Here is a 72,089-nt window from a genome sequence, read left to right as displayed (position 1 = left end):
ATCCCAGACATTTTGTCTCTCGATGCTTAAAAATTTCAGCACGTGTCTGTAAAAGGGAAAACTTCTCTTTAACTTTTTATTTTACATTGGAGTATAGTTGGTTAACAATGCTGTAACAGTTCCAGGCAGACAGCAAAGGGACTCAGCCGTACATACACATGTATCCATTCTCCCCCAAAACTCCCCTCCCGTCAAGGCTGCCACATAACATTGAGCAGAGTTCCCCGTGCTGAACAGTAGGACCTTGTTGGTCGAGCTCTTCTTTTAAACATAACCGTGATACAACCATCACAACTCAAAATTAATGATAATCCCATGACATTGTCAAACATTCAGCATGAGCTCCTACTTCTTCGTTATCTCGGCAATGTTTTTCTAGAGTCTCTGTGTTTGAATCAGAAGATGGAAACAGCCATAAATTACAACTGGTCAAAATGCTCCTTTGTTCTCTTTTACTCCATTACATCCTCCCCTTGCCACCATCTTTATTTCTAACAATATACTTCTATGGAAGAGAGTGGACTGTGTGTCCCAAAGAGCTAGTTTCCACCACAGGGGACTTGACTGTGTGCTGTGTCATCGGGCAGGTTCTTCTGTCCCCTGTGTTTCCTGCCCACTGGTAGTTAGATAAAAAAGGTTTAATCCCATTAGAGTTGTTTTCTTTTGTTTTGTTTTTGCAAGAACACTTCATGGCTGGTTTTGTTCCATTCTATCAGAAAGCCATAACATCTAGCGGTCTCTCTTTTCTCTGAAATAAATGTGCACACATGCATGTACACGTAGTCACTAAGTCGTGTCCGACTCTTTTGCAACTCCATGGTCTGTAGCTTGCCAGGCTCCTCTGTCCATGGGATTTCCCAGGCAAGAATACTGGAACAGATTGCCATTTTCTTCTCTGAAATAAGTAGTCATTTATAATTACTGCTTTGTTCCATCCTTTGTAAACCAAGAGTTGCTAAATGGCGGCACTCTCCGCTTAGGGCTCCTTTACTTCCCATCCATTTCCTTCCCCAGGGGATCTTCCCAACCCAGGGATCAAACCTGAGTCTCCTGCATTGACAGGCACATTCTTTACCACTGAGCCAGCAGGGAAGCCCCAGGCTCTGGGTAGAGATGGTGAAGTTGGAATTTGACAAAGTTTGGAAGGATACAATGGAGCAGCACTATTACACTCTGCAGGCCCTCAGGGTCAGAAGCAGTGACAGACAGACAGATATCCTGGAGCATCCCAGCTTGTCCCACCCCTCCTGAGCCTCTCGTCCAGCTCCTCCCTGCTGACCGTTCGCTCCAAGGCACACGGTCAAGCATCCATCTTCCCGACCGGCCCCCCTCAGAGAAAAAAATTTGCTACAAATGGTCTTTGTGGTTTTTCAAGGTTTGGGGTTGAAACAGCCTATGTTCTGAACCCTACCTGAGCCACCCACCACCTGGGTGCCCTCTGACAATGGTAAATTCCTCCATTCTCAACATGAAGGGACACTATTTAGAGCCTAGTGGCAAGTTGCCAGGGCATATGATAACAGATGGATGTGGTTCTGGCCACACTCCCTGATCAGCCCTCAATCTATTTTCAGAAGAAGTAATGGCAAGGGACAGGAAGTACTTTGGTCATCTCTTCCCACAGTGCACAGAGGCCTTGGTGGGTAGTACTGTGGTTATACCATCAGTGGACGACAAACTCATTTATCCAGGTGCAGACAAGATTTTTGCAAAGCACTGGCATTGAGTTGCACTTTAAATACGTCCAAATAATTCCCAGCAGCTGACCATTCCAAATATATAATAAATAGACAATAGATAGGAAGATAGATCAATCAATAGACAAAGATATAGGGGTAGATAGATAAATTTAGATTTAAATGATAGCTATATAAACAAGGGACAGAACGATATAAATGATAGATAGACAGACATGATAGATGGATAGATAGAAATAATACAGATATAGATAAACAGACAGAAATAAAAGACAGAGGTAGATAAGTAGAAAGAGAGAAATAATAGAGATATAGATAGATATAAATAATAGACAGATATAGATATAAATGGGGCTTCCCAGGTGGCATTAGTGGTAAAGAGCCCTCCTGCTAATGCAGGAGACATTGGAGACTCAGGTTCAATCCCTGGGTCAGGAAGATCCCCTCAAGTAGGGCGTGGCAACCCATTCCAGTATTCTTGCCTGGAGAATCCCGCGGACTGAGGAGCCTGGTAAGGTACATCCATAACATCACAAAGAGTTGGACACAACCGAAGCAACTTAACACGCACACACAAACCTAGATAAATGGTAGGTAGAGAGATAGAGCCAGACATCCAAGTGTACAAAGTCAAGTGGGCCTTAGGAAGTATCACTATGAACAATGCTAGAGGAAGTGATGGAATTACAGCTGAGTTATTTCAAATCCTAAAAGATGATGTTGTGAAAGTGCTGCATTCATTATGCCAGCAAATTTTAAAACTCAGCAGTGGTTACAGGACTGGAAAAGATCAGTTTTCATTCCAATCCCAAAGAAGGTCTATGCCAAAGAATGTTCAAAATACTGCACAATTGCACTCATTTCACATGAAAGCAAAGTAATGCTAAAAAAAAAAAAATGTCTCCAAGCTAGGCTTCAAAAGTACTTGAACTGAGAACTTCAAGATATTCAAGTTGGATTTAGAAAAGGCAGAGAGACCATAGATCAAATTGCCAACATCTGCTGGATCATTGAAAAAGCAAGAGAATTCCAGAAAAACACCTACTTCTACTTCATTGATTAGCCTAAAGCCTTCAACTAGTGGATCACAACAAACTGGGAAAATTCTGAAAGAGATGGGAATAACAGACCACCTTACCTGTCTCCTGAGAAATCTGTGTGCAGGTCAAGAAGCAACAGTTGGAAACAGACATGACAGTGGACTGACTCCAAATTGGGCAAGGAGTACATCAAGACTGTATATTGTCACCCTGCTTATTTAACTTATATGCAGAGAACATCATGAGAAATGCTGGGCTGGATGAAGCACAGGCTGGAATCACGGTTGCCAGAAGTATCAATAAATATATAGATGACACCATCCTTACGGTAGAAAGCGAAGAGGAACTAAAGAACATCTTGATGAAGGTGAAAGAGGAAAGTGAAAGGGCTGGTTTAAAACTCAACATTCAAAAAGCAAAGATCACAGCATCCTATCCAATCACTTCATGGCACTGAGCCATAGGGAAACAATGGAAACAGTGACAGAATTTATTTTCTTGGGCTCTAAAATCACTACAGATGGTGACTGCAGCCATGAAATTAAAAGATGCTTGCTCCTTGGAAGAAAAACTATGACAAACCTAAACAGGATATTAAGAAGCAGAAACATTACTTTGTTGACAAAGATCCATATAGTCAAAGCTGTGGTTTTTCCAGTAGTCATGTATAGATTTGAGTTGGACCATAAAGAAAGCTGAGCCCTGAAGAATTGATGCTTTCCAACTGTGGTGCAGAAGAAGACTCTTGAGAGTTCCCTGGCCTGGAAGGATATCAAACCAGTCAGTCTTAAAGGAAATCAACCCAGAATATTCATTGGAAGGACTGATGCCGAAGTGGAAACTCCAACACCTTGGTCACCTGACTCTTTGGAAAAGACCCTGATTCTGGGGAAGATTGAAGGCAGGAGGAGAAGGGGATGACAGAGGATGAGATGGTTGGATGGCATCACCAACTCAATGGACATGAGTTTGAGCAAACACTGGGAGATGGTGAAGGACAGGGAGACCTGGCCTGCTGCCGTCCATGAAGTCACAAAGAGTTGGACACAACTGAGCAGTGTGAACAATAACAATGCACAAAATATATGCTGTGGATATTATATTCCAATCAAATTGCTGATAAAAAAGAAAAAGAAAGAATCACAGATTGAAGGGAAGCCAAGGTCAGAGTGAGTGGGAACATGGAATTCTTTCTGTCAGAATGGGACAGGTTTGCCCACACTGTACCACATGATGTCAAGTGGACTGTGTGCATATTGAGGGCAGTGGGGTGGGGGTGGAAGAGAAGTGGAACTGTATGTTGAAGAACCACTGGATTAAACAAAATTAAACAGGCTTCTTTACTGCAGGATTTTTGGGAAACTACAAAGTCCATGGGCAGAGTGAACCTCAAGAGAAGATTCACAGGCATGGTTACCAAAATTTCTCTGATCTTTGAACACACCTCCACAGACTAATGAAAAGAATCTAACAGATAAAGAACAGACTGACCAAGTGGTATTACTACGTGGACGGCGTGGGTCAGTAGGACATCAAAGGCCATCAGTTCCTTCTGAGTAACCAATCACATGCAAAATGCCTTTCTGACCTCAGAATTTTTTTCTAACCAATTCAAGTCTCCCACATGATGGCTGGAAGATCAGGTTTTCATTAGCCTGAAAAAACTCCTCTGTTTTACTTAATGGAAAAACAAGTAGAGACTACAGATGATCCAAGAAGGAGCTTCAATTAGGTAAGCATGAAGATCATGTCAGATGTCAGCAAAATGAGAACCTGGAAAAGTGAGTGTAAGATATTGGATGTTAGTGCCACAACCTAAGTCTAAATTGGGACATGTAGAACTGTAAAAGAGAGACTCAGGGAAAACTTCACAAACTAAGCATGCAGCTTAGTTTATATATATATATGATGTTCCTCCATGGGAATCAGTTGGTAAACTGACTCTCAGAGTAGAAGCAAAAGCAAGATTTACAAGAGAATGAGGGTAGGGAGAAAAAACTTCAGTCTTGGGGTAATAAATCTTACACTTTATGGGAGTGGGGGTAAACTGACTAGTTAATAACTAGCAGGGTGGGAATTTGGGCATTTCGTCCTTGAGGAATACAAATAAGTGTGTGCAAAAAATCCAATTTCAGTTACTTATGGGTTCTCTAGAAAACTTTGAGAGCTGACTATGGAGCAAGAGCAATTGTGACAGATTGTGTCCATGGAATGTTGACCACCTTTGTTCCATTTACACCCACACCTTAGTAAGGCCACACAACTAGACTGACAGAAATTTCACATGAATATAATGGAGTGTTATCTTCAAAATGTTAGAAGGAAATAATTGCTAATCTAGAATTTTATATCCAGTTGAGCTAACATGCAAATGTAAAGCTATAATGAAGACATTTTCAAACACACGAGTAATAATAAAGTTTACCACCTGTGTAGCATCACTAAAACAATCAGGAAGATGTACTAGCCCATATCTACATCACGGGATATGTTGTTCAGTCACTAAGTCATGTCTGACTCTTTCTGACCCTGTGGACTACAGCACACCAGGCTTCCCTGTCCTTCCCTATCTCCAGAAGTTTGCTCAAGCCCACGTCCATTGAGTCAGTGATGCCATCCAACCATTTCATCCTCTGTGGCCCCCTTCTCCTGCCCTCAATCTTTCCCAGCATCAGGGTCTTTTCCAATGAGTCAGCTGTTTGCATCTATTGGCCGATGTATTGGAGCTTCAGCTTCAGTCCTTCCTGAAAGGTTGTTGCTGAACGATAAGACGCCAGGATTCTTGGCCTCCAGAGGAGACGAGTCAATCCGGGGTCAGAGACAAGGCGGGATCACTCAGAGCTTTTGTGTAATAAAGTTTTATTAAAGTATAAAAGAGATAGAGAAAGCTTCTGACATAGGCATCAGAAGGGGGCAGAAAGAGTACCCCCTGCTAGTCTTCAGCTGGATATTATATAGTCACTAGCAGTCTATTAATGAAAAGAAAGGAATGTCTTAAAACTCAGAATGGCACCAGATAATTCATCCCAGGCTATAAAACAATTGACTTGAATCTTGTAGAAGGGCACATTACCATACAAATAGTTTCATTTACATAGATTAGGGGAACAATATCTGAGTAAGTATAACATACTGGTTTGTCAGGTAGGTTCTGAGCCACTTGGCAGAACCGACTTAAAGATAGAGTCTGGGGTAAATGTATAGCACATTAACATAGCTTAAGACAAACATTTCCATAAGAAAAATGTATTGGTTAGCTCAAGGTTTGACAATAGTTAGCTTCAGGTGAAACCATGTGTCATGGCAACACAGTATTTTAAGAGAAGCCTCCTTTTAAATTTGTATAGAGAAGGAAAAAAATATCACTAGTTTGTTTCCTCCTGCCGCTTAAGAGAGAGAAAAATGTCTGGCACTTGCAGCCTATTTCCTCCATTTGGAGACCCCTGGCCTTCCTGCCTGTTACCTTCTCACTTCCAATGAATATTCAGGACTGATTTCCTTTAGGACTGACTGATTTGATCTCCTTGCTGTCCAAGGGACTCTCAAGAGTCTTGTCCAACACCACAGTTCAAAAACATCAATTCTTTGGTGCTCAGCCTCCTTTATGGTCCAACTCTCACATCCATACGTGACCACTGGAAAAACCATAGCTTTGACTGTACAGACTTTTGTGGGCAAAGTAATGTCTCTGCTTTTTAATATGCTGTCTAGGTTTGTCATAGCTTTTCTTACAAGGAGTATTTTTGGAGCCCAAGAAAATAAAGTCTGTCACTGTTTCCATTATTTCCCCATCTATTTGCCATGAAGTGATGGGCCCAGATGCCATGATCTTTGTTTTTTCGGTTCTGAGTTTTGAGCTGCTTTTACATTTATTCTTATTGCTTCTGATATACACTTAATTCCTAGATATAGGTCTCCAGCTCAGATGTTTCTCCTGGGCTCTCAGACCTGTACAATCTATTACCTCCCAGACAGCACTACTCAAACGGCTCCATCCATTGCAAACTCTCTCTGTGCAAGTCGATAAAATAAAGTGCATATGCTAGGGCAAAACAAGAAAGAAATAACATAGACTTCTGTCTGTGTGTCTGTTTGGGCCTCCTCCCTTCCTAATGAGTACTGGGTGTTGGCATTTCACATTAACCAGAGCTGCCAAAGACCAGTGTGACTGCTTGACTGTAAAGATCAATTTCTTTCTTTCTTCTGACTCTAACAGTGTAACTTCTTAAACAATAGCATTATTTTCCAGCTCTGCAGGAAGGCAAGGTGACTTGCTGCTGCCTCTGTCTGTTCTTATCTGGGTCATGCATGCTTTATGAACTTTATATAAAATATCACTATGTCATTTTGATGTACGATCCTTCATCTCACTTTTTCCATTACAGTCCTTATATCTGTTTTTCATTTGCTTTGTTTTCTAAATTCTTTAGTATAACATTAAATAGAAACAGCAAATTAAGCTTCCTGTCTTGTTTCTTCCTTTAAAGCAGGGTTTCTTCCCTTTGCTGAACTATGTATCCAAAAAAATTTTAAGGCCTTTGAGGCAATGTAATTCAATGCAAAGGAAGGGCATGATCTGGGTAGATTAACATGAGTGGGTCTTATTTTCCTCATGCATTAATTTGTCAGTTAATTGAGTAATCAATTAGTTAATACTCATTTATTCCACTTTGCTAAACATAAACTTTTAGAGATGCTAAGCACCCTTTTTTGAAAGTATTTTTTATTGAGGCACTGGTTTATAATATTACATGTTTTCATGAATACAACATTATCTTTTGACTTCAGTGCAAGCTATATAGCATGTTTGCTGCCAAATGTTTAGTTTTAGTGGTCACCCTATAGTTGACCTCCTTTACCCATTTTGCCCTTCCTCCATCTCACTTCCCCTCTGGCTACGACTACTCTGTTCTCTGTATCTTATTTGTTTTGGTTTGGTTTGCTCATTTATTTGATTTATTATTTTTATTATATTTCATATGTGTGCATGCCAATTTGCTTCAGTTCTGTCTGACTGTTTGCAGCTCTATGAACTTCCAGGCAAGAACACTGGAGTGGATTGCCATGCCCTCCTCCAGGGTATCTCCCTGACTCAAAGATCAAACCCACGTCTCTTATGACTCCTGCTTTGGCAGGCAGGTTTTTTACCATTAGCACAACCTGGGCTGCCCTATATTTCATACATGAGTGCAAAAAGAAAAAGAAAGCAGGCAGGGTTTCTCAGGCTCAGCATTATTGACTCTATAGGAGGTATATCAGCATTCCTGGCCTCCATCCACTGGACAGAATAGCCCAGAGCCCGCACCCCAAACACACCCTCTGCCCCTGCAGGTCTTGACAACCAAGAACATCTCCAGACATTACCAGGTGTCCCCTGAGGGGCAATATTGCCTCTGTCCCAGTCCAGAAACACCGCTTAATGGTTTGAATTTTGCTCTGAGCTTTCTGTATACACCAATTAGGGTTTAGGGTTACAGACCACAGAAACTGTTTCAGGCTAAACCAATCACAAAAGTCACAACAAAAGAGAGATATCCGGCTTCTAACAAAATCAGTGAGAAGGCTGAGAAAAGCAGGCTTAGAGAATAGGCATGAAACAAGGAGTGATGTGGGAAGACAGGGCCCAGGAAAATTTCCAAGAACAACCTGGTGAGGGTACTGGCTACAAGCTCCTTCCCTTGCCACACCAGGCCCGCTCCTTTGTGAAAACTGTTCCTGATCAAGGTCACTGGTAGAGCATCGTATCCACGAGGCTCAAGTCACAAAGCAGCTAGAGTGGGCAGGGGGTGGGATTTGGACTTTGGGACTTTCTAGAGTGGTAAATGGGACCAGGGTCTCACTGACATTCACAGTTAAGTGGATTTTCCAGATGTAGGAAGGAGATTCAGATGCTGGGCAGCCTAAAAATAGGTGCAAATGTTGTTGTTCGGTCACTAAATTGTGTCCAACTCTTTGGGACACCATGGACTGCAGCATGCCAGGCTTCCCCATCCCTCACCATCTCCCAGAGTTTGCTCAATTTCATATCTATTGAATCAGTGATACTATCTAAACTTCTTATCCTCTGCCATCCCCTTCTCCTTTTGCATGAACATTGAGATATAAAAGATAATCAGTATGCCTTTATCAGGTTAAGGAAATAGTTTCAAAGCCAATTTTTTTGGGGGGGGCATGAGGGCTAGTTTATGATTTTTACATCTATTTTCTTTTTAACTTGACTTGAATATGAGTTTTCTATTGCTGTGTAGCAAATTGCCTTGTACCATTTATTCTCTCACAGCTCTGCAGGTGGCAAGTCTGGGTGTGCTGGAGAGGGTTCCGCTAAGGACCTCTCAATGTGCAAGGTGTCAGTCAAGCTGGATCTTTATCTGGAAGCTTGGGGGAAGAATTCACTTCCAGGCTCATCCAGGCTTTTGGCACATTCATTTCCTCGCAGCTGTAAGACTGAAGTCCAGCTTCTGTGTTGGCTGTCAGCTGAAGACGCCCACATTCCCTGACAATGGCTGCCCCTCCCCTAACCCAGCAATAGCATGCTGTTTCCTCAATCTTGGCATCACTGTGACTTTTCCTTCTGCCACCAGCCAGGAAAAACTCTGTTGTTTTTTTTTCTTAATTTTATTTTTGGCTGCACTACAAGACTTGTGGGATATTAGTTCCCTGACCAGGGATCAAACTCATGTCCCCTGCATTGGAAGCTTGGAGTCCTAACCACTCAACTGCCAGTCTCCTGAAGAATTCCATGAACAGAGGAGCCTGGCGGGCTACAGGCCAGGGGTTTGCAAAGAGTTGGACACAACTGAACACACACACCCACACATCCACCACCCAGATAATAGCTCTTTTCATTAACTCAGAGTCAACTGATTAGTAACCTTAATTACATCTGCAAAATCCCTTAATCCATGTGATACAACATAATCAAGGCTGTGGTGTTTCATCATATTCACAGTTCTGGAAGTTAGGGTGGGAGATCTTGGAGGACCATTTTAGAATTTGGTCCCACCATATCTTATGAAGTTGTTCATTATCTGGCTCCAAATTATCTAGTCTTGTCCTTTTCAGCTCAGGCTGCCATAATAAATACAATAAATGGGGTGGTTTAAAGGACAGACGTTTATTTCTTACCATTCTGCAGGCTCAGAGTCTAAGATCAAGGCCCCAGCAGGCTCAGTTCCTGTGTGAGAGACATTCTCTCTCTCACATCGCTTCTTATATGGGCATTGATCCCATCACGAGGACTCCATCCTCACAACCTGACCACCTTCACAAGGTCCCACCTCCAAATACCATCACACTGGGGGTAAGGGCTGCAATATATGACTTTGAAGGGGGCACAGACATTGAGTCCAGAGCAAGTCATCACTTAGTCCTTCCCTTTGGACGGTGACAATATTCCCCCCACCAACTCACCATGCTCCTACTGACATCCAGCCCTTCCACACACACAACTTTTTGTCCCTGAAGCCTTCCAGCTCCTCCCACAAGACTGAGTCTCACACAGGTCTCAGGGTAGAGTTCACCTTTTCTGGAGAGTTCTCCTGGTCCCTCAAGAATACATCAGTACCTCTCTATGGGCACACACTGCACCCTGCATGTAACTTACCAAAGCCCTTATCACACTGCACTGTGAACACCTGTCTACAAATCATTTCCTTTTTATAGAGGGCAAGAATCCTGGCCCACAACAATAAATGTTCAACAAAAATTTGATGAATGAATGCATAGCAGTTGGCAGTCAGTACACTTGGAAATCTAAGCATCTAATTGCCTTAGTATATATGCCTCTGGAGTGAAGTGAGTCAAAAAGAAAAAAACAAATATCATATACTAATGCATATGTGTACTGAATCTAAAAAAAACAGTACTAATGACCCTATTATAGGGAAGAAATGGAGATGTGGATGTAGAGAACAGACTTGTGGACACAGCAGGGGAAGGAGATGGTAGGAAGAATTGAGATAGTAGCACTGACATACATACACCATCATGCGTAAAATAGATACCTAGTGGGAAAGTGGAAGTGTTAGTCATTCAGCTGTGTCCAACGCTTTGCAACCCCTTGAACTAAAGCTCACCAGGCTCCTCTGTCCATGGAATTCTCCAGGCAAGAATATTAGAGTGGGTAGCCATTCCCTTCTCCAGGAGATTTTCCCAACCAAGGGACAAACCCAGGTCTCCAGCATTGCAGGCAGATTCTTTAGACCAGTTAGACCTAAACGTTGACGAAATTGACTCCTATTTACCTCTCCACCAACCTGTCAGAAGAATGTCCATGAGCTGATCATGCCCTCTTTTACTATAAAACCTGTCACTGTCTTCCCCAAGTTGGGACAGTTGGTTTTGAGAGCATTAGCCTGCTGTAGTCCCCTTTGCCTGGCAAAGCGATAAAGTTCTCCTTTTATACTTCACCCAAAACTCTGTCTCTGAGATTTGGTTCAACAGTGGTGTTCAAAGAAGCTGAGCTTTGGGTATCATGGGTAGCATTCTTTCCTTTGGATAAAGCCTCTGTCTTAATTCATATGATTCCCCTGAGACTGTATCAGTCACCATCTATGACCCTCAAGGCTGCAGGGCCATAAGAATGAACCACAATTCAGATGAGGCCCATCAGAACTCCCTCCCCCTCCACCACCCCTCACCTCTGCAACATGGGCATGGGCCTGTGTCATAAGTAGACCAGTCAGAGGACTTTGAATGAAGGAACAGAAGCTCAAAAGATGCTTTCTCCTTCTGCAGGTGTAACTCCCAGGGTCCATGGCTTCTGTCCACTGGCAGAGAACTTGATTCAATAGAAGAAAATAAGGTTATCTAGTCTTTACTGGTAAGGTCTTTAAGGTAAAGTGAAGTTGTTAGGGTGGGCCCTGACCCAATATAACTGGGTGTCCTTATAAGACATCAGGATAGAGGGGGGACCACCTGAGGACACAGGGAGAAGGTAGTTGTCTACACAGAGGTTCCCAACCTCCAAAATCTGATGTCTAATGATCTGACGTGAAGCTGATGTAATAATAATGGGAATAAAGTGCATGACAATGTGCTTGAATCATCCCAAAGTCATCCCCCTCCCCTGCTCCCTCTTGCCTCTGCCCACCCACCTGCCCCCACCCAACCCCAGGACCAAGTCCATGGAAAAACTGTCTTCCATGAAACCAGTCCCTGGTGCCAAAATGGTCAGGGACAGCAGGAAGCCAAGAGGCTTCAGAGGGAACCAGCACTGCCAACAATACCTTGATCTAGGACTTTGCACCTCCAGGGCTGACAGCAAATAAATGTCTGTAGTTTAAGTCTCCTTCTCTATGGTACTTTGTAACAGCAGCAGGAGCAGACTAGCACATGTGGAAAGAGGTATTTTGATCTTGGGTGGCCTCAGCCTGCAACAACCTGGAGTAGGGCTTGGGTTCCCAGCCCAAGACTGAGGCTGGGTCGCATTGGATCCTAGCCACAAGACCAGTGGTCAGTGACAGGGGCCCTAGCCTCCAGCTTCTACAAAGATGGAAAGTAGTGAAGCAAGTAAAGTATTTGTTAACAGGAAAAAAGTGCAGTACATGTGAATAGACACCACATGTGGGCTCAGAGGCAAAGTCCCTGAGTCTCACCCTCGTGGCATTTAAATTACTTTTATGAGCTATTTTTTCTGGGTTTCATTTGGCCAGTCATTCTGATTTGTTCTGGCTCACAGACCATATTTGGTATATCTCAGGAACCTCCCATGTGTGTGCACACATCTCTTAGGCAAGATGAATCCTACGAAAAGGCCTGTGGGTAGAACATCCTTGACATGACTCTCCTTTGGCCTCCAGGGGACCTTTTCTGCACATGTGTGGTCAGGGAGGTCTCCTGACTTGGGGAATGAGAAGTATGTGGTCTGTGCAGGGTCCAGCCTCCTCCCTTAATTGCCCTGCTATTCTTGTCTTGGAGTTTCTGTCAATAGAGAACGAATCTCCAATTGCTTTACCCTGGGGAGGTGGGGGCGGGGAGGGGGGGGGGACGGTGGGCAGTGGCCGGGGGGGAGGGGGGGGGGTGGCATCTGCTTCCTGCTTCAATTTGACTCAGAGGGAGTGTCAATGACAGGGAAGAGAAGAGGTCTGCGATCTCATCCTGGAGTCCTCCAACACTGGCTGGCCAGCCTGGGGAGCACACGTGGAACCAGCGGAGGAGACCAGGGAGAAGAGGCCAAGGCGGAGGAGATCCAGCAGAGCATGTGGTCTCGGACTCGGGGGAGGGGAGCCTGAGGGAGCAGGCTGGGCTCAGCAGGATTAGAGGGCGCCGAGGGTTCCAGCAAGACATAGGTGCTGGGCGGGTGGGTCGTGGGTGCCTCCACCAGGATGAATAGAACAGTGGCCAGGTGAGGGAGAACAGGAGCTGAGGAGGGGTGGTGGGAAGGCTGCTCTTTGGAGAGGTGATAATATTAAGGGAAAATAGAGGAAGGGACCGTACTGAGAAAGGAGGGAAGTCTTTGAGTGGCAAGTGAGAGCACTTTTGTGTATCATGGGAATGTTCTAGAAGGGAGGCGTGACTGGCACTGCAGATGGGGGAAGTCACAGTAGTGGGAGTGGAGTCTGTGACGGGACCATCAGGAGGGGCAGGCCAGGCCTTTCAGGGGACCAAGGACAGCCCCATCTCATCACTGGAGGGAGCGAAATTCTTGGCTGGGTGGTCACCCATCCTTCTGAAACCAAGCAGGACCCTGTGAGGCTCCGAGGCACAGAAGCCTTCCTGGGCCACCCAGTCCTTATTTGTGGAACCTGACCTCAGCCTTTATGACCTTCTTTGTGTCCCAAAAGTGAAAGTAAAAGTCAGTCACTCAGTCATGTCTGACTCTTTGGGGCCCCATGAACTGTAGCTGCCAGGCTCCTCTGTCCATGGAATTCTCCAGGCAGGAATACTGGAGTGGGTTGCCATGCCCTTCCCCAGAGGATCCTCCCTGCTGTGGGATCAAATGCAGGTCTCCCACATTCCAGGCAGTTTCTCTACCATTTGAGAAAGCCTCACCAAGTGGAGGTGACCACTTGGGGCCAGGTTAAAGGAGTCCAGGCCCTGCACACACCCTGATCCCATCAACCCCATCCTTGAATCATTACTATAAACTCCTCACCAAATCCTCCCAGGTGAGACACACAGTTTTGAGGACACAAGCCCTCTGTGTCCCCCTTTTCCTGGCAAAGCAATAAAGCTCTTCTTTTCTACTTCACCCCAAATTTTTGTCTCTATGATTTGATTCAGCACCGGGGTGGGCTTCCCTGGTAGCTCAGTTGGTTAAGAATCCACCTGCAATGCAGGAGACCCTGGTTCAATTCCTGGGTCAGGAAGATCCCCTGGAGAAGGGACAGGCTACCCACTCCAGTATTCTTGACTTCCCCGGTGGCTCAGATGGTAAAGAATCCACCTGCAATTCGGGAAACCTGAGTTCGATCCCTGGGCTCAGAAGATCCTCTGGAGGGAGGAATGGTAACCCACTCTAGTATTCCTGTCTGGAGAATCACCACAAACAGAGGGCATGGAGTTGCAGAGTCCAACATGGCTGAGATACGAAGCATAGCACAGAGGCATCACTTTGAAGCTGTCCCATTCTCTGCCTGTCTCTAGGCTTCCACACCCCCGACACACACAGCCTGCACCCCCTGCCTGATTCCCTCAACTTCTTTTTTTTTGCCCTTATTTGCATTTATTTTTGCAGTATTTATTCCCAGGCCATAAGTTTTCATTCCTCCAGTTTCTTCTGGGCTATCTTTTTCTTCTGTGCCACATCCTCTTCTGGGTTAGGAGCAATCTGTTCTTTTTCAGTAAGGATCATCTCACCGTGGCAGGGAGAGCCCATGTATGGGTTGATCTGACCATGAGCTCTGTAAGTCCTGCACCGCATCTTGGGGGACTTTGTTCACCTGGATGTGCTCAATGACCAGAGAATCTACATCTAAGCCCTTAAGTTCAGCACTACTCTCTGCATTTCTGAGCATGCGCAGTAAAAATTCAGCACTCTTTTTGGGCCACCAACCCTGCATCCAGCCCCACTACTTGGCCTGTGCACACCTACCAACTCCGTCACTGTAATAATGGAATGGCCCATGTTGCTTCTTAAAGGTGACATCCTTCAGATACATGGTAGCTTTTTGGATATGCATACCCTTAATGGCCTGGGCAGTTTCACAAGTGTTCTCAAAGTAAACACAAAGGTCTGATCCTCTTGATTTGCATGACTTTGTGGGGTTTTCTGGGTCAAGCACACCATCTTTAGAAGTCATGTTTAGAAGTTACAGGTTGCTTACCGGAAAAACTCCCTCCAACTCCTAGCTCGAGTCTGAGATGGGCTGAGGTTGCTGTCTGCAGGAAGCATGTGTGGGTGGTGACCTGCAGGTCTGCGGTACCACAGGTAGTGTGGAAAATACACACTCAAGTCAAAGAAAAATACATCTGTTTTGATCATTTTATTTCCATGTAAATGACACTTTGAAAGGTCAAGGATTCAAGCTCTAGCTCAGAGATGAGTCACCATGAAAATTCTAAAGGTACAGTTGTATCAGTTCACAAGGCTTGAGTTCTTAAACTTAAATGGTAGTTTTAAAAAATAGAAATGTACCTGAGAGAAAGAAAATCACAAAGGGTGCCTGCCCCTAAAGCCCCAGGCTTATGAGTCCCGACCGGAGACCTCATCTCTTGCCTCTCACCAAACACTGTACCCTCAGGACCCCCCGAAAGTTACAGCCCCATGTCTTTGCTTCCAAACCTCAAGGTAAACAAGGAATTCCCATGTCGTTCATGATAAGCATGTCAAGGTTGTTCAGCTTATTTTTCTAAACATATAAAATCAAAGTTGAATTTTTAAAGTATTTTTCCCAAACAAAAAAATATAGAAAACATCAATGTGGGGGGGGGGGCATATTGTCCAGTTTAAATCTTACACTTCTGACTTTCTAGAACACAAGTTTATCATATCATCAACAACTGAGAACAAACCAAGTTAAGTGAACTCTGCTATCATAATAGCTTAATTTTATTAAAGATAAATATCATTAATATATAATAAATAAATACATATGCCTACTTCCAAAATATGATGACATAAGAGTCTAGTAAATTCTCCTAAAATACAGGGAGACATTTTCAGGTTATCAGTCAGTAATATAGAGTTTTATTTTTACTTCTTGTCTTTTAGGTCCCCAGCCTCCAAGATCTAATGCTTGATCTGAGGTGGAACTGATGTAGTAGTAATAGAAATAAAGTTCATGATAAATGTAATGTGCTTGAATCATCCCCAAACCATCTCTCCCACCCACAGGTCTATGGAAAAATTGTCTTCCAGGAAACCAGCCTTTGGTGCCAAAGAAGTTGGGGACCTCTGAAACAAGCAAATTTTGTCCACGAACACGTCATGTGTTCTCAATTGGCATTAAATAATTTCCAGGCATGCTGGATTTTTCCTGATGTCTTATTTGACCAGGTGGAAAACAGATCAATCCCCACCCCCCACCCTCTGCCATCTGACATTTTCCAGAGCATAATTTAACTAAGGGTATCACTACTTCTTTGGTTCCTCTCTCCCTCTTTTTAATATTTATCTATTTGGCTGTACTAGATCTTAGTTGCAGCAAGAGAGATCTAATTACCTAATGGGGATCAAACCCCAGCCCCCTACGCTGGGAGCACAGAGTCTTAGCCACTGAACTACAAGGGAATTCCCGGTTTGTCTCTTTGTTTGGGGACTCAAGACCTTGCACGGCCTCCCCCACAGCACGTGTGGCAGGAGCTCTAGGCCAGGCTGGGTAAAGGCCACCCCAGCCACCCAAACTGTGTACTCAACCAGAGTACACAGGCAATGGGACAAACAGACAAGGCAAAACAGCATGCCTCCAAAAACTACATTTGGCTACGGAATTCATTTTTCTACTTATGCTTAAGGCTGACTGTGTCTGATAAGAGAAGAATTAGGTTTTTAAATTAATTAAAAACTAATTTTTTTGTCTGTCTCTCCTCCAATCAGCAGGCACTGAGACATAACCTGCTTCCTTGTCCCCTCGGCTTATCCAGCCATCACAGTTCTTTAACCCATATGAGGGGAAGGTGGCTTCACTGATCAATTTCTGATCTGAGAGCAATGAGTTCTTTCCTCATAGTCATACTGAAAAAGCAGCAAAATAAAGGAACTCAGGTTCCTAACTTCCCACAAGCTACAAATCCTCCCATCAAATTCAAAACAGAGAATGTCAGTACAATTCACCTCCAAGACACACCGTTGGGAGTTTATTTCTAACACACCTCAGCCCAGGCTCACATACAGACTTCTGGATCATATAGAACCAAATAAATAAAAATATGTGTCAATGACAATCTAGAAAAGAGGCTTTAAGAATAATGTTTGAAGGGACCTGCAGTTCACTTCATCTTTTTCTCCAGTCCACCATTCTGCCCAAACATCTAACCCAAAAACTAACCGACAAAGTATCTCCTCCCTACCAGGCAGGGGGCTGAACAGAGAGAAGGTGTCCCTTCTCAGAAACCTGCAAGGAGTTGACCACACCTGGGAAACTGCTAAAATGTCAGTCTCGATACGACAAATACTGAAACAAATTCTTAAAAAAGAGAGAGAGAGAGAAGAAAATACTCCCCAGTGGGAGATGTGAAGGCCGGGTAAGCATCTCATCTATTTTTAAAATCAGGAGGAACAGCAGCTGCTGTATGAAAGCAGGCTTGTTAATTACTTAATCTCTGGTAAAGCCATAGACTTCTGCCTGGAGAGCCCATGAGAACCGCCCCAACCTGGTCTCTCCCCTTTAGCCCGTGTATCGGGGCTCAGAGGCACAGACCACTCTAAATAGTAGTGTGTGCACACTACTTCTTGCTTCTGGAGGAATACATGCAAATTCAAGATACTGTTTGATCTCTTTCACTTTCTTTCACTTTTTCTAAAGATCCTGCTTGAAAAGTGGAGTCCGGAAAATCTCTGAACAAGGCGACTCTAGACCATTCCTGTAGCCTCGATTCCCACCACGCCCAGGGCAGCATGAACCTGCTCTGTCATAGAGGACAAAGGGACCTCTCAGACTCTCACTGACGCCCCAGAGCTGAGAACACTGGGGGCTCCTGCTCTTTACACCCCGTGTGAGCAAACTTCACCTCGCTCCTCTTACTGCCCTTCACAGACTCGGGGAGATCAAGTAACACACAGATACTGGCCACCACTGAGCACCTGAGCTTACAGCCTCAGATCACCCCCACAGGCACACACACACACATGCACACACGCTGATAGACGCTAATGCCTGTAGTGTGGAATCCACACTATTTTGAGGGATAGCTTCTTTGGCAAGGTCTTCGGGTAAACAGAGGTGGAAAGTGGGCTGGGCTGGCCTGGAGGGGTTCATGTTCTGAAGCCAAACACTTGTTCAAACCATCAGATGGAGAGCTGAGTGAACTCAGGACAGGGCTGGCCAGGACAGGACAGGTCGGAGGACCCAGCTAAAGAGGAGGTTCCTGGGACACCACTGGTGACAAAGGGCCGAATCCCAGAAGGTCACAAAGGACAGAGATGTTGTCGACACTTGGGAAAGAAATGGTGGCAAGGGGAACAAAGACAAGATGGCAGACCCCTTGGAGAGCTGGGCCGGGGGCAGAGCTGAGCCTCCTGAGAGAATCAGGAGGTTTACCAGTCCCTAAGCACCGTGGGAGGGCTCACCTACCACGCGCTGGTGAAAGGGGAGGCACTGAAGGCCAGGGGGTGAGGGAGGGGTGGTCTCCTCACATCTCAGCCTCCCTGTCAAGTCAACGGGTCACTCTGAACCTCAACTCAAAACCAGGGGGTTGTTTATAATGAGAATGGCTGCTGCAAGGAATCGAGACAGCAGGTGTGGAAAAGGTTTATGGCGTCTATCGACAGAGATGGCACTGAACAAACACTGCTTCTTTTGGTTGCCAAGGGAACAGACGCCCCCTCTATCCTCTTGACATCGTGTGTTTGTCCAGCTCTCACTCTGTTTGCAGAACCCATGGCCGTGAACCTCAGCTTGACCCTCATTCCTGGTGTCTTGTAAAAATCACTGACCGTATTTGCCCGAAGAGTGAATAAACAGATGAATGAATGGCTGACATGAGCTTTCTGATGCTGGTTTCTGCTTCTGGAGATGCTGGTAATTGAAGGACTTGGCAAAGTCACTCCACTTTCCTGAGTCTTGGTTTTCTTATCTGGAAAAAGGAGGCTATTTTTTAGACTGCAGATAACCTCGAAGGCACCTCCACTCCATTTGTTTATCACCTGCTCAGGCTGTGACCCCTTCTGAATGAACTGAGTCAGGAACACTGTGCTCTTCAATGCTGAAGGACACAACGGATAGAAGAACTTCTTCAGGAGTGCCAGGGAACATCAGAAGGAGAGAAAGGAGCCAGGGCTGAACAAAGTCTTAAAGACTCACCCCAAAGATCTCTTGGTTGGCCTGCAGATCACTATAAAATGCACCAAAATCCAAGTCCAGACACTGACCTTCAGCAGAACCACTCAAGTCATCGATCAATTCACACGCATCATCTTGACTAACACAATAACCCTGCGAGGTGAGAACAATTATTGTCCCATTTTTCAGATGGAAAAAAAAAACTAAAGTCAAGATAAGTGACTTGCTTGTTGAGTGAGAGAGGGAGGTAAAATTCAAACCCAAGCAGCCCCACCCCCAGAGTAGCCACATTCAAGAGGATCCAAGAACTCCCATGAAAATTAATTTGTTTTGTTTAAAAAGTGCATGTTAGCACTTTATGCCAGCCTTCAGGGGTCAGTGGAACATTGCTAGAGTGCCCAGCAGGAGTTGGGGTCACCAGTCTGATCTCTGAAGCAGCCGGCAGCTCATGGACGGGAGGACAGAATTCCCTGGGGGAAATTGTTCAGCTTCCTTGAGTCTTTGAGTTTCCTAATCAGATCATCTTTTCAAAAAAAAAAAAAAATTTACTCTGTGTACAGCAAAATGGATGGATCTAGAGAAAATTACACCAAGTGAAGTTAAGGCAGAGAAAGAAAATATCACATGATATCACTTATATGTGGAATCTAAAAAAAAAAATGATACAAATGAACCTATTTACGAAACAAATAAACTCACAGACTTAGAGAACAAATTTATGGTTACCAAAGGGGAATGTGGGGAGTTAGGGGGGCGGGTAAATTAGGAGTTTGGGATTAGCAGACACACACCACCATAAATAAAATAAACAACAAAGACATACTGTACAGTACAGAGAACTATAGTCAACATTAACCTATGATGGAAAAGAATCTGAAAAAGAAAAAAAAAATATATATATATAACTTTGCTATACACCTGAAACTAACACACATAGTAAATCAATTATACTCCAATAGAGTTTTTTAAATTACTCTGGATGTAAAGTGGAGGAAAGGTTGGAGGGCACCGTGATTAGATCTGTGAGATCAGCTAGAAACACGCTGCGTAAGGCCAGCTGACCCAAGATGGTGGCCTGCACTGAGGCTGCAATGATGGACGTGGAGAGATGGTGTCAAAACCACAGGGATCGGCAACCAACAGGCACGGCAGGGCAGCAGAGAGGCAGAGGGAAGTCACAGAACTGAAAGAGCAGATGGTCGGTGACAACATTCCCTACAACTGGAAACTCTGGGGCAAGACAGGGCTCGGGGGCAGGAGACTGAGGAATGTGTTTTCGATGTGCCTTTTAGATGCACCTGCCGAGTGTCTGGGAGCAGGTGCTACTGGGGAACTCCAGGAGAGGAGGTCTGGTGCGTTTTGTTGGTTTGGAGTTTTCCTTCCTCCCTTTTTTTATAGAGTGCTCTGTTGCTACAATGGTGTGCTTTAAGACAACAGGAATTAAGTACCTAAGAAGGAAAAAGTCAGTACACAACTGTGGGTGTAGCATCAGACTGAGGGTCATCACCCCTCTGAATGCTGACTTGAAGCTCTAATTCTACAAATCTTGATATTCACACATAAACTAAAGGGATGAGCTCTAAAACCTCTTGAAGTTTGGAAGCACAATAACTCTACCTTCATCTGAAACTGCCTTTGTACCTTCTGTTCCGGCTGTCACCATTTTTAGAAATGAGGTCTATTTCCTGACAACTTGGTATATTGTTGTCATTCTCCTAGGAGAAAAGTCGGATACAGTTGAGAAAAATAAGTAAATTTCTACAATCAGGAAAACAGAAGGACCTCCCTGGTGGTTCAATAGGTAAAGAATCTGCCTACAACACAGGAAACCCGGTTTCAATCCCTAGATCAGGAAGATCCCCTGGAGAAAAGAATGGTTACCCACTCCAGTATTCTTGCCTGGAAAATCCCATGGACAGAGGAGCCTAGTGGGCTACAGTCCATGGGGTCGCAAGAGTCAGACACGACTAAGCGACTAAACCACCACCAGCAACAGAAGGAGGTTGTAGATGAGATAAGATGGGGTTGGCAGGATGTGGGCAGGCACACAAAGTACATTATAGAATTCTATTTACTTCTCAATGTGAGAGATTTCCTATTCCTTAAAAGGAGAGGCATGAAGTCACGAAGCACTACTATATAGCATTTCTAGGTTTTCAGGTCCTAGTTTTCAGTAAAAATAGGATCTCAGCATCCCATTTACTGAATGATACTGGAACTACATGTTGGATCCATAGTGTTGGTTACATTTTAGAACCCCTTCACCTTTTAGTTGAGGCTCCCTGCTTCCCCTTTAAGATCACCTTAAAATGGCCACAAAGGTCATCACATGTCCACTCAGCAAATATTTACTGAGTATAGACTATGTACCAGGAACTGTGCTAAGAATGTAAGGTACATCAGTGGAGAAAACAAAGAACCGTTCCTGCACAAAGCTTTTGTTCAACTGGAGCAAGCTATAAACAATAACCAAAATAGATACATGATAATAAATAGATATGCTATCAGTTCAGTCGCTCAGTCATGTCCGACTCTTTGCGACCCCATGAATCGCAGCATGCCAGGCCTCCCTGTCGATCACCAACTCCCGGAGCTTACTCAAACTCATGTCCATCGAGTTGGTGATGCCATCCCGCCATCTCATCCTCTGCCGTCCCCTTCTCCTCCTGCCCCCAATCCCTCCCGGCATCAGAGTCTTTTCCAATGAGTCAACTCTTCGCATGAAGTGGCCAAAGTATTGGAGTTTCAGCTTCAGCATCAGTCCTTCCAATGAACACCCAGGACTGATCTCGAACTCTGTTAGAAATTATCAGTGCAATGAAACAATATAACAAGGCCAGGGGGCACCAGGTGGGATGAGTTGCAATTTCATAGAAAGTGACCAGGATGAGGTTCTTAAAGAAGGGATGATGTATGGCCAAAGACATTAAAGAAGCAAAGAAATGGGCCATGAGACTGTCCGAGGAAAGGGTGACCCTGGCAGAGGCCCTGAGGCCGTTAGCGTGTGCCTGGGACATTTCAGGAAGAGCAAGAAGGCCAGTGCGGCTGGAATAGTACTCCCTTTCAGGGAGGCCAGAAGGGAGGACAGGAAGGGACGAGGTTAGAAAATGACATAGGCAGACAATGATTTAAAAGATGGGACATCATTGGAAGGCTTCCTCAGAGATGGGTTTGGAGCAGAGAAGTGAGATGCTCTGGTCCATATTTTCAAAGGAGCAGTCTGGATGCTGCTTAGGAAACAGATGAAGCGGATGTGATGATGGAGGCCAAAAGCCCAGGTAGGAGCAACTTCAGGGACACAAGTCCCAGATGATGGGGGTGTGGGGTGGGGGCAGGTGGCGGCAGCGATTGGCTTCTGGATATAAAACAAAGGCAGGGCCGATGCATTGGTTAAGAGAGAGGAGTCACAGATGCCTTCAAAGTGTCTGACTTGAGTCTTTTGATGAAGGTGAAAGAGGAGAGTGAAAAAGCTGGCTTAAAACTCAACATTCAAAAAATGAAGATCATGGCATCCGGTCCCATCACTTCATGGTGAATAGATGGGTAAACAATGGAAACAGTGACAGACTTTATTTTCTTGGGCTCCAGAATCACTGCGGATGGTGACTGCAGCCATGAAATTAAAAGACACTTGCTCCTTGGAAGAAAAACTATGACAAACCTAGACAACATATTAAAAAGCAGAGACAACACTTTGCCAATAAAGGTCCATCTAGTCAAAGGTATGCTTTTTCCAGTAGTCATGTATGGATGTGAGAAATGGACCACAATGAAGGCTGAGCACTGAAGCATTGATGCTTTCCAATTGTGGCACTGGAGAAGAGTCTTGAGAGTACCCTGGACTGCAAGGAGATCAAACCAGTCAATCCTAAAAGAAATCAGTCCTGAATATTCACTGGAAGGACTGATGCTGAAGCTGAAGTTCCCATACTTTGGCCCCCTGATGGGAAGAGCCAACTCACTGGAAAAGACTCTGATGCTGGGAAAGATTGAGGGCAGGAGGAGAATCAGGGCAGGGATGAGATGATTAGATGGCATCACTGACTCAATGGACACAAGTTCAAGCAAACTCCAGGAGATAGTGAAGGCTAGGGAAGCCTGGAATGCTGCAGTCCAAGGGGTCGCAAGGAGTTGGGCATAACAGCGACTGAACAACAACGACTGAAGGATGGAAGGGCCATTACCTGAGGAAGTGAAGGCTGCAGGTGATGTGGATGAGGAGCTGGGGGAGATGGTTCAGGACAAATTCAGTTGCATATTTGCTCACTTTGTGATGTCAAGGAGGTCATGAAATTTATGAGGCTGACGAGCAAGAGAGAGCCCCAGGCTGGAGATAAATGGGCACCCTCAGCACAATAGGATCCAGTCAAGCCTACTACTTTTTAAACAATGGGGCTGGATGAGACCACCGGAGTACAACGAGGGGAAATAAATGAGGCCAGGCAGAGTGAGGAGATGGAACAAGCAAAGAGGGGACCAGCGAGAAGGAGAGTCCAGAGCATCCAGTGCCCCAGAAGCAGGCAAGACCAGCAGTGCAGGCGGCCAAATGAGGACAGAGACCTGACCTTGGAACCCACATCTCAGGTCATCAGTGACTTCAGTGAGAACCATCTGGTGGAGCCAGGCACCAGAGTCTGCTAAGAGGGGATTTCAGATGGAACAGGAGACGAATTTAGGAGGACAAATATGGAAAACTGCCTCGGGCAGAACACCCAAAGGAGCAGACATGGGGCAGTGAAGGGAATGGGCTTAATGATGGTTTGGTAGATCAGAAACAACAGCCTGTCTGGGTGTGTGGGGGCTGAGTTGGCAGAAGGGAAACACAGTGAGGGTGGAAGTACAACCTGAGCAAGGGGCTTGCTCTGTAGAGGTTAGAAGAGCTGGGAATCAAGCCCCAAAGTGGAGAGGCTGGACCTATGGGAGCCCCACTGATTTCTTTGTACAGTCTCCAGCCCAGCAGAGGACTTGGGGTTCATGTCCTAAAGGGAGGGGGTGTGTGGTGTGGGAAGTCTGTGGAAGGGCCAGACATGCAGCCTGAGCCCCCAAGGCAGGGGGCACCTGCCTCCCTCTGAACACGAACTGCATCCCTCAGGCCAGCTGACTGCCTAGGGGTGGCAGTGCTAATTGTGACCAACACATGTGATGCTCCCAAGAACTTGGGTTCACAACCTATTTCTGCTACACTTCAGCTGTGTGACCTTGAGCTAGCTGTTCACGCTCTCTCTGCCTCGGTTTCCTCATCTGTAAAGAAGGTTGGATTGCATCACTGACTCAATAGACCTGAGTTTGAGCAAGCTCCAGGGGTTGCTGATGGACAGGGAAGCCTGGCCTGCTGCAGTCCATGAGGTTGCAAAGAGTTGGACACGACAGTGACTGAACTGAACTGAAAAGCAGGAAAACTGGGTAGTCACCTCCTGGGGAGTAGCTGAGAGCATTTAAGGAAGTAATACTTGTGAAGCCTTTATCTCAGTGCCTGGCAATTAGCCTTGGCCATCAGTGTTATGGACTTCCCAGGTGATTCGCTGGTAAAGAACCCACCTGCCCATGCAGGAGACGCAGGAGATAAGAGTTAGATCCCTGGATCAGAAAGTTCCCCTGGAGGAGGCGTGGCAATCCACGCCAGTATTCTTGCCTGAAGAATTCCGTGGACAGAGGCGTCTGGCAGGCTACAGTTACTGGGATCACAAAGAGTCAGACATGACTTAGCAACTGAGCACACACACCTGAGCACACACATTAGCACCATTCCTCCCTGGATCTCTGAGTGAAGACGCCAGCCTGGCTCCTCTCCAATCCCATTCTGAAATTCACTCTGGGTGCTACTGCAAAAGCCTCGCTTTGCCTCCTAATTTGCACTTGCACAGTTTCTGACTCTCCCATACAAGCAAGACAGCATCACGGACTACACCTCTGGCTGGAACCTGCACTCCATGACAAACAAGCTGGGAAGTCTTGGGCCAGCCTCTGGGTCTCTTTGAGCTTTATTTTCATCCCACGTAAGTGCCGGACCAAATGAGCTCAAGGGTCCCTTCAAGCTCTGTAGTCACAAAACATGTTTTTCCTTAGAGTATAAAAGGTCTTCATTATATAAAGAAATAGAATTGGGGATAGGGGCAAGGGATGTGTTTTGCAGAAAACTGTTTCAGAACAGACAGAGGGTGGAGCCGAGTGTGTACTTATGCTCCTATGGTGAGGGCTTTGGGCAGGTGCTGAGACCAGATCCTGCATGAGATGAACCTCCCCTCCCAGCCCAGTGGCCACATGGACACGCACACCAGACAAGGTGGACATCTAAGCACAGACGCAGCCCTATTGCCAAAGACTCCTTCACTCTCAAAGCCCAGAGCCCACCGTTATCTCCCGAATCAGAGGCAGTCTGTCCCACGGGACTGAGGACTGGCCCTGCAAAAATCCAGGCTTCAGAAAACAAGCTCAGTCCCTGATTTTCCCACCTGAGAAGGTAGCTTTTCTGAACATGACCCAGCATGTTCAGAGCAGCCAGGATAAGAAAACACATCCGCCAAGAAGCAGCTCCATCCAGAAACGAGAAACGCTGTGCAAAATAAGATGCCACTTTGCAGATCAACCTGGCTGTGACCATTCTGCAGCAGACACCTCTTCCCATGTTCAGGTCAGAGATTCGTCCGACATTTATAAGTTTCACAGCCATGCGAGGCCTCCCCTCTGAGTGCTGCTAAAGTTCGGTGCAATAAAGTAGAAAGTAAGAACCGATCCTCCTGGAGATCGGGAGCAAGATGGCTTTGTATGTCATGGGACAGTGGCTGTATGGGCAGATCCTAGCTAAAAAAAAAAAGTGCTTTGTTTCCACACAACCCTGCAGAACAGGCTCTTCCAAACCCCCAGGAGATGCATACTAAAGTCCACATCACAAAATGCAGCAGCTGTTCCTCAGGCATCTGAGGAATTCGGTGACGCTGAGCTGGGATTGGGCTTAGGACACGCACCCATGGAGACGCACCTTGGACCAGGACTCAGTTCAATGTTCAGCATCCCAGGAGCTGCTTGAGAGGGTCTTGAATTAAATCATTACCAGTTCCCAGAAAAGCTCCCAGCATCCTTCATGGATGATGCATCCAACCACCCCCAGTGCGCACTTGGAGATCTGAAGTCCCGACCAAGGACAGGTGCAGCCTACAGACCCCTGTCTGCTGGACAGCGGGGAAGAAATGCGGTGCTCTCAGGGATCCCCCACTCAGCAGAAGGGCCAACAGGTCCGTATAGCAGGCCAAGTTTCACAGTGATTTCTGAGCTGAGTCTGGTTTCTAAAGACTGGTTTCTATCCGGAACTGGGTGTTTCCTGGGGGTGGAGTTGCAGCCACTGCAGCCGTGTCTTTGTAGTGAGTTGAGTGCCAAGCTGCTAACAGGGTCTCAGGTCATCGTGAACACAGGGAACTCGGCACCGGAGGGATGGGGGGGCTTTGGTTCACCCCAGTCTCTGCAGTATAAAGCACGAGAATGGGACTTGAGGAGGAGGGGGGGGCTCTTACAAGGGACTGACGGATGCCAGCAGCAAGGCCCCCCCTTGGAGCCCCCATCACCACCATCCTCTCCCAGGAGGCAGCTCACAAGGGTGGACTGAGACAGAGGCTGCCGCCTGGAATCTGACGGCAGGGGGTTCTCACCCTCGCTCTGGTGTCTGCCGGCTGTCATCCTTGAGACAGATCCCCATCCCTCTCTAAGCTGCTGTCTCCTTGTGTGTGAAGTGGCGACGGTGACACCCACCACTCCATGTGGATGCTCTCCCCTGACATGAGAAGATGCAGGTACACATCATTAGTGCCACAGGGTAGGTGCTCAAGAGATGGTGTCAGTTATGGCTTGGGTACCAAATGGGGCTTCATCCGTGGTGGCATTTACATTTAGATGGGGAAGGCTGCAAGACCTTGTGTTCTGCCTCTTCCTTCCTCGCTCCCTCCCTAACCTAGGGAGTCTCAGCCACACCATCAAAGATCTTTCAAAAGCCATCACCGCGGTGGTCCACAGGCACTTCTAGGTTCCCCTCAGTTATCTGGACACTCTTCTTGCAGAGAACCTTCCAGAGCCTGCCAATACTTCAGAACATCTCGCGGCCTGATGTGATGGGAGGCCACAATCTTCTTATAACGGCAGGTGGTGAACGGTAACCCTTCGGGGAAGAAAGTCTGCTCGGAGTGAAGTTCCTCCAGGCTGATCTTCAGTCTTTTCAGGCAGAGCCCCACAAAGACATCTTCCAGTTTAATGAAGGGCACGCTACTGGCAACACGATACACCTCACCCGCCACGTCGCTAGAGAAAACGTAGCCAGTGCCGGAGCAGAAGGGCGGGTACTTGTCCCATGGATATTCGTACTTACTGACAAACCACTTATTGAACCGTCTCCTGATGGGATACTCATTCAGTTTTAGGAAGCCGGTGAAAAATCGAGTTGTTCTGTTTTTCTTCAGGAGCAGTTCGGTCAGATAGTAGATATTGACAAACATGTCAGAGTCAGTTTTCATCACGAAAGTCGTCTGTGGACAAAAGCGGTAGATCCAATGCATCCCCATCATGGTCTTCAGGGTCAGATTGAAATAAACATCCGTGAAGTCCTTCTGGATAATATCACGAAACTTCTGGCTCTCCTTGGCCACTTCTCTTGAGATGTCTTTACTGGGAGAGGTTCCCAGGAGAAAGAATGTTTTTATCCGTTTTCCCTTTATGATCTTTTCTCTTCCCCACGTGCTCCGGATGACCAAGCGGACAAACCGCTGCTCATGAGATGAAGCCACCAGCAATACAAGAAAGGGGGGATCCTGCCCGCAATCTATATCTGGGAGCTGAAGGAAGTCCCCAAGTTCATTCTTGAAAATCACTGGTTCTCCTTTAAAAGGATTCAGATCCTCCAGGTTATAATACAGACAAAAGACTCCCAGGATCACCAGGGAAATATATACCCATCTCATCTTCATGTAAGCCATCTGAAAGGAAAACAACCAAATGGTTAGACCTCAAAAAAGCAGGAGTATAGCTTTGCCCTGGGTGGTTGAGATGGGGGATGAGATGAGACCCATGCTTCATGGCTCAAGTTTTAGAAACTCAGGAGTCTTGTTGCAGACACAAGTGGAGTAATGAGATTCCACAGGGAGGCAGAGATGAGTGACACCGTCTCTCACTCCCTGGTGGAAGATTGGGACCACAGGAATCAGGCAGTGGTCCTGGCTCCTTCATGGTGGGAGTCTCGGATCCCTGATCTAGAAGGACATGGAACCACATGGCTCACTAGGTCTGTCCTTCCAGTTCTGCCCTTCCCTGACTCCATAATGACATCTAGCTAGAGAACCTGCAAGGCTGGAAAGCACATGTCCTAGACCCAAATGTACAGACTCCTGGCACTCTTCTCTGACTGATTTGAGCACCATTTCACCACTCCCAGAAAGAAGCAAGACCAGTCTTCAATGTGCACAACTACCTTGGAATTCCATCCATGCAGAGCAGTGGCTTTTTTTTAATTTGGTTTTTTTTTTTTAAGGTTACTTTTTAAATCTCCTATTCTTTCATTGGGCTGCCCAGGTGGCACTAGTGGTAAAGAACCCAACTCCTGCCAGTGGTAAATAACTCCTGCCAATGCAGGAGATGTAAGAGACATGGGTTCGATCCCTGGGTGGGGAAGATCCCCTGGAAGAGGGCATGGCAACCCATTCCAGTATTCTTGCCTGGAGAATCCCATGGACAGAGAACTCTGGCGGGCTAAAATCCATATGGTCTCACAGAGTCAGACACGACTAAAGAGACTATACATGCACACATGTTCTTTTGCTCACCTATCTCTTTTATTCTCCACAAACTCAGGATCATCCATGTCAGCATTATAACATTAAGAAAGCAAATAACTCACCCTTTTCCTGGGTAAGATGAACCTCTTGTTTGAAAGCTAAGCCAAAGGGTAGATTCCAACAGCTGCCAGCATATGACATTCAGCACAATTAGGTCTTGGGCTTGGTTTGTTTGCCAGAAAATGATGATTCTCTGCCTCGGCAAGCCCTATGAGGAAAAAACCAAGAACAGCGTCATTCAAATTACTCATGCCTCAGCAGCAGTTCTTTACTATTTGCTGTGCTGAAGCATTTGCCATAGTGCCAATGCATTACTCATCAGTAGGACATTATTCCCCAGCCTCACTTTTCTCATCTGTAAAATGGGTCCAATCAAGACACATCCCACCACATGTTTGCTCTGTTGACAATAATAAGAGCATGCAAAAATCTGAAAATCCTTTTAGCCTAATGGGTTAGGACAACATTCCAGAACTTTTTGAGGAGACATAGCAGACAACTAAGTCAGTTACAGTCACATAATAGAGTCCATGGCTGATGTTTAAAGGCTTGACATAGGGAGGAAACACATCAATTCTCAACTCAGTGTCTGTGTTTTCAGAATATCATGCTGGATAAGAGGGGAAAAGGGCAAGAAAAGAAACCCACTGTGTGAAACAAAGGAAGGGTTGGTTATTTTGACACCAAGAGAGCACTTTGAAATTTCATTAAAGAAAAATCTGTTCCAAATACATTCCCCATAAAAGAAATGGAACAGCTAGCTGACTCTCTGGAGGTCAACTTAATCCAGCTCCTGTTCTCCTGGGTCCCCCATCAGCTGGAGCCCCCACCAACTTCAGAGAAATCACCCCAGGAGGCAAATGGACTTTGAGAATGATACTGAGCTGGTGCTGTAAGAGGCTAAGAAGTCTGTCCCTTTCTTCGTGAGACTGTACTTGCAGGGCTAGGATGTGTAGTCTATTTTGCCAGGGGAAGGGGGAAGGGAAGCCAAATTGCATTTTCTCCTGCCATGTGCTTTAGAAAGAAACATAAAAGCCAATGTAGGCAAAAGATGCTCTTTCTCAATTTTGCTAACTTTCTCGGACAAGTCTGCTCTTCCTCAGCGGTTGTCTCAATAGTAACCCTTGGTTCTCATCCTCCATCCTGTGCCCTTTCCTGGGATCCCCCATATGAATCTCAGTCCCCAGGAAGGGATGCTCAGCATCCAGGGGGCAGGATGAGCGCCACGCCTTACCATCCGATGGCCAAAGCTTGCAGGGGCTATTTGTTTTCCTGTGCAGTTGGAAGAATCTTCCGGCCTACAGTGCAGAGACCAAGAAGCATGCTCTCCAAACGTTCCACTCTGCACCCCCAATTACATCTGCATCTCTGATTGAGTATACGGCGTGTCACCAGGACCCAGAATCCAACCCTCCACTGGAGGACCCGAGGTTACGGCGCCTGGAGACAAAGGCATCAGAAGTCAGGGCTGGGAAGCCAAGGGGACCATCTGGAAAGTTAAGTTTAAGGGGGCTGGTGGGAGGACCACCTGCTGAAGGGAAAGATCTGGAATGGACAGCAGTGGTCCACTTGAGGCCAGAGACAGTGCCTGGGGCTGAAGCACACAACCAAGGGGCCTGTGACAGCGAAGGAAAGAGAACTATCCAGCCTGCTGGATAGGCCACGTGGAAGATGTGGTATTCAAGCTCATCCTTGAAGGGCAGGTGTGATGTGACAGGTGCAAACAGGGATGGGAATCCCAGCCCCAGGACTCCCAGAGGACAGTAAGCAGTCCAGAGGGCTGGGTTTCACCTTCAGCACACCTGCTCCAGAGCCGTCGTCCTCATACATCTGAGAAGACTCGCCTTCCCCCAGGCCACGGGAGAGCAGAAGGACAGTGCGGGGAAAGCAGAAAGAACAAGCGACGTGCAGCCTGGACGACCCAGAGGCTCTCAAACCCAGTGGGTGTAAGACTCTCCCAAGAGACTGGTTAAAAATGCAAGATCAAAGCTTCCATTCCTTTAAAAAAAATGAAATAATGCCATTTACACCAGTATCGCTGGACCTAGAGGTGAAGTGAAGTAAATCAGGAAGAGAAAAACAAATATCATCCAATATCACTAATATCTGGAATGTAAAATATGACACAAGTGAACTTGTCTATGACACAGCAACAGACTCATGGATGTAGAGAACAGACACAGAGTTCCCAAAGGGAAAGGGGCATAGGGGAAGCACAGACTGGAGTTTGGGACAAGCAGATGCTAACTATTACAGGAGGAGCAACCCCACATCCAAGGAGCTGCGGCTGCACGGGCACAGGAGGGCCGAGAGGAGCTACTCCACGTTCAAGGTCAGGAGGGGCGCCATGAGAAGACAGCCCTCGTCCAAGGTGAGGAGCAGCGGCTGCGCTTTGCTGGAGCAGCCGTGAAGAGATGCCCCACGTCCAAGGTAAGAGAAACCCAAGTACGACAGTAGGTGTTGTGAGAGGGCATCAGAGGGCAGACAGATTGAAACCATAATCACAGAAAACTGGCCAATCTCATCACAGGACCACAGTCTTGTCTAACTCAATGAAACTAAGCCATGCCTGTGAGGCCACCCAAGACGGCCGGGTCATGGTGGAGATGTCTGACAGAATGTGGTCCACTGGAGAAGGGAACGGCAAACCACTTCAGTATTCTTGACTTGAGAACCCCATGAACAGTATGAAAAGGCAAAATGGTAGGATACTGAAAGAGGAACTCCTCAGGTCAGTAGGTGCCCACTATGCTGCTGGAGATCAGTGAAGAAATAACTCCAGAAAGAATGAAGGGATGGAGCCAAAGCAAAAAAAACACCCAGTTGTGGATGTGACTGGTGATAGAAGCAAGGTCTGATGCTGTAAAGGGCAATGTTGCATAGGAACCTGGAATGTTAGGCCCATGAATCAAGGCAAATACAAAGTGGTCAAACAGGAGATGGCAAGAGTGAACGTTGACATTCTAGGAATCAGCAAACTAAGATGGACTGGAACGGGTGAATTTAACTCAGATGACCATTATATCTACTACTATGGGCAGGAATCCCTTAGAAGAAATGGAGTAGCCATCATGGTCAACAAAAGAGTCTGAAATGCAGTACTTGGATGCAATCTCAAAAACGACAGAAAGATCTCTGTTCGTTTCCAAGGCAAACCATTCAATATCACGGTAATGCCAAAGAATGCTCAAACTACCGCACAATTGCACTCACCTCACATGCTAGTAAAGTAATGCTCAAAATTCTCCAAGCCAGGCTTCAGCAATACATGAACCATGAACTTCCAGATGTTCAAGCTGGTTTTAGAAAAGGCAGAGGAACCAGAGATCAAATTGCCAACATTCACTGGATCATCAAAAAAGCAAGAGAGTTCTAGAAAAACATCTATTTCTGCTTTACTGACTATGCCAAAGCCTTTGACTGTGTGGATCACAATAAACTGTGGAAAATTCTGAAAGAGATGGGAATACCAGACCACCTGACCTGTCTCTTGAGAAACCTGTATGCAGGTCAGGAAGCAACAGTTAGAACTGGATATGGAACAACAGACTGGTTCCAAATAGGAAAAGGAGTACGTCAAGGCTGTATATTGTCATCGTGCTTATTTAACTTCTATGCAGAGTACATCATGAGAAACACTGGGCTGGAAGAAGCACAAGCAGAAATCATGATTGCCAGGAGAAAATATCAATAACCTCAAATATGCAGATGACATCACCCTTATGGCAGAAAGTGAAGAGGAACTAAAAGGCCTCTTGATGAAAGTGAAAGAGGAGAGTGAAAAAGTTGGCATAAAGCTCAACATTCAGAAAACTAAGATCATGGCATCTGGTCCCATCACTTCATGGCAAATAGATGGGGAGACAGTGGAAACAGTGAGAGACTTTATTTTGGGGGGCTCCAAAACTACTGCAGATGGCATTGCAGCCGTGAAATTAAAAGACGCTTACTCCTTGGAAAGAAAGATATGACCAACCTAGATAGCATATTTAAAAGCAGAGGCATTACTTTGTCAACAAAGGTCCATCTAGTCAAGGCTATTGTTTTTTCAGTAGTCATGTATGGATGTGAGAGTTGGACGGTGAAGAAAGCTGAGCGCCGAAGAATTGATGCTTTTGAACTGTGGTGTTATCGCTTCTCGGCCTTTTGGTTAAGATCAAGTGTGAACTGTGGTGTTGGAGAAGACTCTTGAGAGTCCCTTGGACTACAAGAAGATCCAATCAATCCATCCTAAAGGAGATCAGTCCTGGGTGTTCATTGGAAGGACTGATGTTGAAGCTGAAACTCCAATATTTTGGCCACCTCATGGGAATAGTTGACTCATTGGAAAAGACCCTAATGCTGGGAAGGATTGGGGGCAGGAAGAGAAGGGGATGACAGAGGATGAGATGGCTGGATGGCATCACCAACTCGATGGACATGGGTTTGGGTAAACTCTGGGAATTGGTGATGGAGAGGGAGACCTGGTGTGCTGCGATTCATGGGGTCACAAAGAGTCAGACACGACTGAGCAACTGAACTGAACTGAATTGAACTGAACTATTATATACAGAATGGATAAACAACAAGGTCCTATTGTATGGCACACGGAACTATATCCAATATCCTGTGATAAACTGTAATGGAAAAGAATACAAAAAAGAATGTATATACAGGTAAAGCTGAATCACTTCAATGGACAGTGGAAATTAACACAACATTGTAAATCAACTATATAAAACTATATTTATTTCAATAAAATAAATTGTTTTTAAAAAAAGGTTCCATCCCACACAGGCTCATATAAAGCAGGTCTGGGACCCAGACCATACTACTCTGCATTTTAGTATGTCCCAGGTGATTCCATTCTAGGCTGGCCCCTTTGAAAACACCAGAGGGCATCACTTGGATAAAGCTGTATGAATGAGACTCTGTACAACTGCCCCAAGCCCACGCTAGGCCACAGCTCTCAGTTCTCAGCCAGAGTCCAGCCTCGGCCCATTGGAGGAGAGCCGGGAGTCAGCATCTGAAGCTACGGGAGCAACACAGTTCTTGCAGGGCAATGACTGTGTGTCAGCTTGCCTGAGCCATGAGTTGCCTGGACATCTGGCCAGACATGCTGGTTGTGTCTGTGATGTTGTTTTTTGGATGATATGCATATTTGAATCAGGAGTCTGGATAAAGCAGATCTCCCTCCCTAATGTGGATGGAACCCCTCCACCCATCTCACCACACAGTGGAAGCTCAGAGTCTGAACCACTGGACTGCCAGGGAAGTCCCTTGAAAGGTTTTCTGTGTATTATGATGCTTTTTTAATGTCAAAACACCATAATAGAGAGAAAATTAAAAACAGGATTAACACAACCCCAGGAAGTCTGGGCTTTACTTTTTCTGCAAACTCTGAAGACTGGACGGCTGCTGGCCTGGAAGGCTGCTGTAACGTACCAGTTGGCCAGACATGAAAGGCAGGCTTCCAAATCAAAGTGTGTGGTTGCTATGATGATGCTACAATATTTCATTAATTGCCAAATCAGTATGCACTCCATTTTCCATTTTAGATCAGTTTAAGACGCTGCAGAGCAGATTCTTAAAAGTCCTCTTTTGTTAACTTCAGGCAGCCTGCTGGGATGGAAAGATGGAGGAATTTGGAAACAAAAGATCTTGTTCACATCAGGCTAGATCACAGGAGAGTGTTATTTGAGACAAAGTATTTAAATACTCCCCACTTGTGTCTATGTCTCCAACTGGGGAGAACTATGCCTGCCTCTCAATATAGTGGGAAACCATTAGATGCCTGGTGGCAATTACTTCTGTCATGACTTTTTGGGGGCTTACGGCAGCTCACTCCAAAATATGGGGCTTACGGCAGCTCACTCCAAAATATGGGGCTTACGGCAGCTCACTCCAAAATATGTTTCAATGGCACATGGATTATTTTGAATTCAGTTATTTAAGAAGCAGCCAATGCAAGGGACACTTTGACCCTCCTTTCTGTCCCCCCAAAATCAAAAAAATCTCTCATGTGAAAGGTGCCCTCTCTGAATTTGGAAGTAGAGAGACACCTTTTTCTCCAGAAATGAAGAATCTGGGGCAGAAAAGCTGATATAAACAAACCTTATTACTTCTTTAATTTACTACTCTTGCCCAGATGCTGTTTAGATTCTTCACTAAGGTAGCACTCAAAACTTGAGTTTCTTTATCTTGTCAACATCCCACAAGTCTATTATTTCTTTGTCTCAAAAGTTTAAAGGCTGCCTGCTTTGACCTCTTCTCAAGTCCCAATTCTATGAGATTTCCGTACATAGGGAGCAAAATTGTCTCTTTCTCTCCTGTTCATCTGCCGGGGTCCAGTTTTGCTAAGAGTACAACCACAAGAGCTCCAGATGGGTGGAGAGGGAAATGTCAGCCTCCTGACTTCTAACTGAAGCAGGATGGGGACACTCCACACTGTCACCTCAGTCCTCCCCTTTCCAGTCTGCCTTGCAAGGGGATTCTGTCACAACAAGCAGAGGGTGCCTACCCAGGGATGACCCCAGCCCGGAGGAGCGTGGGAAGAGTGGTCCAGGGATGCCCCAGAGCTCCACCCCTGGCTGGATGCGCACATCACAGGCCACAGCCCTGGAGGGTCTGAGAGTACCAGAGAGAAAACACAGCCTGGTGGGTTCAGAGGACAGTGGCCACCTCTTGGAGGGCCAGTGAGAGGGAGAGAACTGGGCCTCCTAACAGTTCTCTGTGGAAGTGAGTTCTTCCTGAAGCCAGCGGGAGCCACAAACATTTTTATATCATGGAAACTTTCAAGGCAGTTCATAAAACAAAAGATACAAGATAACCAAGGAAAACAAGTATATTGAAATAAATGTATCAAAATACTTTTTAAAGTGTACCAAAATAATACTCAGGCTTCCCTGAGGGCTCAATGATAAAGAATATGCCTGCATAGCAGGAGACACAGAAGACCTGGGTTCGAACCCTGGATAAGGAAGACCCAGCACAGCCAAAAATAAAATAAATAAATAAATAAAATTTTAAAAGAAATTTGGACACAGATAGGCGCACTGGAAGAACACCAAGTGAAGAAGAAGAAGAAGATGGTGGTGATATGTCTACAGACAGGGATCATCAAGGATTACCAGCAAGCAGATGGGGACAGACTCTCCCCACAGCCTCAGAAGGAACCAACCCTGCCCACACCTGACTGCAAATTTCCAGCTGCCAGCCCCGTGAGAAGATAAGCATCTGTCGACAGCCACACCATCCTGTCTCCTCGGATCCTGAGCCCTCGGTTTGCGGTACTTTGTTACCACAGCCCTAGGTAAAAAAAAAAGAAATTTTTTTTCCTTTTCAAGGTGCTGGACCTGCTCTGGTGCTCAGGGTCTTCTGTCATCACTGGTAGACAGGTTGTCACACCCGAACTGAGGGATGGTCATGCTTCAAAACCGTGATGGCCATGATCCCAGGAGAGGGAAGATGCGTGCATGCTCAGTCATGTCCAAATTTTGCGATCCCACAGACTGAAGTCTGCCAGCCTCCTCTGTCCATGGGATTCCACAGGCAAGAATACTAGAGTGGGTTGTGACTTCCTTCTCCAGGGGATCTTCCTGATCCAGGGATCGAACCCGAGTTTTCTGCATTGCAGGCAGATTCTTTACCACTGAGGCACCAGGGAAACAGGAGGAAAGACAGCAGTCATAGCTATTTGAAGCACTGGGTGACATCACCCCCACATTTCCAGTCCCTCTAAGAAGGTTTTAATACTTGTTTTTATCTGACCTCCCTCAAGGGCCTGGGCGCCAGGGCTGAGGTTGGGTGAAGTGGAAGCTTTGCACATTTTTACCACTTTTGGGGGGTAAAATATATTTTTCAGTTTCATGGGTGGGGGGAAGGGTGATGGTGGCTGACCATTTAAAAATTTTTTTCTATTTAACAAAATAAACCATCAACCCTATTTCAACCCCTCTCCCATTTCAGAAATGTTCAAAACCATCTGCTCTGGCTCCCTGTGCCAGCTCCGTGGAGGCCCCCCTCCCTTCCCCTGGGAGGCGTCCTTGGACTGTGGCCACGCACACCAGCTGCCTGTGATGCTGTGGGTCATCGCCGGGCCAGTGGCCGGAGTCTGGGCACAGAGGTGTTCAGAGGGCATCTGGGGCCTCCTCTTTGGGAGAAGGGAATTTGAACATCCAGACCCATGACAAATGGTTTCTTTCTCTGCCTTTCCCATCACCTCACGACCTCAACCAAGGACCGTGAACAAAAATCCCATTCACCATTCACCGCTCCTGTTGCTGGGATGCAGGAAATTATATTGGTGAAGTGTCCCCACTGACACAGCTCGTCCTCTATGGCTGACCAGCTAGGGCAGGAACACTTCCTACCTGAAGAACTTTCATGAGGGGGCTAGCCCGGAGCCCTCACACCCTGGATGCTTTCACTGCCTCAGAAAACCTCTTTTGAGTGTCTTCTCTGTGGAGGAGTGGCAGGGTCCAGAGACCTGGAGCTCAAGGATAAAGAAAGTAAACTTCTGAGGTGCTCACAGCCCTCAGGATGAGCATAGCTATAATGGACATGACACAACAAGGAGAACCTGCCTGTGAACCTGAAAGACCGTCCTTGACAGAACTTCCATCAGCCTTCTCCGAACCCCCTTCTCAGCAAGACCTCAGCCTTGGACTCCCGCGCCATCTTTGAGTCACCCAGCTTCATCAAGCATCCTGCTAAGTGGGTTTACCCAGAATCCCTCACCCTCAATATCTGGTCAAGGGCCTTCCCTGGTGGTCCAGTGGTTAAGAATCCACCTTGCAAGGCAGGGGACAGGGGTTCAATCCCCAGTTAGGGAACTAAGAACCCACACGACACGGGACAACTAAGCCTGGTTGCCACAACCAAGACCATGCACCGCCACGAAAGACCCCATATGACCTAATGAAGATTCTACATGCCACAACTGAAACCCAACACAAATAAGTTTTTTTATTATTATCTGGTCAAATTCCCTTCCCCCAAACTTGGGGCCCACCTTCGGCAATCATCCTGTCAAATTCAGTTTGGCCAGAATTCCTTGACCCCTAGTGTTTCCTCACAGTAATTCCCCAGCCACGAACCCACTCCACCCCCTCCAGCCTCCTCCTTGGCTGTAAATCCCTAGTTGTTGAGGCAGTACCCAGAGTTGAGCTCAGCTCTGCGGCAAGGTCAAGTTTCCCCTCCGACAGTACTTCTAGAATACAATCTGTTCTTGCTGTTTTATCTGCATCCCACTCTGGCTTTGTTTTCACAACACAGAGGAGAGAGGTCCTACCTGAGGATGCTCAGGATTGCTGCTCCAAGGAGGCGCACGGGCAGAGGCAGGAATCTAGGAAGGACAAAGGGGAAGCTTGGAAGTGAGGCTGGAGACCAGCACGGCCTTGAGGAGTCTGACTTTTCTGAGGACATCAGGGAGCTGGTCCAGAGCTTCTCTAGGCTTTATAAACTGCTGAGTCTGGGGTCCCGGGGTGGGGGGACCTCTCTCCCCATCCATAATACGACACAGAAGCCTCCCGCTTACTTTGAACATGGCAGCTCCAACCATCCCAAGTGGCTGAGAAAATAGAGCCCAGAGATTCACACCAATGATCTCTGGTCTCAGAACCAGCAGATGCTGAGCTTTGAGAACACATTTAGTCTCCAGTTCTGTTTTACAGTATTTAACTATTATCACAGAAAAGAAATGGCCAGAAGAAAGCCATGATTGTTAGTAAGTTAGCACTTAGCAACTTAAAATACACCAAGGCAGGATAATTTCACTGGTTAATAATAATGCATTATATGAATTGCCTGGCTAGAAAACTCACAGGCAAGATTGGAATCAAGACTGGAATCAAGATTGCCAGGAGAAACACCAGCTACATCAGATATGCAGATAATATCACTTTAATGGCAGAAAGTGAAGAGGAACTAAGGAACTTCTTGATGAAAGTGAAAGAGGAGAGTGAAAAAGTTGGCTTAAAAATCAACATTCAAAAAATGAAGATTATGGCATCTGGTCCCATCACTTCATGGCAAATAGATGGGGAAAAAGTGGAAACAGTGACAGATTTTATGATTTGGGGCTCCAAAAAGCACTGCAGATGGTGACCACAGCCATGAAATTAAAAGACACTTGCTCCTTGGAAGAAAAGCTATGACAAACCTAGACAGCAAGGTCTGTATAGTCCAAGCTATGTTTTTTCCCACTGGTCATGTACAGACGTGAGAGTTGGACCATAAAGAAGGCTGAGCGCTGAAGAATTAATGCTTTCCAACTATGGTGCTGGAGAAGACTCTTGAAAGTCCCCTGAACTGCAAGGAGATCAAACCAGTCAGTCTTAAAGGAAATCAACTCTGAATATTCATTGGAAGGACTGATGCTGAAGCTGAAGTTCCCATACTTTGGCCATCTGATGTGAAGAGCCAATTCACTGGAAAAGACCCTGATGCTGGGAAAGATTGAGGGTAGGAAGAGAAGGGGGTGACAGAGTATGAGATGGTTGGATGGCATCACTGATTCAATGGACATGAGTCTGAGCAAACTCCAGGAGATGGTGAAGGACAGAGAAGCCTGGAATGCTGCAGTTCACGGGGTCGCAATGAGTCGGACATGGCCGAACAACTGAACAGCAGCTATAATAATGCACATGTTGTATCTATTTGAACTTCTAATGGAACAAAAGGAGAAAAAATAAAGGTAATGAAGCCTGTTGCTGTTGGAATTTAAGTTGTTCAAAATAAATAGAATTCTATATGGTACTCCAGAAATAATGCTCTAATGGTAATTCCACCCCTCTCCCAACCCATACTGAGACAGAAGAAAAAAACAAGCTAGTTATTTCATATGTAGACTTTGAATATTAAAAGCACTAACAATTAGGATGTTCTAAAGATATTATTAGGACATGGATGAAATCCTAATGAAGAGTCGAGTGTGTTATTTCATTTAGGTAAAAGTGAACAAATAAGTTTAGGCAATGCAGCTAGTTTAAAAACAAAGGGGAAATGATATTTTATGAATTCATTCAATGTGTGAAAATTCAATGAAACTTGTAGTTATGGTATGTTTTTTTTTTCTGTACGCATATTGTTCTTTAAGGAAGTTATCTCTGAATTTTTTTTAAGGCATTTTAGGGCAGTCAGGCTGCCTTAATAGAACACCATTGACATGGAGGCTTAAACCACGGACATTTATTTTCTCACAGATCCCGCGGCTGGAGTCTGAGATCAGGCTGGCAGTAGGGCTGGGCTGTAGCAAAAGCCCTCTTCCTGGCTTGTGATGGCCAGTTTCTCCTTCTGTCCTCACGTGGCAGCGGTGAGAAAAGAGGGAGGAACGGAGGAGGGGGAGAGAGAGAGGCAGAGAGAATGCACCAAGTCTAAACCTAGTCACCTCCCAAAAGCCCCAACTCCGAACATTACCATATCATCACAGTAAGCGAAGTAAGTCAGAAAGAGAAAGACAAACAGTCTATGATACCACTTACACGTGGAACCTAAACTATGACACAAACAAACCCGCCTGTGAAACAGAATCAGGGACCTAAAGAACGGACTGGTGGCTGCCAAGTGGGAGGTGGGTAGGAGACGGGAGGAGTGGGAGGTAGGGATTAGCAGATGTGAACTTGTATTTATAGGATGAGTAAACAAGGTCCTACCATAGAGCACAGGGAACCATATCCAACATCCTGTGATAAATCATAATGGAAAAGACTATGAAAAAGAATATATCTGTGTGTATAACTGGGTCAATTGCTGCACAGCAGTAATTAACACAACACTGTAAATCAGCCATATTTCAATAAAAGAGAGACAGAGAAAAGATTGTCTTCATTTAGAGAATAGAGCACACACAGTAATTTTTGTTGTTGTTCAGTCACTCAGTTGTGTCTTTGTGACCCCATAGACACCAGACTTCCCTGTTCTTCACTGTCTCCCAGAGTTTGCTCAAACTCATGTCCATTGAGTTGGTGATACCATCCAACCATCTCATCCTCTGTTGACCCCTTCTCCTCCTACCCTCAATCTTTCCCAGCATCAGGGTCTTTTCCAATGAGTCGGCTCCTCCTCCAATGGCATCAGGTGACCAAAGGATGGTAGCTTCAGCCTCAGTCCTTTCAATGAATATTCTGGGCTGATTTTCTTTAAGATTGACTGGTTTGATCTCCTTGCTATACAAGGGATGCTCAAGAGTTTTCTCCAGCAGCACAGCTCAAAAGCATCAATTCTTTGGCACTCAGCCTTCTTTATGGCCCAACTCTCACATTCATACATGACTACTGGAAAGACCTTAGCTTTGACTATACAGACCTCTGTGGCAAAGTGACGTCTCTGCTTTTTAATACACTGTCTAGGTTTGTCATAGCTTTTCTTCCAAGGAGCAAGTGTCTTTTAATTTCTTGGCTGCAGACATACATAATAAACCATTGCTGTCCAGAGGCAACATTCAAAAGCCCAGGTCACTTGTCAATATAGCAGAGTGACTTTTTTCAGAAGCAGATAAATCTCTGGCAGAACAGCCTCTTGACTTACAGACCTGCCCCTCCACAGCACAAGCAGATAACCCTCAACCAGAAACTTCCTTTCAGTGTGAGCTGACTTTCTCACCATGGATTTCATCACTCAGCGGCTCATTCTCAAGCATGACAGCCAACAACCAAACAAATCTACAAGCAGACTGGGGAAAACTGAATCCAAACACAGGCAATCGCATCCACACAGGCAGGCCCACTCAGCCCATGTTACTTATGATTATCACCATCTGTCTTCCGCTGAAATGTCCTTTGAACTGTGAGCTATTTCAGGCCTTAGGCGTCACTGCAAGAAGTGTGGTAGGACAATCTGATTTCACAGTGGATGCTCTTATAACAAATGCATGATGTCTACCCAAGATGACCAATACTTCTTTAACTCCATCATCTTTTCCTCTACAGTAATCATATAGCTTCCTCCAGCCTATTGTTACTCACTGCTTGTCTTTAAGGAAGTGGGTAGATTCTACTGATGACCTGTGGCTAGGAAAGGAGCTCTGTTTTTCTAGCAAACATACAGAAAACCTCATGACCTCTGCGAGGCTTCCCTGGTGGCTCAGTGGTAAAGAACCTGTCTGCCAATGTAGGAGACACGGGTTCAATCCCTGGGTCAGGAAGATCTCCTGGAGAAGAGAACAGCAATCCACTCCAGTATTCTTGCCTGGGAAATCCCATGGACAGAAAGCCTGGCAGGCTACTCCAGTCCATGGGGTCGCAAAGAGTTGGACGTGACTTAGTGACTAAATGGGCTTCCCTGATAGCTCATTGGTAAAAAAAGATCTGCCTGCAATGTGGGAGACCCCAGTTCAATTCCTGGGTCAGGAAGATCCCCTGGAGAAGGGAAAGGCTATCCACTTCAGCATTCTGACCTGGAGAATTTCATGGAATTTATAGTCCATGGGGTTGCAAAGAGTCAGACAGGACTGAGCAATTTTCACTTTCTTTCTTCTTTTCTTTAGTAACTAAACAGCAGTAGAAATAGCATGACTTCTGCCCATTGAGTTCAAGATCATTTGGCCTGGCCTGAAGCAGACCCTGTCCCCAGAGTCTAGACAAAATGTTGAAGCCATGACACTTGGCCAAGAAATTCACTGACGGGGGAGAGTTAAGATCCCCTTTTTTTTATTCAAACACTGACCTACACAGTTGCCAAGAGACTTCATTCAAACTCTCAGATTTTCATTTACAAAAATCATCGTGAAGAGTAAACAGTAAACATTTGTGGAGAATTAGCAACTAGGAGGAAAGACTGAGCAAACATCTCTGCAGTCTTCTCAAGAAGGCAAATTTCCACATGACATGCTAGATACAAGTTTCCCAACTGCCACATGTATATAAATATTGTGCTGGTTATGAACATTCCTACTCAGACCCTAGTTCAGACCTTGTCAAGACCCTTCCATAGCAATATCTGTTAACCATCCTGTATTTCCAGGCCTTATAGAGTGCAGAAGCAAAGAAAATGAATGCCACTGCACAATATTCACTAATTTAAACTTGACCTTTCCTTACATTTTTAAACTTGGGATCACCTACCATAGTGGTGACAGGTATGCTGACAGGTATCACACATACTTTTTGGGAGTCCATTATTACCAAAGGACTTCCCTGGTGGCTCAGACAGTAAAGTGTGTGCCTACAATGCAGGATATCTGGGTTCGATACCTGGGTTGGGAAGATCCTCTGGAGAAGGAAATGGCAACCCACTCCAGTACTCTTGCCTGGAAAATCCAATGGACAGAGGAGCCTGGTAGGCTACAGTCCATGGGGTCGCAAAGAGTTGGACATGACTGAGCAACTTCACTAATTATAACCAAGGGGCCCAGGTATAAACACAGCTAGTCCTGTGATGGATGGAGCCACCTGTCTACATCTGCCTCCCCAAATACAGCAATCATGCAACCATTCCCCTGTTTACAGACTTAAAGGACTCAGTCTTTATCGGGTGGAGAGGGAGGTGGGAGGGGGGATCGGGATGGGGAATACGTGTAAATCTATGGCTGATTCATATCAATGTATGACAAAACCCACTGAAATGTAAAAAAAAGAAAAAAAAAAGCAATTATGCAACCATTCCCCTGTTTACAGACTTAAAGGACTCAGTCTTTTAATAGAAGAATTCAATAGCCAGTTCCCGTTGGGAATTTTGGGGTTAGGAAAAAAAATTAGCAAGGGAATGATGGGATATTCTGTCCACCTGCTACACTCCCAGGAACCCCAAACAACAGCACAACTGGAAGGGAATGGTGGGAGATGCACAAATATTTGCTGAATAAATCATCTGGGGGAAGTCTATGATCATAAAACAAAGGACACTTTTTTCCCTGCATCATTCCCTATCACTCTCCTCATTCCTTCCCCTCAAGGTGGACTCCCATTCACAGCTCACCCTGTTCTCATAATGTTTAAACATCTCTAAGTAGAAAGTGGGGCTTCCCAGGTGGTTTGAGGGGAAAAGAACTCACCTACCAATGCAGGAGACACAAGAGACGTGGGTTCAGTCCCCGGGTCAGGAAGATCCCCTGGAGACGGGAATGGCTACCCACTTCACTATTCATGCATGGAGAAATCTATGGACAGAGGAGCCTGGAGGGTTACAGTCCATGGGGTCTCAAAGAGTCAGACACAACTGAGCACACACACACAGTAGAAAATGTTCCTCTTCTGGGATCCAGGTTTCTGGCTGGGGACGGGGAAGGATATTGTGAATTTCTTCCTCATCAGTTCCAATGACAATACATATTGATAAAAGGAACACAAATGGTATTGTTTCTTTCTCTTGAGATAACAGCCACTACCTACATGAATTTCTGCTTTAAGTATGGTTGCAAAACAAAACTTCATTCCTCCCCTCAAAAAATGATTAAGGGACCTTATCTAAGTAACCTGACATCTTCTAGTAAGCCTCTTATTTTCTTGTTTCCAAATCAAGCTTCTGGAATAAATAGTCTCCACTCACCACTGTGGACAGTCTTATCCACCAATGAATTAATCTTCAGCACACTGTAATCTGCTTCTGCTCCTGTTGCTTATCTAAAAGCATTCTAGCAAAAGTCACCATTAACCTGCTTTGGGTCCGCAAACAGTTAACAGAGGAATACTGTCAGGCTATTCCTCTGACCCACTCTGCCAAGAATGCTGCCATTACCAACATGTTCCTTGAATGGAATTAAGGTCACAGTTCAGTTCAGTTCAGTTGCTCAGTCTTGTCCGACTCTTTGCAACCCCATGAACCGCAGCACACCAGGCCTCCCTGTCCATCACCAACTCCCAGAGTTTACCCAAACTTATGTCCATTGAGTCTGTGATGCCATCCAACCATCTCATCCTCTGTCGACCCCTTCTCCTCCTGCCCTCAATCTTTCCCAGCATCAGAGTCTTTTCCAATGAGTCAACTATTCACATGAGGTGGCCAAAGTATTGGAGTTTCAGCTTCAACATCAATCCTTCCAATGAATACCCAGGACTAATCTCCTTTAGGATGGACTGGTTGGATCTCCTTGCAGTCCAAGGGACTCTCAAGAGTCTTCTCCAACACCATGGTTCAAAAGCATCAATTCTTTGGCACTCAGCTTTCTTTATAGCCCAACTCTCACATCCATACATGACTACTGGAAAAACAATAGCCTTGACGAGACGGACCTTTGTTGACAAAGTAACGTCTCTGTTTTTTAATATGCTGTCTAGGTTGGTCATAACTTTCCTTCCAAGGAGTAAGTGTCTCTTAATTTCATGGCTGCTATCACCATCTGCAGTGATTTTGGAGCCCCCCCCAAAAAAAATAAAGTCTCTCATTGTTTCCATTGTTTCCATTGTTTCCCCATCTATTTGCCATGAAGTGATGGGACCAGATGCCATGATCTTAGTTTTCTGAATGTTGAGGTTTAATCCAACTTTTTCACTCTCCTCTTTCACTTTCATCAAGAGGCTCTTTAGTTCTTATTTACTTTCTGCCATAAGGATGGTGTCATCTGCATATCTGTGGTTATTGATATTTCTCCCGGCAATCTTGATTCCAGCTTGTGTTTCATCCAGCCCAGCATTTCTCATGGTATACTCTGCATAAGTTGAATAAACACAGTGACAATATACAGCCTTGATGTACTCCTTTCCCGATTTGGAACCAGTCTGTTGTTCCATGTCCAGTTCTAACTGTTGCTTCCTGACCTGCATACAAGTTTCTCAAGAGGCAGGTCAGGTGGTCTGGTATTCCCATCTCTTTCAGAATTTTCCACAGTTTATTGTGATCCACACAGTCGAAGGTTTTGGCATAGTCAATGAAGCAGATATAGATGCCTTTCTAGAACTCTCTTGTTTTTTCAATGATCCAGCAGATGTTGGCAATTTGATCTCTGGTCCCTCTGCCTTTTCTAAATCCAGCTTGAACATCTGGAAGTACACAGTTCACGTATTGCTGCCTGGCATGGAGAATTTTGAGCATTACTTTACTAGCGTGTGAGATGAGTGCAATTGTGCAGTAGTCTGAGCATTCTTTGGCATTGCCTTTCTTTGGGACTGGAATGATAACTGACCTTATCCAGTCCTGTGGCCACTGCTGAGTTTTCCAAATTTGCTGGCATATTGAGTGCAGCACTTTCACAGCGCCATCTTTTAGGATTTGAAATAGCTCAACTGGAATTCCATTACCTCCACTAGCTTTGTTTGTAGTGATGCTTCCTAAGGCCCACTTGACCTCACATTCCAGGATGTCTGGGTCTAGGTGAGTGATCACACCATCGTGATTATCTGGGTCGTGAAGATCTTTTTTGTACAGTTCTTCTGTCTATTCTTGCCACCTCTTCTTAATATCTTCTGCTTCTATCAGGTCCATACCATTTCTGTCCTTTATGAGCCACAGATGAGGGAAGAATTGAGAAATACTGAAAAAGGTAGAGAGCTGCCAGAACAGAAGAAAATCAACATGGAAGGTAAGAGGTGCCAGGATCAAAGAAAGGGGCAGGGAGGGTTGCAGACACAGTGGAGGATTTAGAGACCCAGAACCACAGCTACTGAGCCGTCATGCTACAACTACTGAGGTTCAGGCACCTAGAGCCTGAGCTCTGCAACAAAAGAAACCATGCAACTAAAGAAAGCCTGCATTCAGCAACAAAGACCCAACGCAGACAAAAATAAATAAATAAAAGGTTTCAGTAAAGCTTCTAAATGCCTTTTGGCTATCAAACTGCTGATATTTTCATATATATCAGATGAGACTGTAAAAGATATAGATAGTGTCAAGACTGAGTCACCGGAATTTCCCTGGTGGTCAAGTGGCTAAGACTCTGCTCCCAATGCAAGGGGCCTGGCTTCAATCCCTGGTCAGGGAATTAGATCTCACATGCTGCATCTGAGAGTTGCTCATCTGTTTCTTCTCTCAGCACTCTGAGTTTTCATTCTGACTCTCCTTTGTTAGCTCCTGTCCTCATCTTGCCCTTAAAATTGAGGTGTGCTCTTGACCCTCTCTTCTTACTTAACACAATCTCACTTATCCACTTCACTGGTTATACACAAAATCATCCCTCAATCCATATTGTCCTTTCACACTTTTCGATACATGCTCACTCAGTCACTAAGCTGTGTCAGACTCTTTTGCAACCCCATGGACTATAGCCCATCAGGCTCCTCTGTCCATGGGATATCCCAGGCAAGAATATTGGAGTGGGTTACCACTTTCTTCCCCAGGGGGGCCTTCCCGACCCAGGGATCAAACCCGAGTCTCTCGCATTTTCCACATTGGCAGGCAGATTCTTTACCACTGTGACATCTGGGAAGCCTGTTCCATACTCCAAATCAAAAAGCCTATGAACATCCATAAACGTATCAAATCCCACTCCTTTTTTCAGGCTTAAGGGTCTTTGAATCTGCCCACAAGAAGCAAACTCGAAACCATTTTCACTGCTTTATCTCACCAACGCTAGAATTAATCGCCTCCACTCCAGCCTCTATGTTGCGTGACTCTGAACTTTTCAAAACCACAAGTCCAACAGCATCATTCCAGCACCTAAAACTTTCCAGTGTCAATGGAATATCACTCACCCTTTTAAAAAGAATGCAATATTGCCATTTGCAGCAACACGGATGGACCCAGAGACTGTCATAATGAGTGAGGCAAGTCAGACAGAGAAGAACAAATGTCATATGATATCACTTACATGCAGAATCTAAAAAAAAAAATAATAATACACATGAACTTATTTACAAAACAGAAACAGACTCACAGACTTAGAAAACAAACTTATGGCTACCAAACTAAACATTCACTGCGTGTATAAACAAATATTACTATTAATGGTTTGAATTGTCTTTCCCCTAATCCATATGAAATTCTAACCCTCAGGACCCCAGAAAGTGGCTTGATGTGGAAATAGGGTCCCTGCAGATGTAACTACTTAAGATGAGCTCATACTGGAGCAGGGTGGTCCCTGATCCAATATGACTGGGGTCCTTAGTGAACAGAAAGTTGGACAAAGATGAGCACACACACACAGAGAACGTCGAATGACAGTGAAGACAGAGATCAGGGCGACGCTTCCATAAGCCAAGGAACATCAAAAGCTGTCATCAAAGCACCTGGAGCCCATTATACAGGGTGAAGCAAGTCAGAAAGCAAGAAACAAGTACTGCGTATTCACACATATATATGAAATCTAGAAAAATGGTACTGATGGTATTTGCAGGGCAGGAATAGAGACACAGACATAGAGAAAGGGCTTGTTCACAGGTGGAGAAAAGGGAAAGTGAGATGAATTGAGACAGTAGTACTGTCATGTATACACTACCAGTGACACACATAACTACCACAGACAGACATACACACCCACAGACACACACACACATCCACAGACACACATACACTGCCATTGACACACATACACACCCACAGACACACACACACCCACAGACAGACATACACTGCCATTGACACACATACACACCCACAGACACACACACACCCACAGACAGACATACACTGCCATTGACACACATACACACCCACAGACACACACACACCCACAGACAGACATACACTGCCATTGACACACATACACTACCACAGACACACACACACATCCACAGACACACATACACTATCACTGACACACACACACTACCACTGACACACACATATCCACAGACACACACACCCCCACTGACACACACACACTACCACTGACACACACATACTACCACGGATACACATACACTAACATTGACATACTTACACTACCATGTGTAAAATTTGATACCTGACTCCTCTGCCTTTTCTACAAGAACCAGAGATCAAATTGCCAGCATCCATTGGATCATAGAAAAAGCAAGGGAATTCCAAAACAACATCTACTTCTGCTTCATTGACTATGCTAAAGCCTTTGATTATGTGGACCACAACCAACTGTGGAAAATTCTTCAAGAGATGGGAGTACCAGACCACCTTACCTGCCTCCAGAGAAACTTGAATGCGGGCCAAGAAGCAACAGTTAGAACCGGACATAGAACAACGGACTAGTTCAAAATTGGGAAAGGAGTGCATCAAGGATGTATATTGTCACCTTGCTTGTTTAACTTCTATGCAGAGTGAAAATGAAAGTGTTAGTCACACTGTCATTTCTGACTCTTTGCAACCCATGAACTGTAGCCTGCCAGGCTCCTCTGTCCATGGGATTCTCCAACCAAGAATACTATACCACAGTGGGTTGCCATTCCCTTCTCCAGGGGATCTTCCCAACTCAAGGATTGAACTCTGATCTCCTGCATTGTAGGTGGATTCTTTACCATCTGAAACTCATATGAAATGCCAGGCTGGATGAATCACAAGCTGAAACCAAGATTTCTAAGAGAAATATCAACAACCTCAGATATGTAGATGATACCACCCTGATGGCAGAAATTGAAGAAGAACTAGAGAGCCTCTTTCTTGATGAGGGTGAAAGAGGAGAGTGAAAAACCTGGCTTAAAACTCAACGTTCAAAAAACAAAGATCATGGCATCCAGTCCCATCACTTCATGGTAAACAGATGGAGAAAAAGTGGAAACAGAGACAGACTTTATTTTCTTGGGCTCCAAATCACTGCAGACAGAGACTGCAGACACAAAATTAAAAGACACTTACTTCTTGGAAGAAAACCTATGACAAATCTAAACAGCATGTTAAACAGCAGAGACATCACTTTGCCAACAAAGGTCCATATAAGTCAAAGCTATGGTTTTTCCAATAGTCACATATGGATATGAGAGTTGGACCCTATATAAAGAAGACTGAGCACCAAAGAATGGATGCTTTCAAATTGTGGTGCTGGAGAAGACTCTTGAGAGTACCTTGGATGGCAAGGAGATCAAGCCAGTATACCCTAAAGGAAATCAACCCTGAATATTCATTGGAAGGACTGATGCTGAAGTTGAAGCTCCAATACTTTGGCCACCTGATACAAAGAGCTGACTCATTGGAAAAGACACTGATGCTGGGAAAGACTGAGGACAGAAAGAGAAAGAGGTGACAGAGGATGAGATGGTTGGATGTCATCACTGACTCAATGGACATGAGTTTGAGCAAACTCTAGGAAATAATGAAAGACAGGGAAGCCTGGCGTGCTGCAGTTCATGGGGTCGCAAAGAGACACACCACTTAGCAACTGAACGCTATGTGAAACAGATGGCTACTGGGAAGCTGCTAAATAAGACAGGGAGCCCAGCTCTGTGCTCTGTGATGACCTAGAAGGGTGTGATGGGGAATGGTGGGAGGGAAGCTCAAGAGGAAGAGGACCTATGTATACTCATAGCTGATTTACTTTGTTCTACAGCAGAAACCATCACAACATTGTAAATCAATTATCCTCCAATCAAAAAAAATTTTAAAGGAAAAATGAAAGGAGAGGCCTGGAGCAGATTTCCACCTCACAGGTCTCAAAACCAGTCCTATAGACAACTTGACCTCAGACTTCCAGCCTCCAAAGCTGTGAGACAAGCAATTTCTATTCTTTAAGATCCTCACTTCTGGTCCCTTGATATGTCAGCCCTAGAACACTTCAGCATTTACTAAGTGAATAAATGAATAAAATTACTCAAAGCAGTAATTGTCTGAATATCAGCAATGCACCTGTGCAAGCTTTGCTAAGCTGCAAACACAAGAGTAGGGTATTGGGCAGAATTCCGCCCACAAGCCATACTGCGTTTAGATCTGTCAGGGTAGACTTCCTCCTCTCTCTATGAATATTTTGAAAGGAAAACAGTTTTTTCCATAATTTTTACCCACTAGGTTTTTTATTTCTGTTTAAAGAAAGCTCGAAAGGCAGGAACTGTAATTGAAGAGCAGACAGATGGTTACAACATTCAAGAGTCGAAAACAGATGGGAGTACTTCCATTCAGCTGTGTCCCCTCCTTTCTTAGTTTTTCCTGCCACATCTTACCTCTCCAGAACTGCCCCCCTTTCCTGAGAAATGGAGTATTTCCTGCTGTATCAATAAACAAGATTGTCACAGCCATCAGCAACTCTGGCCCTCCAAATGTGAATTTCTGAGCCGCGAGGGCACCCAGGAAGAACCATACCTATGATCTGGCAGCCCACCCACTCCCTAAGGCAGTACTGAGGAGCTATGCGGGGAGGGACACTCACACACACACACACACACACACACAAACAGGATATAGTCCCTTAAACAGCAAGGAGATTAAACCAGTCCATCCTAGAGGAAATCAACCCTGAATATTCATTGGAAGGACTGATGCTTAAGCTGAAAGTCCAATACTTTGGCCACCTGATACGAAGAGCCGACTCATTGGAAAAGAGACTGACGCTGGGAAAGGTTGAGGGCAGGAGGAGAAGGGGGTGATGGTTGGATGGCATCACTGACTCAATGGACATGTGTCTGAGCGCACTCCGGGAGATAGAAAAGGAAGCCTGGCATGCTGCAATCCATGGGGTTGCAGTCAGACCGACTGAGTTACAGAACAACAACTGACCGCAGACAGCTAAGATGCATATGAAAGGAAATGATTTCAGTGAGCCCAGACTCTTGCATCTTCCCATACAGAGAAAAGTGCTAAATTCCTTGAGATATCTGCTTTTCCTTAACTAACGATAATCTTTCGATGTTCAGACTACCTGCCCTTTGCTGCAAAACTTCTATATAACCTGGCTCCCCTCTTCACTTCCTTGGAACAGTTCTCTCAGAATCACTTGAAATGTTGTGTCCCAGGCTTGAAGTCCTAAAAACTCCCACCAAATAAAATGTAACTCTCACTTTCTAAGTTGTGACTATTTTTTTTAAGTTGACATTCCTCTGCCACCTCTAGGTCATCATAGCTTGTCAGTAAATCTACATAAACCACCTTTCCTGAAATGAAAAAGAAAATACTAACATGCAAACATCATCTCCTGGATCAAATGCCAGTCATTTCCTTGTGTCTTTCACGGTTTCTCCCTTGGAAACCTAGCACAGACACCGTGAATCAGTGGAAGAAAGAGAAATATGTGAGAGAGACATTTCACTGACCTAACTTACCGATTCCCAAGTAGTCCTGAATGACTCACTGCCTTGGGACATCGGGGAATGTGGCTAAGATTGCCCCGAAGGAATGAATAGAACCGAGTCCCACATGCTCAGGAAATTTCCCCTCAGACACTTGGGTTTCTAATGGATTCTGCTTCCAGCTCACTCACATTCACTTTGATCCAAATCTGGCTGAAAGTACACAGCTTCATTAAATATAACATTGGCAGGAAGACCATAGATTTTAATGTGAAATGATTCAAAGTGAAAATATGACACTTTGGAAAAGCTCATTAAAATTGTTAAACGCTGATGGGTTTGTTAGCTAGTCCTACTGTTCAACTTAACAACAGCTCTTCATTTTTTCACTCTGTGCTGGTTGTTACAGAACAGGCTGGAACCATTTTCCTATAAAAACCCAAGCTAGAAATGTGCCCTAAGAATTCTATTGAGAATATATATTTTATTTTAATAATAAAGGAAACAAAGCACAACAGTTGGAGATACAAGAACTCAAAATTTATACTAAAGTAAGTGAATTATAGAAGAAGGCAATGGCACCCCACTCCAGTACCCTTGCCTGGAAAATCCCATGGACGGAGGAGTCTGGTAGGCTGCAGTCCATGGGGTCGCTAAGAGTTGAACGCAACTGAGTGACTGACTCACTTTCACTTTTCACTTGCAGGCATTGGAGAAGGCAATGGCAACCCACTCCAGTGTTCTTGCCTGGAGAATCCCAGGGACGGGGGAGCCTGGTGGGCTGCCCTCTATGCGGTCGCACAGAGTCGGACACGACTGAAGCGACTTAGCAGCAGCAGCAGCAAGTGAATTATAAGCACTGTTTTCAAATCCTGCTCATTTTCATTTCAAACCAGCATTTCCATAATTATAACCACGCATATTTCTAAATAGCAATATAACTGTATACAGACTTAAGAGGAAAACAATGGACCATCATTGCAGCAATAAACTAAAACCAAGAAGTAACATTTAGTTTAACAACAAGAGAATTGCTACCCACTTCAGTATTCTTGCCTGGAAAATTGCATGGACAGGAGCCTGGCAGACTACAGTCCATGAGGTCACAAAGAGACAGATATGACTGAGCGACTAACATTTTTTAACAAGATCATCAAATCCCAGTCACTTAGAAATAAAGAAAATTAACTATGAGGTGAAAAGGAGATATTAAAGATGTAATGACAGGTTACTTATAAAACAAAAAAGAACACTAGATAACATCGTTTAGAACGTGTTCTAAGTTGCTTTCAGAGGCAAATGTTATTAGCCTTAAGTATTTCCATTATTAAAGAAAAGAAGGAAAGAAAAGGACTCAGCTCATAAAAGAATTTAGACAACAAATGAAAATCACAGAAAAGAGTGAGAATAAAACTAAAAGCAGGATTGAATTCATTCAAACATTAAAATGAGATATTATTGATAAATCACACACATCACCTCTTTGAAAGGAACTAAGCTCTAGCGTATCTAAGAAATATAGGAAGGGGGGCAGAGAAGAATAAAATGAGAAATGGAAAATGGGAAATGATACATATAAAAGACAATCAAGATGTTAACAGTTCTGTGTTTGGAACCCAAGGAACTGGGTCAAATCTTAAGTCAGTTACTTGCTAGTTACGAGACTCTAGGCATATCTACTTTCTTAAGCCTATTTTCTCTATAAATGAGAAATGGAAAATTTCTAAAAAGAGAAAATAATACTACATCCCTCCTAAAGTTTTTGCAAAAGTCAATAAAGTACCTCACAGTATAGGAACTAGTAAGCACCAGGCTCTATTCTAGACCATTCCTAAGACTTCCGTGACATTAATTTGCTTGATTTGTAAAGCCCCACCATCCCTTCTGACATTCACTCAGAATATAATCACTTAACATGGTCCTGTTTGGTGCATGGTGCAGGGTGACGCTTGTGAGTTCATCTTCAAAATAATGCAATTCAGGGACTGTCCTGGCAGTCCAGTAGTTAAGACTTTATCTTCCAATGCAGAGGGTGCAGATTTGATCTCCGGTCAGGTAGCTAAGATTCCACATGTCTCATGGCCACAAAAATAAAAATAAATAAATAAATAAATAATAATAATAATAAAGCAATATTGTAACAAATTCAACAAAGGCTTTATAAAGAAAGGCCTACATCAAAAAAATCTCAAAAATAAAAAAAATGGATTGGGAATAAAGACCTGCCCTCTGTAGTTGAAATAAAATTAAAAAAAAAAAAAAATGGAAATAGACTCACAGACAGAGAAAGCAAAAAAAAAAAATAAAATAAAATAAATGCAATTTATGGAAATAAGTGAAAGATCAAATTTGTTCAGGCTTTAAGTGGAACTGACATGGCTGTGTATGAGATGGTGAGGGGGCAGCTGACATGGAGTGTTTTGACAAGGATCAAAATGTCCTCCCCAAAATACATCTATACAGCAGTTTCATGCTACAAGAAGTCTCCTTTTAAAAGGTAGAGAGGTGACCTGGTGAGAATCTGCCTGCATAAAGGTGGACATTGAAATGACAAGAGCTAGACAATGTCTAGGAAAAGAACAATGAGAAGCAAAGAACAGAAGTTAGTAAACAAGAGTCAGGAGGGGAACAAACGGAGGTGAAAAGGGATTAACTGGACACACAAGGGGAAAATCAATTACATTCACCCCTCCATGTCTACGGGAGGCTGGGTCTAGCACCCCTGAGGACACCAAAATTCAAGGAAGCTCAAGTCTCTTATAAAATGGCAAAGTATTTACACATAATCTATGTACATCCTCCTGTATACTTTAAATCATCTAGAAATGATACATCTCTAATACAATCCAAGTGCTACATCAACACTGGCAGGTACAAGGCAACTTCAAGATTTGCTTTTAGATACTTTTCATATTTTCTCTTCCTGAATATTTTCTATCCACAGTTGGTTAAAGTCAAGGATACAGAGCCCCTGGTAAAGGATACTGGGACCAACTGAAATGTCCCAGTAGTGGCTAAAAATTACCACTTCCTGTGTGTGAACTACTGTGTCAAAGCAGGTTTCATGTGATATTCATTCTGTGCTCATCACACATCTCCAAGGTGGGTGTTAATGATCTCCTTCACTGAGGGGAATTCCACAGAATGAAGTCACCAGCCTGGGTCCGAGAGCGAGTTCATGATCAAAGCTGGCACCTGCACCCAGGCAAAGGCCCATAGTTCTAAACCCCACTGCTCACTCCCTTCACAGAGAAGTGTCCCAGGGACCAAAGGAGGCTCAAGAAGGAAGAAATCATCATTAGTGTCAATCCTACAAAAAAAAAAAAATGTGGAGTCAGAAGCTCCTGGACTTCCCATATGCAAATTCAGTGGAGGAATTGTGGCTAAAATCAGAAAGCATATGACAATCCTTAGGAAGAAAAAGAAAGCAACATGAGACAGCTGGCTTAAGTAAAACTCTCCATCCAAGGAACCAACGGTTAAAAAGACAAGAGTCCAAACAAGGGATGTGGGAAGGGAAGAGAAGGAATGGATCTGTTGGGTCAACTCTGAGAACAGGACAAACTAGGACAGCAATAAATAATAAGTGATGGGGAACTATGATGGAGAGAGAAAAGCAGAAAATAAATAAAGTGCCAGTCAGTATCTTTCCCCAAAGTAAAGTTCATGACAGTAAAAATATCTTCAGTTCAGTTCACTCAGTCGTGTCCGACTCTTTGCGACCCCATGAATCGCAGCACGCCAGGCCTCCCTGTCCATCACAAAATCCCAGAGTTTACTCAAACTCATGCCCATCGAGTCGGTGATGACATCCAGCCATCTCATCCTCTGTTGTCCTCTTCTCCTCCTGCCCCCAATCCCTCCCAGCATCAGGGTCTTTTCCAATGAGTCAACTCTTCACATGAGGTGGCCAAAGTATTGAAGTTTCAGCTTCAGCATCAGTCCTTCCAATGAACACTGAGGACTTATCTCCTTCAGGATGGACTGGTTGGAGCTCCTTGAAGTCCAAGGGACTCTCAAGAGTCTTCTCCAACACCACAGTTCAAAAGCATCAATTTTTCGGCGCTCAGCTTTCTTCACAGTCCAAATCTCACATCCATACATGACCACTGGAAAAACCATAGCCTTGACCAGACGGACCTTTGTTGCCAAAGTAATGTCTCTGCTTTTCAATATGCTATCTAGGTTGGTCATAACTTTCCTTCCAAGGAGTAAGCATCTTTTAATTTCATGGCTGCAGTCACCATCCGCAGTGATTTTGGAGTCCAAAAAAATAAAGTCTGACACTGTTTCCACTGTCTCCCCATCTATTTCCCATGAGGTGATGGGACCAGATGCCATGATCTTAGTTTTCTGAATGTTGAGCTTTAAGCCAACTTTTTCACTCTCCTCTTTCACTTTCATCAAGAGGCTTTTTAGTTCCTCTTCACTCTTCCTCTTTCATTTAAAAAGTATACCTTAGTTATGTCGAGAATTTGTCAATACTGAATAACCCAGTTTCATATTTTTTCAAATCAGGTACATTGAAAGTTTAAATCATTTTATTTTTGTCAAGGTTTTTTTTTTCTTTTTTTCCATTTATTTATATTAGTTGGAGGCTAATTGCTTTACAATATTGTAGCAGTTTTTGCCATACATTGACAAGAATCAGCCATGGATTTACATGTGTTCCCCATCCTGATCCCCCCTCCCGCATCCTTCTTGAATGTTGAGTTTTAAGCCAGCTTTTTCACTCTCCTCTTTCACCTTTATCAATATGGGACACAAAAATGGCACAGAAATGGACCAAATATGTGATTAAATTTAATTAATTTATATCCTTGTAAAGAACTAATTTTTCATGTCTGCAAAGTTATAACCAAACTCTAGAAACAGTTGAAAAATAAAGGAGAGCAGTTGTTTGATAATTAAAGTGTGCTAAGGTCCTCGTCATGATAGAGAAATTGACAAAAAATGCTGAAAAACTTTAAATTATATATGGTTAAAATGCTTCACTGAAAAGACCCTGATGCTGGGAAACATTGAGGGCAGGAGGAGAAGGGGGTGACAAAAAATGAGATAGTTGGATGGCATCACCTACTCGATGGATGTGAGTGTGAGCAAATTCCAGGAGATAGTGAAGGACAGGAAAACCTGGGGTGCTACAGTCCATGGAGTCACAAAGAGTCAGACACGACTGAGCAACTAAACAACAAAAACAGACCCAACTGTTTCCTCCCACAAACAGCTCTAACCCCAATTTGACCGGGGCTTTTAGAAGGTCATTAAGAATAAATGAGGTCATAGGGTGGGATTCTAATGCAACAGGATAATCTTTTGAGAAGAGGAAGGGCAAGATCTCACTCTCTTGTGAGGACACAGCCACAAGTCTGCCATCTGAAAGCTAGGAAGAGGGTTCTCATGAGAACCCAACTCTGCTGACACCATGATATCCCACTTCCAGCCTCCAGAACTGTGAGAAAATACATTTCTGTTGTTTAAGGCACCCAGTCTATGGCATTTTTGCTATGGCAGCCTGAGCAGATCAAAATAACCAATAAAAGAGAAGAGACAGCCTGGAAATCTACATGCATACACAGAGAAATGGTATCACAAATCACCAAGGAAAGGACTTGACTACTGAATGAATGATCTGGGGCTAGTGATAATTCAAATGGAAAACTTAAATTTGAAACCCTAGCTCACAACATACTGTCAACTACAAATTGCCACTCGCCAAGGGCATTTGCCATCTGCCTCTGAAGAGACTGAATCCACGCTGCTGCAGCTGTTGGCCTTCAATAGGTCCTGAAGGGAGTTCAGGGTGGAGAACGAGGCACTTTGTGCTCCAGGAAAACTGGTGGAACAGCTTTTTAGATAGATATTTTCAGGACCTGATTTCATGGCCCCAATCCCTGTACCTCCTCATATCTAGAAAAGCACTAAATCCCTTCATGGTGACATCAGCTACTCAAGACTAACAGAAAACCTTTTGTAAGATAAGTGCTTTAATGCATCGAATTTCCCCTTCACCAAAATCACGTATACTGACCTTCCACCACTACCTTTTTGGAGCAGTTTCTCAGCTCTCTGAGGGGCTGTCTCCCAGGCTGCAGTCCTCATTTCTGCCCCCAAATAAAACTTAACCCCCAGCTCTTACGTAGTGTATCTTTTTTAAGTCGACAACAGCAAAAGTTAATTCAAGAAGAATTAAAAATCTGAACATGAAAAGCAAGAAGTAAAGATGATTAGAAGAAAATATACAAGGCTATTGGTAAAAAGTGGGGAAAATTTTAAGACAGAAAAAAAAAAAGCACAAACCATAAATGAAAATTAGCAAATTAAAAATGAAAAAATATAAGCCATAGGCTAGTAGTAGATATTTACAATGTATATTACTGACATGAAGGATCTAGAATGTGTGAAAAAGACTTCTTTAGATCAAAAAGATACTCCCACATGAAAAATGAGCAAAAGACATAAACAGACCATTCATAGACGAGTCATTACATATATATGTATACATACACATTTTTATTATTACATATATATATATATATATATATATACACACACACATATATATATGAAAAGATGCTCTACTAGAATCAGGCAAATGCACATTAAAACAGAGATGTTATTTAGATAGCCAGTGGGAATTTGCTGCATGCTCAGGGAACTCAAACCCAGGCTCTGTCACAACCTACAGGGGTAGGAAGTGGGAGGGAAGTTCAAGAGGGAGGGGACATATGTATACCTATGGCTGATTCAAGTGGACAGATGGCAGAAACCAACACAATACTGTAAAGCAAGTATCCTTCAATTAAAAATAATGTTTTTAAATCAGCATAAAAAAAACTATACTATTTCACACCCATCAAATTAACAAAAATTTTAAAGTCCATGATTCAGCAATTCCACTCCTGGGCATATATCTAGACTAAACTATAATTCAAAGATACATGTATCTCATATGTTCATAAAAGTCCAATAATTCTAAGCAATGAGGAGGCTACAGAGAAACAGAAACTGTACACTGAGTCGGTGGGGGCATAAATTAGTACAACCACCTTAGAAAGATGGAGTTAACATGCCTTTTTATCCATTTACTCTTTGCTAGAAATGTACTCTAAAGGGAACACACCTGTGTGCAAAAGGAGACACAAACATACAAGAATGCTGTTGTCATATTGTGAATTTCCAAGAACTTTCCAAGAAACTTTGAATAAAATGACAGGAAAAACAGATACTAAATCCACCAATCATTACATCATGATTAGTCACAACTCCAGCTACACCATTAAAAAATAACTAAGCTCGTAGAATCCGGTCCCATCACTTCATGGCAGATATAAAGGGAAAAAGTAAAAGCAGTGACAGATTTTCTTTTCTTGGGCTCCAAAATCACTGCAGATGGTGACTGTAACCATGAAATTAGACGATGCCTGCTTCTTGGAAAGAAAGGCATGACAAACCGAGACGGCATATTAAAAAGCAAAGACATCACTTGCTGACAAAGGTTCATATAGTCAAAGCTATAGTTTTTCCAGTAGTCATGTATGGATGTGAGAGTTGGACCATAAAGAAGGCTGAGTGCCAAGGAACTGATGCTTTTGGATTATGGTACTGGAGAAGACTCTTGAGAGTCCCTTGGACTGCAAGATCAAACTGGTCAATCCTAAAGAATCAACACTGAATATTCATTGGAGGGACTGAAGCTGAAGCTGAAGCTCCAACACTTTGGTCGCCTAATGTGAAGAGTCAACTCACTAGGAAAAACTCCTAAGTTGGGAAAGACTGAAGGTCAAAGGAGAAGAGAATGGCAGAGGATGAGATGGTTAGTAACATCACCAACTCAATGGACATGAACTTGAGCAAACCCTGGGAGGCAGTGAAGGACAGGGAAGCCTGGCGTGATTCAGTCCATGGGGTCGCAAAGAGTCGGACACGACTTATGCCTCAACAACAACAACCAGCTAGACCTTCTCCTCCTTCATCTCCTCAGGCAACAGAAAAGCAGACAAAGCATGATGTCCAGGATGCAAACTGAAGCTCAGACAAGAAAACACTTCTCACACAAGGACAGAAGCCATCAAGGACAAGTGACAAGGACAGCTGAACCTGCCCTTCTTAAATATACTTGACATAAAAAGAAATGGCAGAGCAAATACACACCACTATGACAAAAGTAAAGAAGGAAAACCAAGTGCAGAAGCCAGCCTGGAAGGAAATATCCTCCCAGAAATGGGTGAGAAGTTCTCACACAGGTCCTGGTGATAGCCAACACAAGAGAAGTGCCTCTGGGTGGCTATTTCTCCACCTTTGATTCCATCTCTAGGTCAAGCATTTTTTGCCTTAAGCCTGATTTGGAATATTTCATTAGAAACTGGAATGATTAGTACTTTTCAACTCTTTTAAAGCTGTCTGTGGAACATCCCTGGTCCAGTGGTTAAGGCTCTGCACTCTCCATGCAGGGGGCATGGGTTCAATCCCTGGTCAAGGAACTAAGACCCTGTATGACTCAAGGTGTGGCCAAAACATTTTAAAAAATTAAGCTATCTCTGTCCTACCACTCACTTCAAGCTTTAAAAGTGTTGACCACACTCTAAGCTACAAAAAGAAAAAAGTTCTTCCAATAAATGATCCACTATGAAAAATTAAGAACATAAAATCAGCAAAACAAGAAAGAAAACATGAGAGGACAAGGCAGAGAAAGGAGATTACAAAGGGAAACTACAGAATTCAGGAAACATCCTGAGAGCAAAACACCTCTACAAAACTCATAAATAAATTAGAAGTGGTGAGAAATAGCATAGACAGAGTTGAAAACTTAAATAGTAATGCCCAGGAATGGCTTGAAATAATTACAGAGAGTCAGAAGTTAAATTAAAGGGTTTAGAGACAAAAACTGAGACGTCAAATTAAATACTACAGCCCTGACATTAGTTATTTTATTCCAGCAATTTCTACCACTGCTCAAAATAGTTTGGGCACCTTTGGGGGACAATTGCTTTTATTTTTTATTTATTTTTTTATTTTTTTTTAATTTATTTTTTCAGTGGGTTGTGTCATACATTGACATGAATCAGCAATAGATTTACACGTATTCCCCATCCCGATCCCCCTTCCCACCTCCCTCTCCACCCGATCCCTCTGGGTCTTCCCAGTGCACCAGGTTCGAGCACTTGTCTCATGCATCCCACCTGGGCTGGTGATCTGTTTCACCATAGATAGTATACATGCTGTTCTTTCGCAACATCCCACCCTCACCTTCTCCCACAGAGTTCAAAAGTCTGTTCTGTACTTCTGTGTCTCTTTTTCTGTTTTGCATATAGGGTTGTCGTTACCATCTTTCTAAATTCCATATATATGTGTTAGTATGCTGTAATGTTCTTTATCTTTCTGGCTTACTTCACTCTGTATAATGGGTTAGGGATTGCTTTTAAAACCAAGGTGGTTTTTTTTTTTTTAACTTAATAAAAGAAAACTAGCTTTGTTACTTTATTTTCATTTCTCATTCTTGACCCTCAACAATTGTATACAACATGGTTAAAGGCTTGGCCCATAAAAGGCAAATAACAGTAACAGCTGTAACTTCTATAACACGTATTACATAATGGCACTATTGTAAAACTTTACACTATGAAACCATTTAATCTCATAACCATCCCCCAAGGAAATAAATACCATTATTATCTCCCATCTCAATAGAGTAAAGTGCAAGTGTTAGTTGCTCAGGCGTGTCGGATTCTTTGTGACCCCATGGACTGTAGCTCGCCAGGCTACTCTGTCCAGGGTATTCTCCAGGCAAGAATACTGGAGCGGGTAGCCACTCCCTTCTCCAGGGGATCTTCCCAACCCAGGGATGGAACCCAGGTCTCCTGCATTGCAGGCAGAATCTTTACCGTCTGAGCCAGCAGGGAAGCCACTGAGGAAAGTGAGCAGAAAGAAATGAAGTAACTTGCCCAAGATCACTAAACAAGTACCTGATGCAGCTGGGATGTGAACTCAGGCACCTGGGTCCAGCATTCAAAACCTTTCTCCCTCCACGAATGTGTGAATAAATGGCCAGCTGCTTCCTTTACCTGGCTTTGTCCCACTCCACTTCTTACTCTCTTTCTTCTACTGAGGCTATGAGAAACCATTCAAAATCAGCTATAAAAATTCTGGTTGATGTCTTCTTTCAAGTGCATCTCATTCCACAATACCCATATCTCCTAATTTGGTTTTCTTTTTTTTTTTTTTTTCATTTATTTTTATTAGTTGGAGGCTAATTACTTTACAATATTGTAGTGGTTTTTGTCATACATTGACATGAATCAGTCATGGATTTACATGTATTCCCCAACCCGATCCCCCCTCCCACCTCCCTCTCTACCTGATCCCTCTGGGTCTTCCCAGTGCACCAGGCCGGAGCACTTGTCTCATGCATCCAACCTGGGCTGGTGATCTGTTTCACCCAAGGAAGGTCACACTTGTTGTCAAAATGTCTAGAAGCCACCTTACCCATCCCTTCCCCTTGCCTCTTCAGACACAGGTTCAGTTCCTTAATGAGTGAGGTCTTGTCAAAACCCACAAGAGGCCAGTCACAGAAGCAAGCTCAGGCCAAGAGCAAAGGAGAAGAGTCTAGGAAGGCTGAAAGAAGCCCCTACCCATTCAGGGGGCTTTCCTGGAGGTGGGGAGCAGTCACAGAGGAGGTCAACAGAGCACCACAGGAGGTAACACACCAGGCATCACCCAAAAGCACCAGTCGGGGGTGGGGTGGCAGTAGACCAAAACAAGGATTCTACACAACAAAGTCAGTGCGCTCCTGACTGGTACTGACAGTTATATTCAGAGGGGTAGGAATGAGGTAGTTCAAAGTCTCCAGGTTCATCTTAGGCAGCCTCCCAGGCATCTGGGGAGAGAGGCTGACCAGGGTCAAGCCGAGTTTCAAGGCCATTGGAACCTAGATCCGCGACAAGGATCTACCTTCTGGCAGAGAACCAAGTGAAAATTTGATCGGAAGCCGGGTCAAAATAGACAAGCATCCTGAGAAACAAAGGACTCTCCTGGGACACCAGCGCCTGGCTTGAAGTCCAAGTCCAAGTCCATGCCCAGGTAGGCAGCAGCGGAGCCCCTGACTCCCTTCCAGAATTGGTCTGAACTGACCTGAGTCTGCACCTGTCCACTGCCTGCAGATGAGCAAGCAGGACTGAGGAAGGAGGGTTGCACACTGGTCTGTTCATGAAAGGATGAACCTGTCACCCCCACAAGGAAGCCTGGGACAGGCATGTAGCCTCTCAGAAAATCAGACATAAATTGTGATCCTTGTTTATTCAAAAGAGGAGAGTGAAAAAGTTGGCTTAAAGCTCAACATTCAGAAAACTAAGATCATGGCATCTGGTCCCATCACTTCATGGGAAATAGATGGGGAAACAGTGGAAACAGTGGCTGACTTTATTTGTCTGGGCTCCAAAATCATTGCAGATGGTGATTGCAGCCATGAAATTAAAAGACGCTGACTCCTTGGAAGGAAAGTTATGGCCAACTTAGACAGCATATGAAAAAGCAGAGACATTACTTTACCAACAAAGGTCCATTTAGTTAAGGCTATGGTTTTTCCAGTAGTCATGTAGAGATGTGAGAGTTGGACTATAAAGAAAGCTGAGCACAGAAGAATTGATGCTTTTGAACTTTGTGTTGGAGAAGACTCTTGAGAGTCCCTTGGACTGCAAGGAGCTCCAACCAGTCCATCCTAAAGGAGATCAGTCCTGGGTGTTCATTGGAAGGGCTGATGTTGAAGCTGAAACTCCAATACTTTGGCCACCTGATGCGAAGAGCTGACTCATTGGAAAAGACCGTGATGCTGGGAAAGATTGAGGGCAGGAGGAGAAGTGGACAACAGAGGATGAGATGGTTGGATGGCATCACCGACCCAATGGACATGGGTTTGGGTGGACTCTGGGAGTTGGTGATAGACAGGGAGGCCTAGCAGACTGCAGTTCATGGGGTCGCAAACAGTCGGACACGACTGAGTGACTGAACTGAACTGTTTATTCAAAACATCTACTGAGGAATCCTACAGAAGAAAGGGTGCCCATGTGTGGAAGACTCTTTCCAAAGACAGCACTGTCCTTGTCAATTTTTTAAGGTAACAATTTAGTGAAATATCTTTATACTCAAGTTGCATTTGTAGGAGTTATATGTCAATGGACCTCATATTGAAATCCTCTTTGCACATATCAGGGCTTAATTTTACCTAACAAAGGAACAACTTAAGATGAACTGACTTGAGAAGAGAGAAAAAATGAAAAGACATAGAAAAGAGATCTTAATAGATTATGCACCCATTCCTTAAAAGGAAGATTTGGGAGAGAGATTTATTTTTCCCTTGTATTGATAACATTCTCAGGACGTATTTCTCTTATAACCTTGTAACTTTTGAGCATCTTCACTCATTCTGTACCCCTCTACCCCAGTAGTAGGAATTCCTAATAATGTACTTTCACAACCTCGAGAAATTCCACCGAAATAGCACCTGCAAAAATGGTGTATACTAAGAAACTGTGTTAATGATTATCTTTCATGCTTTTCTTAGAATAATTGCCTTGTTACAAACCCCAAGGCCAGACCCAGAAGGGATCATGACTGGGATCATGAAAGCATGGACCTTGGAACACCGGGTCCGCAACAGGCATGAACACTGCCTACGCACTTGTTGACTGTTCCTGAGACTAGCCCGGAAGGGAATGGCCTCGGGTAAAAACAAGGAGATCTGGACCATGTCAGCGTAGCGTCTTGAGAAAGATAAGATCAAAGAAAGTCTTGTAGCCTGCAATTAGGGATAAAAGCTGGACTCAGAGTGGCCTCTGCGCCTCAGTCCAATAGAGACTGCAGGTCCCCTGACCCACTGCACCAGATTTCATGTTCTGTCTTCATTCTTATCGCTCGCTCCCGGACCATTAGGGCAATGCCCCCCAACCCCACCTCCACCCCCTACTCTCGCAGCCTCTGATCACTGCCATCTGTTCTCTGTATCTCTGGTTTTTCAGTTTGGGGGAGGTTTTTGTTTGTTTGTTTTAGATTCCACACATAAGTAAGATCATACAGTGTTTGTCTTTGTCTGACTTATTTCACTTAAAGGAAAATACAAAATGCTCTCCTTGGAAACAATTTGCCTCTTACATGTAGCTGTTTAAGAAGAAACACCAGGGCTTCCCTGGTGGCTGGGTGGTCACCTGTCAACACAGGAGACACAGGTTTGATCCCTGGTCAGGGAAGATCCCACATGCCCCAAGTAAGCCTGTACGGCAGTATGCCGTAACAACTGAGCTTGTGCTCTAGGGCCTGGGAGCTACAACTACTGAAGGCTGTGTGCCTAGAGTCCGTGCTCCGAAACAAGAGAAGCCACAGCAACGAGAAGCCTTCACACCACAGAGAAGAGGAGTCCCTGCCACAACTAGAGAAAGCCCACCCGCAGAAACAAAGACCCAGCAGAGCCAAAAATAAATAGATAATTAGCTAAAAAACAAAAATAAAAACCCATCCGTTTATTAAAAAAAAAAAAAAGGAGGAAACGCCATAAAAGATGGCCATCTACCATACTCTGTAACTTAACTGAAATATTCTGTTACATATAAGGATGGTCAGAACCAGCATGCATTTAACGATAAATGTGACTCTAAGAATTTCCTGTCTATAAGACACTCTACACAGTAGCCGTGCCCCACCACCAGTGCTCACTAGAATATGACACTTTCCCCAGATCCCTATCTTCATTAAATTCTACTCCTCCAACTCAAGATGCAGGGCCAGAAACAGTAAATGAGGGAGACAAGGGGATGGGAGGTACTACTAATTATTCACAAAAGGCAAATACATAACAAAGACTTTTTTTAAGTTTGTCACGCTAATATAAAGAGAAAGCGAAAAATAACTTCACAGTATCTGATTACTGGTGATTTGGAAAGGGTTTTGGAAGCTGTATTTATCCCCAACATGTCAGATACCAAAACAAACAAAGAAAGTGAAACAGAAATAGGATTCTTTAAAAAGTTAGGTGCAATGTTTACCATGCATAACACACACACACACACATGACTAGCAGAGATATTACTAAAATGTTGATTATAAAATTGTAGCTCATTTAGGAATGAGCTAAAGAGACTCAAAATAAAAACCCTACAGGCACTCAGTGAAAAGACGTCTTTTCACTCTTTTCACCACATCGCCTGCCTGTCAGCACCCCCACAATGCCCACACTCTGCAGGAGCTGTCTGGGCCCAGTGCTAAGGAATTGATTTTTTTTTCTTCTTAGATTGGCTTATTCATTTTAACTGTGAGACTTTCTATCCAGTGTTAATTCCCTAGTCTTCTGCTTGCACTGTGTCCAGTCAGTAACCCAACTTCCTGGGTGTGTAATGAGTAGAGATAACACTTCAGAAATCAATACATTGTTATCAATAGCATGCATGCACGCTCAGTAGCTCAGTCGAATCCGACTCTTTGCAACCCCATGCACTGTAGCCCACCAGGCTCCTCTGTCCATGGGACTCTGCAGGCAAGAATACTGGAGTGGGTTGCCATTTCCTCCTCCAGTTATCAATAACAAGAAATAAACAAAGCATCCAATTTAAACATGGGCAAAAGGCAAGGAATCTTTCTTCCCAAGAAGACATACTTATGGCCAACAGGTACGTGAAAATGTGCTCAAAAACTGTAATCATCAGGGGAATGCAAATCAAAACCACAGTGAGACATCACCTCACACCTGTTAGGATGCTTATTATCAAAAGAACAAGAGAGAACAACGTCCCCCAGCAGGTGGAGAAAAAAGTAACAGAACACGTGTACTGTTCATGGAAATGCAAACTGGTGCAGCCACTGTGGAAAACAGTATGGAGGTTCCTTAAAAAATCAGAACTACCATAGGATCCAGCAATTCCGTCTCTGAGTATAAAACCTAAAGGAAACGAAAACATCATCTCAAAGAGCTAACTGTACTCCCATGCTCACTGCTGCATTATTCACAAGAGCCAAGGTACAGACACAGTCTTAGTGTGGACAGGCAAACAGATAAAGGAAATGCTATATGTATGTATATATATGGAGATAGATAAAGATATACAGACATTCCATGCGTTCAGCCTTAAAAGGAGAGGGAAAAATTCTGCCTTCTGTAACACCATGGATGACCCAAGAGGGCATTATGCTAAGTGAAGTAAGCCACAGAAAGACAAGCGTTGCCAATATTACCTGGTATCACTTATATGTGGAATCTTAATTTTTAAAAAAACAAAGTGGAAATCATAGAAACAGTAGAATGGTTGCCTGGAGCTAGAGTGGTGAAAGAACTAGTGCTTCTGACAACCTAATGTTTATGTCAAGGTGACTACAGCGACCCCATGGACTGTAGCACCCCAGGTTCCTCTGTCGTGGAATTCTCCTGGCAAGAATACTGGAGTAGGTTGCCATTTCCTTCTCCAGGGGATCTTCCGGACCCAGGGATCGAACCTGAGTCTCCTACATTGCAGGCAGACTACCGTCTGGGCTACCGAGGATGAAGACAGTTGATAACACTATGTTGTATAACAGAAATCTGCTAAAAGGTTAGAACTTCTCAAGAACAAAACAACAACAACAACAACAAAAAAGGTAAAATTTTTAAATGAGTGCACGGTTACAGACCAAGTTTGGTCAAATCTGGTCTTTTAACCATTTCCCTAATTCACAAAGCAGAAAGAGAGCAGTCAAGCCCGCAGGAGGCTAGGCGATCCTCAGAAGTGCACCGGGCCCGCGCCCCGGCCTCCGGGTCCCGCGGGGCCTCACCTCTCGCGCCCCCGCACCGCCCGCGCCACGCGCCGCGCCGCCGGGCCTCACCGTGCGCCCCGCACCGCCTGCGCGGAGCCGTGCCGCTGCCCGAGCTCAGAGCCGCATTGCGCCGTCCCTGGAGTAGCCGGGTCCTGACGGAGCGCGGCGGTCCCCCGCGCTGGCCTTTAGGAGGTGGGAGGAGCGGCGCGCGGTGCGCACGGGAAATCTGATAGGTGAGGAGCCGGCGGGCGGGCGGGGTCTCGGGGCGCTGCTGCCGGGGGTGGCTGGGCCCCCCGAGTCCCAGCAGCGCCCCACGCGGGGCTCCGGGAGGTAACTGGACCCCAACGCCCAGCGCCAAGGGAGGCGGCAGGCACCATCTGCGCTGTTACGCTTTGGTGGCCCCCCAGCGGAAGAGCATCTTTCGCGCAGCACCGGACATTCTCGGCGGCGGAGTTTGCTCAAATTCCCCTTGTTGTTGTTGTTGTTGTTTAGTCGCTCAGTCGTGTCCAGCTCTTTGGGACCCCAGGGACTGTAGCCCGCCAGGCTCCTCTGTCCATGGGATTTCCCAGGCAAGAATACTGGAGCGGGTTGCCATCTCCTTCTCCAGCAGACCACACACACACACACACACACACACACACACACGCACACACACACACACACACCCCTTGGGGGCCCGCGGTCCCGCACTTCCTCAAACCCCAGATGCCTCGAGAAGGAGCGCCTCCGCTCTTTCAGAAAAGAGATGCCATTTTCAGATCCGTTTGGTGATGGGCAGATTCGAGGTCAGATAACAGAAGGGCAAATTACGGGGACTGTTTAATCCTTAGGACCGCTGAGTGAAGTAGGCCCTGTTCCCACTTAACAGATGAGGAAACTGAGGCGCGGGGGAGTTAGGGAGCGTGAAGAGGGTCAGATGGATGAGAAGGTGCCTGGGAGACCCCAGCTCTCTCTGGCAGGGAAAATATAGACAGATAGATACTCATGTGGGCTTGCCAGGTGGCTTGGTGGTAGAGTCCACCTGCCAATGCAGGAGCTGCAGGTTCAATCCCTGGGTCAGGAAAATCCGCTGGAGGAGGGCATGGTAACCCACTCCAGTATCCTTGCCTGGAGAATCCCATGGACAGAGTCTGGCAGGAGTGTGAAGGGGGTCAGATGAATGAGAAGGTGCCTAGAGGACCCCAACTGTCTCTAGCAGAGAAAATATAGACAGATAGATATTCATGTACAAAGATATACATGTATGTTCCCTGGTGGCTCAGCTGGTAAAGAATCCGCCTCCAATGCAGGAGACCTGGGTTCGATCCCTGGGTTGGGAAGATTCCCTGGAGAATGGAAAGGCTACCGACTCCAGTATTCTGACCTGGAGAATTCCATGGACTATACAGTCCATGGGGTCGCAAAGAGTCGGACACGACTGAGGGACTTTCGCTTCTCTTTCGCTTTTTTATTTTTACTTTTTTAAAGAGCGGGGGACTTGTCCATGATCATCTAATTCAGGGGTTGTCAACCCTGGCCGCACAGTAAAACTGCGTGGGGAAGTTTTATAATTCCCGATGCTCAGGCCCTACCCCAGGCCAAATGAACTGACTGCTTTTCCTTAAGCTCCTATGTGCCATAACCTCGCAAGACTGTCAGGCCTTAATTTCGCCACGGTTAGCACGTGATCGTTCTGGCGCAAAGATGAAGTGCGCTCTCTTGGGGGGAAAGGGCGGAAGAAGACCCCGAATATTTAGTGAGCTGCAGCGCCAAAGCCTAAGAGGCGCAGAACCGCCCTTGTGGGCTTGCAGAGAAAGGAAGTGGCTCCCGGGACCCAGTGGGCGGAGCTGTGGGTGGCGGGCGGACCCCCGGGGGAGAGGCTGATCTGATGGGAGTCAGCACTAGTGTCAGGGTGGCGCGATCACCCGCCTCCCCCGCGCTCCTGCGCAGCCCTCGGTGGATACCGCATGTTCCCTGGGGTAACCAAACGGCCTCACAGCTGAGAGCTTATCAACCAGTGACCAGCGGTTAGGTGGAGCCGGCAGAGCGCAGCGGTTGAGCGGATAAGCGAGGTGCAGCCTGGTCTCCCCAGGGACCCCTCTCCTCCCTCCCTCTTCCTCTCTCTCTCTCTCTCTCCCTCCCTCTCTCCCTCCCTCAGCCAAGTCCCTCCCAATCTCGCGCTCCTTTTTCTGAACGTGGGTACCAAGTCACAGACACCTCAGCTCCGTGGACTCAGGGCTTCGCTTCTGGGATCCCTAGGGACCGTGACATGGAGCAGATGTATTTTAATCTTGAGGGAGTGGGGAGGGGGTGTGCGGCGGAGCAAGGGGAGTCCAGGACCTAGAGAAAAGAGCCTGGGGACATGGGACCCGGGGTGGAGGCCAGTGTCCCCCTGAGATGAGAATGCTGAAAAGGCGGAGGGAAGGCTGAGACTGGAATTTGCCTCTCGGCGGCTCAGCACTACCGCGTGCTGACTGTGGTGGGTGTGCACAAATCACGTAGCGTTGGACACACCTGTCCGGAAAGGGGAAGTGCCATCTTCTGGATCCCAGGCTCTGACGCTGGCTGGTGCTTGCTGAGCTCCAGGAGCGGCGGGGGGAGGGGGTAATTCTGGCTGCTATGCCTGTCACCGTGGAGTGGATCCCCCTCTGCCCCCTCCCCCAGCCCGCCCTAAGTGCTGTGCACTGAGCTCCCCTTGAAGAAAGGGTTTTGCTGAAGCAGAGGCATCTCTGGCTCTGTGTCCACCGCCCCCCGCACCCCCCAACCCCCCCCCACCTCCACTCCTCTCTGCACCAGGGACGTGACTGCCAGTCCCACGCCATCCGGACCCAGACCAGAGTGCCCAGCCTCAGCACACTGAACACTTTGGCTCAGAGAACTCTGCTGTGGGGACCATCCTGTGTGTTGCGGGGTGTTTAGCAGGAAACCTGGCCTCTCCCCACTATATGCCAGGCATGCTGGTGTGTGTGCAAATACACACACACACACACACACACACACCTGTCTCCAGACATTGCTTCATGTCCCAACGGAAGCAAAGTTGCCCCTAATTGAAAAGCACTGCTCTAATAGGAAGGTAGGGGACCCAGCACCCCACAGATCCTACAGAACACGTCTTTATCAGTGATGGCCCCATGGAAAAGGGCCGTTTCTCAGATTGGAAGGCTTCACTACATGTAGAGTGAGGACTCTGGCCAAAGTCCACTTCCTGTGGTCACAGCCGACTTCTTATGTCTCCTGATCAGGTCACGCTCACTCCCATGGCAGGGTCTGGGCCCCTCCTCATCCCTCTGGAATGTTCCTCCTAATCCCTCTGGAATGTTCCTCCTACAGATATCCCTGGGACTCTCCCTGGCTTTACTCAGATCCTGCTTGGGTACCACGAGTGCTCCACCCTCGTCACTCCCTATCACATGACTCTACCCTTCTGCCCCCTGGCCCTGCCAAGACCATCTGCTCCCTTGTATGTGCTTGTCGCACGTCCCCAGCACAAGTTCGCCCTGGCACACAGTGGATGCTTGAACCATACTTGCTGGATAGACAGGTCAGAGGCAGGACCAAGGGCAGAGAGTGCACAGGGGCGCCGGAGGGATGGAGAAAGCTCCCGTTATGCCATTGGGTTGGGTCTCAGGTGTTGTGGGAGGCAGGGTGAGATCCTTCCCCTCATTGGTGATCACAGGAAGTGGGTGTGTTGCCTACTTCTCACTTGTGTTAGAGAGGAGAGAACAGCTGCCAGCGAGGAATCCTGCACATCTAGTTCAAGAAGCTGGTGGAACCAGCACCCGTGGGACGGCCCCCGGGCCCTCATGCAAATTAGAGAGCTGATCAGAGGTTCCTTGAAGCTTGAAAAATGGTGCTCCTGGGGAATTTACTACCAATTAGAATGACTGGGCCAGTGAGGTTTTTCAGACCATCAGCAGTTTGCTGAAGCCTTAGATAAGATTCTCATGGACCAAGGTGAAGGGTTTGGGAACTGATATCCTGAGCTCAGAGGAAGTGGCTGAAATTAGCTCAGGGTTTGGTTATGTGGGCTCCCCAGGTGGAACTAGTGGTAAAGAACCCACCTGCCAATACAGGAGTCAGTGAGGAGTTTCTGGCTAGAGCCAGGTTGGCCCATGTGGTCCTAACAAGACAAAGCTGACAAAGCTATGGCCAGTCATGCCCTACAGATTGGAATAAGGGTGGCTGCTCATTCCTCTAAGTAGATGGGATCACACCTTCCCAGATAATAAAGAGCTTCACATTCTGAGGGGCACCAGAGAGACAATCTTTCAACTAGAGAGGGTTAGAGTTAGCTAGGTCAGGTTAGGGAGGAGGGCTGAGTTTCGATGACCCCAGCCACCTCAGAAAAAATAGAGTGCTTCAGCCCTCAGGGCTTGGCCGGAGTGTATATAAACCTGCATCAGTACATTCTGTATTTTGTACTTTCATGTAA

General features: G+C 45.2%; 1 protein-coding gene across 3 annotated transcripts; it reads right to left on the bottom strand.

The window, feature by feature from the left end:
- Nucleotides 1-15,147: 15,147 nt before the first annotated feature.
- B3GALT5 (beta-1,3-galactosyltransferase 5) lies at nt 15,148-67,891 on the bottom strand. Of its 3 annotated transcripts, XM_043474455.1 has the most exons (6): nt 67,745-67,891; nt 38,203-38,256; nt 28,994-29,139; nt 25,572-28,076; nt 18,250-18,913; nt 18,146-18,158 (listed from the first exon to the last, which is right to left on the bottom strand). In XM_043474455.1, the coding sequence occupies exon 4, from the start codon at nt 28,074-28,076 to the stop codon at nt 27,141-27,143; it is 936 nt and encodes a 311-aa protein (XP_043330390.1). In that variant the 5' UTR covers nt 28,994-29,139; nt 38,203-38,256; nt 67,745-67,891; the 3' UTR covers nt 18,146-18,158; nt 18,250-18,913; nt 25,572-27,140. The 3 variants fall into 3 exon arrangements, with proteins under 3 accessions (XP_043330388.1, XP_043330389.1, XP_043330390.1); XM_043474453.1 differs by having other exon boundaries at nt 15,148-18,913; XM_043474454.1 differs by lacking the exon at nt 38,203-38,256 and having other exon boundaries at nt 15,148-18,913.
- Nucleotides 67,892-72,089: the final 4,198 nt, after the last annotated feature.

Source organism: Cervus canadensis, chromosome 7 (assembly GCF_019320065.1).
Source record: "Cervus canadensis isolate Bull #8, Minnesota chromosome 7, ASM1932006v1, whole genome shotgun sequence".
NCBI lineage: Eukaryota > Metazoa > Chordata > Mammalia > Artiodactyla > Cervidae > Cervus > Cervus canadensis.
The sequence above is the reverse complement of the archived record's forward strand: the minus strand, read 5'-3'. Positions and strand labels throughout refer to the sequence as shown.

What these genes read in the sequence shown, in the direction of transcription:
- B3GALT5 (XM_043474453.1), bottom strand. Translation starts at nt 28,076, where the DNA reads ATGGCTTACATGAAGATGAGATGGGTATATATTTCCCTGGTGATCCTG.